This window comes from Chenopodium album, chromosome 21, assembly GCF_948465745.1.
Source record: "Chenopodium album chromosome 21, dcCheAlbu1.1, whole genome shotgun sequence".
Taxonomy (NCBI): domain Eukaryota; kingdom Viridiplantae; phylum Streptophyta; class Magnoliopsida; order Caryophyllales; family Amaranthaceae; genus Chenopodium; species Chenopodium album.
This window is the reverse complement of record NC_137854.1, coordinates 30,224,233-30,296,321: the sequence shown is the minus strand read 5'-3', so window position 1 is coordinate 30,296,321 and position 72,089 is coordinate 30,224,233. Positions and strand designations below refer to the sequence as shown.

General features: G+C 34.4%; 2 protein-coding genes across 2 annotated transcripts; both read right to left on the bottom strand.

Annotated features, from left to right (window-relative positions):
- Positions 1-14,933: 14,933 nt before the first annotated feature.
- Positions 14,934-41,232, bottom strand: LOC145602669 (uncharacterized). Its single transcript, XM_081658833.1, has 15 exons — positions 41,001-41,232; positions 40,325-40,419; positions 40,103-40,216; positions 30,764-30,868; positions 29,710-29,781; positions 24,391-24,503; positions 19,553-19,714; positions 18,222-18,290; positions 17,820-17,901; positions 17,552-17,623; positions 17,288-17,388; positions 16,647-16,764; positions 16,466-16,525; positions 16,043-16,153; positions 14,934-15,307 (listed from the first exon to the last, which is right to left on the bottom strand). The coding sequence occupies exons 1-15, from the start codon at positions 41,089-41,091 to the stop codon at positions 15,182-15,184; spliced, it is 1,491 nt and encodes a 496-aa protein (XP_081514959.1). The 5' UTR covers positions 41,092-41,232; the 3' UTR covers positions 14,934-15,181.
- A 4,237-nt stretch (positions 41,233-45,469) lies between these two features.
- Positions 45,470-48,676, bottom strand: LOC145600620 (PKS-NRPS hybrid synthetase cheA-like). Its single transcript, XM_081656504.1, has 3 exons — positions 48,611-48,676; positions 46,197-48,177; positions 45,470-46,086 (listed from the first exon to the last, which is right to left on the bottom strand). Exons 1-3 carry the CDS (start codon positions 48,674-48,676, stop codon positions 45,470-45,472), a joined length of 2,664 nt encoding a protein of 887 aa, XP_081512630.1.
- Positions 48,677-72,089: the final 23,413 nt, after the last annotated feature.

The window sequence follows — 72,089 nt, the reverse complement described above, 5'->3', positions numbered from 1 at the left end:
TGAGTTCTTGTGTTGGTGTGTTGGTGTGTTGGATTTGTTGATTTGTTGTGTTCGTATGTTGGATTTGTTGGGTTGGTCTGTTGGATTTGGTGATGGAGTTGTTGAGTCCGCTGTGTGTGATGCATTGAGTCCCCCCCTCCCAAAATGCATCAAATTGAATCCCATCCATATGATGAAGGGACTCATCAGATAGCTATTTGAGTAAGTTGGCTGCTCTAGTTTCCTCTGTTTGAGATTTGCTATTGAGGTACCATAACTCATTGATGCCTTGAAAGATAATTAAACCCTATATGATGGATGGTTACTACCCTTAACTGGTGTTGATTGCATTAATGTCCAAAAATATGGATTTTAACACATACATAACTGTGATTGCATACAAGACTACCTGTGCATCTATAAATAAAGTGTTCACCAAAATACACCTAACCAATACCAATATAAACAACAAAAAACATGTTCAGTCTACATCAACCTCCATTTGGTTTTCATTTGCACCAGTAGTTGGAATAATGATTGAATCTATATAGTGAACTACTTCTGTAATGAGTTCCTTGTCTACCTCTACCAAATCTGGAAGAATACCTTGCCTGTCTAAACTCCTTTTATATTTCATGTGTAGTGGTGTGTAGTTATTTCCTCCTTTTCTTCTTAACACCCCAATCATGCATGATTGGAGAGTAATCCAACTGCATTTGTTAAGCTCTGGGTCAAATCCATTAAATGCTATTTCAACTTCTCTTATAAGGTCATCTGAATTCTGAGGAAATGACTGATACTGCAGTGATTGAATGACATTGAAGAGTCCTAAGTCTAAAACATTTATGTCTGGTGATTGTGCTGGTTGAAAAACAAACTTGATGTTGAATCCATATGCTTCACATGCTGCTTGAAATTCTTCATCTTGTGGTATTTGGTGAGGCCTAGCATTGTCCCATTGAATTTTTATGTCCTTGGGCAGTTGGGGGGGGGCATTGTGCATGTATTGTGGACAACACATGATTAAGTAGCATGTCCCTTATTGCTTCTTTGTTTATACTCTGCACTGCCTTAGCTTCAATGGTACCCTTGTCTCTATTTTTGCTTTTTTTCTTTGCTTCCTCATACTTGACAAAGGGAAGCAGACCATACTTACCATCATGTAGTTATTGTTTGTTCTCATCATACAATGGTTTCCCTATCATGCCCATGAACATAGATTTTACTTTAAACCTCCTTGACTGCTGTGCTCTGTATGGATTTTCTTCTGCTGGTAGAAGATAGAATGTTCTTGTTTATGGGTTTATAAAAAACCACTTCTCATCAATGTGAATCCATTGTTGCATATCAACAAAGGAAGGGTCCCCTTCAGCAGGAATTGGGGTAATGTGACAGAGAACCCATTTCAATCTTGCTATTTTATGATTGTTAGTGAGTGCTGGTTTGTTTGTGCTTGTGTGTGTTCTCAGTCTACCCCTTTTCCTTAACATGTGAATTGCAGACGTAAAAATATGTAGGGTTGCAGCATAACCTCTTTCAGTTTGTCTCTTGTACAAAGGGACTTATGTTATGAATTCATCACTGTATTCCTTTTGTTTTCTACCACAAGCACCTAATTTCTTTGTCCTAACATCTACAACATTTCCTTCTAGCATGTGTTGTTTAATTACCTTAAACCATCTTGTTGTTGTAGATCTATGCGCATAATGCTTTCTGGCCAATTTTGATAAAAATCCTCTTGGCAAAGAGTTCCCCTCCATATTGAGCATGATCTCATTAACAAGTTGTCGCTTTTCTTCCACTGTCATTTCTCTGTTTTGTCTGCCATACATATGTGGTGGACCTTGTTGTTCAACATCATCATCTGCATCATAACCATCTTGTTCCTCTGAGCTTCTGTTGTCATCTTCACTGTCTTCTTCAGTGAAATGATGCCATGTTGCCATATTTTGCTCCTCATCATACAGCTGATTTGCATTAAAAAAGAGTTCTTCAAAGAATTTTGCCATGAGTCCCTTACCTTTTTTTTTTCAAGCTGACTGAAGGTGATGAAGTGATGGTGGCTGGAATTTTTTGGATGGTCTTCAATGGAGCCTAGTACAAATGGACATGGATGCTGCTTTTGATTAAATTAGCACTGTGAATGTAGGCTAATATCAAACTAATTTTTAGGAATGTGTAATTTGTAGGTTTTTGGTGTAACACCCCCGATTTACTAATTAATAATAAACAAGAATAAAAGGAAAAATAGACAACCTTTAAATAAAATTGCGGAAGCATACACCTAAATCAGAGGTATTACCGCCACACTCGACAACCTGTCAAGTGTTAAGGCTTACAAAATCCCAATAATTACAACCCAATAAATCTAAGTGAGCTATTTGTACAACTTTATAAACTCGTTATAACAAACTAATCGAAACACTTGAGCTCCTTTAGCTACGATCACTTGATCAACCTGTTTAAACAATCTTTCCTGCTCACCATTAAGGACAAATTCCAAAATAGATCGTCGCAGGGCCACCATAAGAAAAAGACATGGCCGCAAACACAAGTAGCACAACAAAATAGCACACACGTCAGCAAAAAGCTGAGTAATCACCACATATCATAATACAAAGAATAATTGAATAATCTATATTACTAGCTCAATTAAACAATGTAGTTCGAAACTACATTACACATTGTACTCTGAAAAATAACATTTGTGAACTCAACCCCGAATAATAATAATACAACCTTTCACTCAAATAACTCATATATCCCATAAGTGTGCCATGCTCTTTGTTCTATACCTAGCCTTGGACAAGGGTAATTCGAATAACAAACCAACAAGTATAAAAATTTGAATACTTTCAATAACCAGAAAAACACCATAAACCAGACCACATACGGGCCAATTCCCACTGTAGGGGACCATTAAAAAAAATAATAATAATAAAGATTGTACCTCATTCTTAACTCATGATTATCATCTCCTTACCAACATGCCAAGGACTAAGGTCTATAACGCCGAGCCTCAAACCAAGAACAAAATAATAATTTCTCAACCTTTTGATCTCATACTTGATCAAATAATCATTCGCAACTAATAGATAATATCTCAACAATGGCACATGTTCCTAAATAATATAACAATTCGATTCATAAATATCTCAACTCTTACAGGGCTAATACTAGTACCCAAAATTAATTAATTCTCAACCCATAATAATACTCTGCATTTATAAACCTAAACCTCGATAAAACAATACTTCATATAACAACAACATTAAAAACCCTAACATATTTATACGATTCATCATATACGTACAACAATAATAACAAGACATTAAATTTGATCAAATCATGAAATAATATACATTAATCATACATATAAATTAAAGCATATGAACAATTAATCATTCAATAATAATATAAACAACTCTAGAATAGATACGTGTGATTACCGATCTAATACTACGTAGATACAAGGACGAAATAATGTAATTTCACATGATATGATTACTCCAAACTTCCACTGCTCAGCTCGATCACCAATTCACCACTATGCGCATGAGTGCATTACTCAATTTTGGAATAAAGGGTAGTTAGTTTGACCAATTAGTGATCATGGAGATTAACTTATTCTAAAGCCAAGATAGATAGAAGGCTACAGTTATACACCCACGAACAGAGTGGAGTAAAGAGAAAGAAGGAAAAGCTAGAATTATTTATAAAAACGGCTGTATAATATTATTGTATCAAAAACTTAATAGGGTTAGAATAGTTTTTATACGCTTAAAGAAAAATGAAGAGTCATATTTAAATTAAAATAGGGTTTTAAAACTTTCCGAACTCTAAAATAAAAATATGAGAATAGGAAAGTTATTTAATAAATAAATATAAACTATATATAAAATCATAAAATATTAATTATTCACCCAATACCCCCCCAACTGTAACACCCTTTCCTTTAAAAATACGCTTTACCCTCTTTAAAACACGATTTAGGAATATCTAAGACATTACCGCCACCGTAAAAACGGCTAAGGCAATTATCAAAGATACACAGCGGAAGTTGTAAGTCAAACTAAGAAATAAAACAATTTAAAAACCGAACCAAACGAAAGTAATGTTGGAAATCAACAAAACCAAGTTAAAGATTAACTACTACAACTTGGAACCTTTAAGGCCCTTATTCAAAACCGCCAAATCCAATAATGATGTTAGTCCGACAAATAATAAATCATATTATTCAAAACTTAAACATGTCACATCCTAATGAAAACTAGCATAGTTCTCTCTTCACTCATGCCCCATCATGAACATGCCTCAATACCTGAAAAGAGAATCTCTACTTGCCCCCACTACTCTCCATTAGAATGGATCATCGTAGGGCCAAGATAAAGACATAGCCAGACACAAACAAAACACACAATCAGCAAAGCTGAGTACATAAGCGTAATTAAACACACTAACATGCATTCCCCTATCATCACACATACTTACCTCATTGCACCTGTTTACAAGCACACACAACAAACAACAAGACTCTTTAACTGGACACTAAATAATTTATTTAGCGTTGATTACGCATCGAACGGGTTTCCAACTAAACCTTCCTCAATAATTTGAGGACCAGTGACACGGGAGCTAACCGTGCCAGCATCACCTATGCCACACATTGGTGGCGGAATTCCAGCGCATAATAATAATAATAAAAGGGAATATACAGCGTCCTGTACTCCATTAGAAGTTATGGTTAAATATAAAACCCCATAACTCCCCCCATATGTTCCTACTCAAGGTATATACGTTCCAAGAGTTTTGGTGCGTAATCTCTTTCACTTTACGTTGTTTGCATATTATTAGACTTGGTGACGACTCTCAAAGCATAACAATTCAATCATCGATAATAATTCAACCATTCAAACATACCAATTTAATTCTTGAACATTTAGTGACCACATAATATTTAATGTTGAATCCTTTTTAATTCTACCTCAGTGTCATAGACACTGTAAACGCATAAAGCGCCAACAATCCTATCCCTCGGTGTCAAAAACACCTTAAGTGCACAAAGGCACCAACATACAATTTATTCCTTGTGTACATAGACACTTATATAGCTCCTTCTTCATGCTTAAAGCATTAATAAAAATTATATGAACCATAATAAAATTCCTTTTCAATATTCCAAACATAATTAAACAATTAGTTTAATTAAACATGCTCTCTAACATGCCATAAATAAATATGTAGTCCATATAATTATGCCAAAATATAATTTTCCAATCCATAGATCATCACAAATAATTCATGCTTCCCAATTCAATCACCAACACCAATAATTCACAATTCAATACATGAACCTTAGCTTGATACTACTTGTAATTGATTGAAATTATGCCTAGCATGATTCTACATCATCAAAATATGCTAAGTACGCGAACGTACCTTGAATATGATCTTAAATTCGCCACGACTAGTAAAAATCGCTTACTTCAAAGTCTCCTACACATTAAAATTATGATAGTGTATCAAAGTCCACTCTAAACAAATTTCCAGCAATATATACTATTTTTAAACCCTTCATAAATTAATTAGAATAAGCTGAAATTATTTTTAGAACACCATAATTAAGTCCCCTTTAATGGGTAATTTAAATTCCCTTTAAAAACATAAAATTTAGGTTTCTACTTAAAATTCCTGCACTATATTTATAATTAAAACTTGCTGGAAATCAATCTTAAAGTACTTAAATTAAAGGTCTAATACATCATATACTTTCATAATTTCATAAATCAAGAACCTAGGGTTTCAAAAATTGGGGCTTTTTAATTAAAATCAAATCTGAAAATTAATTAACATAATTACAATATTCAAATATCAAGTTTTAATCCCAAACTCAAAGTTTATAATTAGATCTAAGCATAGATTAAATAGGAACAAGAAAGATTATGTTTTTTTTTTTTTTTCGAGAGGCATCCACGGCAGCAGCAGCCACCGCGGCAAGGCTGGGCTGCTGCCGCCTGCCGCTGCAGCTGCTGGCCGTGCGCCGGCGCTGTGGTGGTGCGCGGTGGTGGTCCGGCCACGCGTGTGGTGGTGTGCGTGGTGGCCGGCCGTGAGAAGGGGAAGGGAAGAGGAAGAAAAAAGAAAGAAAAGTAAGGGAGAAAAGGGGAGAAACTTACCTTGGGTTTTCTCCACTCTGGGCAAAGTTGATTTGCCTCATAAGTGGGATATTTATACCCCCTTTTTACCCTAAACTTTCCTCTTTTAATTCTCCTAATCCCTTTCCAATTAAAACTTGTTAAAAATAAACTTTCTTAAATTAAAACCCCATCTTTTTAAAATAAAGATAATTAAATAAACTTTCCTATTATAAAAATATATTAATAAAATGCTTTAATTAAAATTATTATATCTACTTAAATACTTCATTAAATACATACTTTAAATAAAAAATACGTATAAAATACGAGGTATCACACCAACCCTGTCCCTTATCTGTCTTTTGATTGAGAAACAAATTGTGTTCTGGTTTGGACAATCCTCTTTTCATAAGGGGGTTTGATTTGAATGGTTAGATGAAGTGGTTTTGGGGTATTTGGAAAAAAATTTGAATTTCCCTTGAAAATTTAGGAGGGAAATGCGTGGGAAACCAAAAAAAAAGAGGAGTCCCTTTTAAAAATGGTTGGAAGAAAGGGAGGGAATTCCTTTCCCATGTGAAAAGCCAGAAATATTTGGGTGGGAAAAGTCCACCTCACCATACTTTCCCACACTTCCTACTTTATTAAAAAAAAAGAGACCACATACTTTCCCTCCTTATTATCTACCTTAATCGCTAAATCTTCACATGCATTAAACCCCTTAAAAGTTTGGAAAAATTGCTCCCATAAATCCCAACTTTGCCTCGTCCGCCCAAATTAATCCCTACTTTCGTTTATTATATATTGCACCCAACTTTGGGGGGTATTAATTTTCGTTGCACCCAAATGACCTGCAACCAGTAAATCAGGTAAACATTTTTTATTTATTTTTTTTGCACACGTGTCAACATGTAATTGGTTGAAAAAAAATAGGAAAAAAAAATAAAATTAAAAACATAATTAAAAAAAAAACCCAACAGCCAGCCAGCTTCTCCACCATCACCACCATCACCAGCTCCGCCATCACCTGCACCACCATCACCGGTGCCAACCCCTTCTCCCGCAACCACCCTCCCCACCCTCTCCCGCAACCACTCTCCCGCAGAACCCACCTAAAACCCATCCCCCACCCTCGAAAAACCCTGATTGAACCCCTAGGGAGGTCCGATTAGGGTTTTCGATGGTGGGGGATGGGTTTCCGGGGGTCGGTGGTGGAAATTACTTTTTGGGGTAGGTGATTTTCTGGGGTTTTCGTGGGTGGGGGAAGGGAAGGGGTGAGTTTCGAGGGTGGGGGATGGGTTTTCGGGGGATGGGCGGTGGTTTCCGGCGCCTGGGGAGGGGTTTTTCGGGGGTGGGGGAGGGGTTTTCGGGGGTGGGGGGATGGAAAGGGGTGGGTTTTAAGGGAGGGGGAGGGGTTTCCGGGGATGGGCGGTGGTTTCCGGCGCTTGGGGAGGGGTTTTTCGGGGGTGGGGGTGATTTCCCAGCGGGGTGGGGGTGGGGGTGAGGTGGCCGGCTGCTGGGTATGGGTGGTTTGTGGGGTTTTATTTTACTTTTTTTGTTTTTTTGTTTTTTTTGAAAAAAAAATTAAACCAATCATACGCTGACACGTGGTTAGGTGACCTGCTACATCAGGTTAGATGACCTGTTGGGTGCAACGAAAATTAATACCCCTAAAGTTGGGTGCAATAGATAATAATCAAAAGTAGGGATTAATTTGGGCGGACGAGGCAAAGTTGGGATTTATGGGAGCAATTTTTCCTAAAAGTTTTGCCTTGGTTTGTGTAAACTTGTACTTTGTTGCAAGTAAAATGAACCAGAGGTAGTAATTATTTTATCCGAATTTTAGAAAAATAAATAATGTATTTTGGAAATTTAAGATTTTGGATTGTATAAGCATGATTTTATTTTATTTAAATAAAATAGTTATGTTACCTTAAATTTATTAAATTCCTATATTTTCTTATTTCCATAAAATAATATCTTACTTATAATTGATCATATATAGTTTGATGTTAAATCTCCTATAGTTGTTTATCAAGCAAGCTTATATGTAACACCCTAGAAATTTCTTCCTTCAAAATGCCTATTTTGCCCTTTTAAAATATGATACAGGAAAAATCTAATGCATTACCGCCACCATATACTGGCTAAGGCGTTTATCAAAGAGACACATGCAACGGAAGACTTTTTTCAAAACAAAGCCAAAGTCAAACAGTTCAACCAAACAAAAGTAAAGTAAAGTCAAAGTCAAAGTCAAACAAAGTCAAACCTACAACTTAGAACCACTGTAGCCCTTTTCAAAACCAAAGATATATAAAATCAAAGCGTTAGTATCATCAACAAATAATAATAAACTAATAAATAATAATAATCACGTATTCGAAATAGAACAAGAACAAGATTCGCTTTTCACTCAAACCCCATCTTGAATATACCGCATCACCGAAAAGCTTCTCTTTAACAGTCCTTATTACTCACCATCAAGAATGAGTCGTCGTTGGGACAAGATAAAGACAAGGCCAACAAAAACACAAAGCACAACAATCAAAAATGCTGAGTACATATGTAAGCGTAAAATGAAACACACTAACATGGGAACATCCTAAAGATAACAACAAAGCTAAGCTTTTCTTTGAGTTCAACCTACAAACAATAGACACTATGGAATCTTTACTTTATTTACTTTAATTGTACATCGAACGGGTTTCTAACCGAATCTCCGCCCCAAAGAATGTTGGGTTTCGGAATGTCTGATATCTCGCGGAAGTAAAACCCATCCTCAAGACCTGCTCATAATTAATATAACTAGTACATGCATAATAACATAATTAATAACACAATTAACAAAGAGAGAGAGAGAGAGAGAGAGAGAGAGAGAGAGAGAGAGATGATTTTACCCTTGTAGCGTGCTTCGCTCCTTAAAGAGTAAGTACTTGAAAAGCTACTCGAGTTTCGCAAATGCGAGAACCTCCTACGGGGTCCACCCACAAGAACGACCCGTACAACCCCCAACCCGGAACTTAGCCAGGGCTAGACCAAGAAAAACTTACTCGAGTATTAGAGCGAAAGTGTTCAACCTTATGGTGATCCTTTCAAGCTCACAACTCAAGTGTCTCTCCAAATACCAAGACTTGGGTATTTATAGAGGAAAGCACTTGAGGCTTTCACTCTCCCATCAAAGTGGAAAAATTGAAAAAAAAATGCCTTTTTCCTATTTGATTTTTAGTCCAAAAATCAAATAAAAGGCAAAGCAAATAAGAATCAACAAGTGGCATAACAAGGGCGAAGATTAGCTGAGGACCACTAAGAGGAGGGGACCATTTCCTTCCTCCCCAAGCTTCCGCACAAACTGCCCCTCACAATAGCTCTCACCGTGCGCCAGCTGGCGCGCCTAGCCTTGGGCGCCAAGGCTGCCTCGCCAGCGGCCTGGCCCTTGGCTGGGCCTGCTAGCTTGGCGCGCGTGCTTGCTGCCTCGACCCAGCATGCTCCACATGCTTGCGGGCTGTTGGGCGTGAGATGTTGCCCACGTATCGCTAGCGGCAGCTAGCGAGGCTTAGCATGCTGTTTTCTTGCTAGCGCTGACGCATGGCGCGCGCCAGTGATGCTAGCATGCGCATGATAGCATGCGATGCACCACACCAGCCAGCGTTGCTTGCAACCTTGGCTTGGTGCGTCACCCGTGCTATTAGCCATGCTAGCAGCCATGCCCCTAGGTCTTGGTTTGCTCGGGGCATTCCGATGCTTGGGGTATTTATGACTTGTTGATTACTTGATTTTATTATCTTGCCATTCCATAAATCCGACTCGACTCAAAACGCTCGGTTTCGATGCTCCTAGCTCGATATACGATGTCGTTGCTCATAATACTTGAATGACTTATTAATTCCTTTCGGATTAATTTGTCCTCACAGATCGTTTACTTGATTAGGTGTGACTCGAAGGGTTCAGTCAAGAATAAGCTGCAATATTAATTGTGCATTAATATTACTGATCAGAAGCGGCCTCCACCTAGGCATTCTGATCTCTTGACCTTACTGAATGATTAGCTTTCTATTAATTCCGAACCCTTTATCGGAATAATACACTTGTTCGAATGACACTATTCCTATCAATCTCCCATCGGACAAGTGCGCTTTTAGTGTATAACCTATTTCCTATGTCACTTAATGTCTCTTCATGAACTATAAGGTAAGATTATTTGTTATCCTTATTACGTCCAGAAGTGTTTCTCGAAATTCGAGTTTGACTGTTAATTAGCAGATGATTTCTAAAATTCATCTGAGCACGACCATGCATTTTCACAATCTCGCTCTTTCGAGAGGCCTTGTAAACAACAAAGACATGTTCCCTATTGTCAGTAGGGGACATTCCTAATCTTATATTGTTAGCTTCTCTTACTAAGAGGACTTAAATTAGTTGCCCGATTGTTGCCGTTATAATCCCCATGTATGGGAGACGTTTGACAGACATCAAAACGGACTAGTACTCAAACAAGAGAACTCGCAATACTTATGGTCGAAGAAAGATGAGATTATGATATCCATAATGAGAAGTTTACTTATGACGATTTTTAAATCTCTTAAATTACTCTTATAAGTCGATCCGGCATGGTTCTAAACCAATACCCATGCATACGATTTATGACAATCATGTCCTTGTAGCGCAAGAAATGGTGCTATAAACCATATTACACACTAATCTTAAGTGGCCATTTATCGTCCAACATACAAATGACCTTGATTAGGATATTTTTCGATTACAATATTCAATGTTCACTTAATAGGTGTTTCTTTATCTAAGACATTGTCTTGATACCATTTTTTTGAATATTCTCAAAATCGAAAGGACTCAATATTCAATTCTAAACCACAATTAAATAGAAATGGAGTTATAAAATTGCATAAAATTTAAATTACTTCAAAATCATTCGAATGGTTCAACATAGTGTTTTACATTAAAGTATCCCAAAATTAATCAAAACACATAACAAGGGAAATCAAAGCCAATCACCAAGGTGCTTGATTCCCAATTCCTCAACATGATTGTTGCGTTTCACTTGAGGTAAAGGTTAATGTTTAGTGAGTGGATACTATCGTCCGTTCCAACCTTACAAATTCTCATTCACCCTCTTACTTCCATTCCCTTATCATGTGAAATCGCCTCTTGACATGTTTGACCTTATGATGTTCCCTTGGATCTCTAGTCTGAGCAATAGCTCCATTGTTGTCACAATAGAGATCTATTGGACCCTTGATATAGTGTACAACATCAAGTTTACCAACGAACTAAAGAATCCAAACTGTCTCCTTAGCTGTTTTAGAAGCTGCCAAGTATTTGACTTCAGTTGTAGAATCTGCTGTTGTGCTTTGCTTATCACTCATCCAACTAAACGCTCCTCCATTGAGATAGAATATGTACCCTGACTGCAACTTGGAGTCGTCTCTATCTGTTTGGAAGCCTGCGTCGGTGTAATTTTCAACAACCAAATCATCATTGCCACCATAGACCAGGAATTTATCCTTGTTCCTTTTCAAGTACCTTAGGATATTCTTGGCCGCAGTCTAATGCGTCTCTCCTGGGTCTGATTGTATTGACTCGTAGCACTCAAGGCATATGATACATCTGGCCTAGTAAATAAGAAGCATATGGAATCTGGTTCATCCTTTCTCGCTCATTAGGTGTCTTTGGATACTGCTTCTTGCTTAGGGTTATGCCATGTGACATTGGTAGGTGGCCTCTCTTGCCTCTTTCATATTGAATCTTGCTATTACCTTATCGATGTAAGTACTTTAGCTCAATCCAATCATCCTCTTAAATCTATCCTTGTAAATCGTGATGCCCAATATGTATTGTGCCTCTCCCAAGTCTTTCATTGAAAACCATTTTCCAAGCCAAGCCTTTACAGACTCTAACATTGGAATGTTATTTTTAATGAGCAGTATGTCATCGACATATAAGACGAGGAAGGCGATGTCACTCCCAATGACCTTCTTGTAAACACAAGACTCATCTAGTTCTTGATAAAACCAAATTTACTGATGGCTTCGTCGAATCGCAGATTCCAACTTCTGCTTCCTTGCTTTAACCCATTAATGGACTTCTTAACCTTGAATACCTTGCCTGCATTCTTTTGATTGACAAAACCTTCAGGATGTGTCATGTACGCAGTTTCTTCCAAAATTCCGTCCATCTGCCATATTTCGTAATCGTAATATGCAACAATCACTAGGATAATCCGAACGGTCAAGCATTGCAACTAGAGAAAAGGTTTCATCATAATCAACGCCGTGAATTTGCCTATAACCTTTTGCTAACTGTAGACACCTAAAAATGTTTCCCCAAAACCAAACCCGATGATGAACAACCTTTCACCACCATTATTGGTCCGGTTGAGTATGTAATCTTTAGAGTGCTTAAATCCATGTTCCATTCAATACATTTCATAAACCAATCCAATTCATTGCCCATTTTCCCAAACCATAACTTATTTTCCTGTTTTCGTGCCTTTAAACCCTAAATAATTCATTTCGTGTCCATTAAAATCATTCATTTCGTGTCCTTTTTATAAAACGTTTAGACCAATTTATTTTGGTCCATAATATGGGTCCAATTATTGAATATTTGGATGGGGTTTGAAAAGAGCTTTCCAACGATATATTATAAGCCCAAATCCGAGTTATAACGTATAAGTTATGGTCAAAATACTAAATTGAATCCAAACCGAACCTAAGCCCACCTTACCTACGACCCAATGATCATGTGGAGGGTTCAAAGGATTTAATCCCATTTCTAAACCAATTAAGATTAATTGGAAGCTTTTATAAGTTTCTAAAATATCTTAATTATCATTTTTGAAAAGATAAGATTGAATAGTTTGAAATTGAATAAAACTTTTATTTTAAAAGTACTAATTGTATTCGAATTGAAAGATATTCAAAGATAGTCAGATATTATTTTCGTTATTCATAGTTTATCTAAATCTAACTATCTTTGAACCCTAAAGTCCTCTTTCTCTCTCTAAGTTGGCCGCCAGCCCACCCTTCACAGCCACCGGCTCCTGCTCACGCCGCTCACACTTCACACCACTCAGATCTTTTTCTTTGTCAGTCGTTGTCCTAATTTTCTACTTTAATTTTCGATCTTCTTCGTTCCGCCGTTGCCAATTGCTAATTTGTTCTCCGTTGCTCACCAAATCGTCATTCATCGGTATCCTCTAATAAAGGTTTAAAGGATTCATTAGTTGTTGGGAATTTTGATTTTCAATATGTGTATGTGTCGATCTCCTCTGATGTTGGGTTTGCTTGCCAATTTGTTGGTCTTCTCGCCAAAGAAGAAGCTGCTAACATGCTACTGTAATGGAGTAGGCTTTTTGTATTTGTGAAAATTGATTAGACTTTAGTTTATTATGTATGTCGATTTAATGGTCTTTTAAAAGACTACTACTATCTTGTTATACGTAGTAATATGAAGCATATTGTTTAGCTTAATGATACAAAAAGCAATAAAAATTAATTTGATTTGTATAATAGTTGTAATCAATTTTCATATTGGATAATGGATATCCGAAACATCCGATCCGAATGATTTCAAATATCGGATATCCGAAATTTTCGGATCGGATTCAGATATCAAAATCTGATATCCGAAGGTTTGGATATCTGATCCGAAATGTGATTTCGGATCGGAAATCCGATTCGTGAACAAGCCTAGTGCTACCAGTTGAGTGTTCCATTATTCTTTGTCTCATCGGCGTGCTTTGCTTGTTCAAGGGTTTAAACTAGGGATATTTTCGGTGATCACGCGGTGTCGTGTGCTGGTATTGTGGGTATTAAACATCGACATAATGTTGTTTGAGTTACCCTTGTTGATGTTTGCTATTAATTTGGGATTTCAGCTAGAAAAGAGGTTGACATTGGCATGGTTGTCTGGAGGGAACCACGAAGCCCTCAGATCCACAGGTGTGTTAATTTGTCGCGATGTAAATGTTGACTTGGCAAGGTCTTCTCCTTTGACACAATCCGGGTTATCTGACTTTGTTCCTAAAGTGGTTGTGGCTGTTGCGGCTTGTCGGAAAAAGGTCAAGTACGATCTCGTTGTGGGACACTTGGATATGGTTTCCTTCCTTTCTCTTTTTCTTCATTTGGGAAATCAGAGAAGGAGTTTGTTGCATTGCTGAAGCGGGTTCAGATGCTCTCGACAATTCTAAAGTTTGGGGCTCGTGCTGCCGCTCATATTTTTACTAGGACAGGTTTTGCTATACTTAGAAGAGTAGGGCCCATATCGTATATCGGGTTTCCACTAATTTATTATAGGTTGTGTAACAAACATTTTTTGTTTTTGATGCGGCCAATCAGAAGCGGGTCAAGTATGAATCCAGTTGTCGAACAATTGGATATGGCTTCCTTCCTTTCCTTTTCTCTTCTCTTGGGGAGTTAGAAAAGAAGGTTGTTGTATTGTTGAAGCGGATACAGAAATTCTTGAAGACTCAAGATATTGGGGCGCGTGCTACAGCTCATATCTTAACTAGGATCAGCTTTTCTAAAGTTAGAGGAATGGGAGCCCAGATTGTATCTCGACTTTCCACTAATTTTCTATAGATTGTATAAATTTGTATGTTTTTGAGATGATATAATAATAATAATAATAATAATAATAATAATAATAATAATAATAAATACTTCGTAATAAATAATAACGATAACTGTAACAATAACAATAGATCAGAAAAATAAGTTCACATCAATCAGAATAAATAATAAGTTCAGATCATATCATATTAAAAAAAAATAAGTTCAAATCAGATTTGATTAGGTCAGATATATAAGTTCACATAAGATCAAATCCGGTCAGATTAGATAAAAAGTTAAACTAGACAAGGCTTAACTCCATACAGATATATGTTTCATTTGTATTACTACATATCATTAAGCTACAAGCCAACCAACACAATACCCCCAATGCAAGCGTCTATTGAGTCTCCTCAAAATCTCTTCAATTGGTGCCTTGTTGTGTTTATCTATCTCCAAGCTTGAAACATAGATTTAGATTCCAATGGAAAAGTAACATTGCCTTCACTCATCAGAGTCATCACACCACTCATCGACCTGACTTGCTTTTTTAACGATTTCCTCTGTGGTGGTGCCAATGAAATCATTAGCCTTCTTCACATCAACAGACGAGTACCGGTCAGATTCATCCTGCGAAGATACAGATTGAGATTAAATCACTATATTTGTTATCTAATACGATGATTTTTAAAAGCAATATCACACTGTCACATGCTTTAGAGGTAGTCTCAGTTAATCAATTTGATAAACCAAATTTGTTTATCAAATGGCAAAATATATATGTCCAGTCATCATGGCATTTTCGTAAATAAATCAACAATAGTGGAAACCAAATTTAATACTTGTACAAAATTGTTAATTTATTTACAATTTTGCCATTTGATAAACAAATTTTGTTTATCAAATTGATTAACTGGTATTTTCTGCATGCTTTAGTCATTTACTTTTTTATGTCTATAGTTTGTTTATTTTATACATAGATATGACATAAAAATTAGCTCAACATATACGTTCAAAGTATGATTAGTTGATATCTCACATACTAATCCAAAATACAAGTATTGAAATTCATAAAATATATATCGGCTAAGGCTAGTGTCATCACCACACTAGAAAAGTAGAATGTTAAATATTACTTAGTGCTTTTGTTTGCAAAATTAAGACTATTGTATTAAGATGATGAACAGAAAAACGATTACATATAAGAGTTACTCGTACTACGTATATTTTGAAATTGATCTTATTTTTATGCTCGTACAATCGTCAGTTCGTTCTTATAAGAGTTAGTGCATTTGTTCAAGTTTAATTATGAAGGCTAATTGGAATACAAAATAAAACAAAAAGGGTATCAAATGGATTTCTTACCTTATAAACAATACCTAGTTTCTCTAACTTGTCAATAGCATCATCTACATCAAAGTCACATTTTTCATTAAATTGCTCTAATATCAGCTCCTCACATTTCCGGTCAAGGTCCTGTTTCAACATTTCATAGTCTAGTCGAATTAACCAACCAAGAGTCTTGTAAATATGTACAAATGATCTAAAAAATAAAATTAAAACAACGTAAACAGTTTATAATGGGGAAATTCCTTGTTTCTCAGTGAGAAACAAAATTTGTTTCTCATGGGATTATTTTCGTGAATAACCAACAACTTTTTCAATATTGTAGGCTCCACAGTTGAATAAAATTGTTGGTTTATTTACGAAAATGCCATGTGAGAAACAAATTTTGTTTCTCACCATGAGAAACTGGAGCATCCTCTTTATAATGAGAATAAATCTTACTTCACATGTAAATTTCCCATACTTCATCAGCACAAAGAATGCAATAATAACCTCTTTAACCTGTACAAACAACAAAAACCTTTAAAATTTGGGAATATTGATATGGAGTTACTGCAGTTACATATAAATCGACCAACAAAGCTAATATATTTGTATAAATATAGTATGAATTACAACTTACTTCTTGTTTTAGAACATTATCACATAGATGAAGTAGAGTGCCTCTCCCAATATCTAGTTGTTTGTCATACATGGACTGGGTGATTAAACTATTATATTCTTTCAAATTTGCCTGAAACCTGAAAGCATTAAACTAAAAAAGAATGTTAAACAAGAGTAAAAGATAAGCATTTATGAAGTATTATACTCCTTCCGGCTTCCATCCTTTTATTTGAAGCCTATTTGCCATTTTTTTTCGGAAATTAAGGTTTCTCAAGATTCCTTTATATTCATGATTAAGAGTACAAATATGCATGTGCGATTAGAAAGAGATAAAGAGAAAGAAAAAATTATTGAGAATTATTAAAGAGAGAGATAAAGTGTTGGTAATTTGATATAAAAAGAACCAAAAAAAAAAAAAAATCACAAATCATCAAAAAGTGGGTAATATAGTACGGAGTAAAAAAAATACATTTTTTTAATAGAAAAAGTAGACTTGTAATTTTGAACACCCTAACAAGGAATACATGCTTTTAATAGGACGGAGGGTGTATATTTTTTAGATTAGGTAGGTTACTACCTCGAGAGTGAATAATTAATACAACTATTAATCTGATTAAAATTCAATAAGATTAACAAGATTCAGATAAACAAGTACTTAACGTGAAATATATCTTAGCACAATAACAAACCACCGCGGAGCAGACAGTAGCCAACACTTTTAAATTAGCTGTAGTCTGGCAAAGTTGAGTTACAACCGTCACCTGAAAATAATAACACAGTTTATTTGGATGAGCAATGTACAAATCCAACAAGTGCATGATACTCTGTAGCTCACTAATTTATAAACAGTAATCTTTTAAATTACTTAATAAGACAAATTTGGCAATGATATATGGCATATTACATAAAAATCAAAGAAGTTACCAGTCCAATGGCAGCTGAAACAAGGAGTTTAAACCAATCATATGAAGTTAATCCTGGACTCTTCTTTTCAGGCTTCCCAAAAAAAAAAATATATGGTAGTGTCAAAAGGCAGAAACAGGTCAAGTAAAAAGAAACTTCCTAAAAAGGAATACAGGTCAATTAATAAATAAACTTTCTAAAAAGGAATACAGGTCAAGTAATAAAGAACGGAGGAAGTATATATATTTATGTATGGTTCAAAACAAGGAAAAGAAGCGCATGAACATACAAGAACAATTTCCATATCAGCCATGGGGATGTGTTTGAAGTGCTTCACATAAATTGCTCTTCCATCTTCAGCTGAATTCAATCTGCAGGGTTTCGACACGTAAGAAGTTATATGATATATATGTTCTTTGCAGGTTATAAGAAAGCAAATTTTAAGTCTTCTTAAGAGGTATGTATTGCTTTTGTTTTCATATTCTGAAGAATGACAACTAAAGAGGATTCTTCTAAAGAGTTAACCTTGGCCTGTTTCAAAAGAGTAGTACTATTCCATCCTGTAAAATTACAGATTTACTAGAATTTGGCTTCAACATATTTCACTGTAGTTGATCCAAACACATACTAGCATCCTCCTTCCTCCCCCAAATGTTGGCAAAAATAAAACAGGATTCTGAAGAAAAATTACCTGTATATAATGATAATCTTCTCGAAGGTAGGCTCTTGGATTGTTGTTTTACTAAGTAGGTTGCAAGGGCTGAGTAAAAGCATAACGTCAAAAAAACAATCAACACAACAGATGTAAAATAGATACAACAATTTTATAAATCACTCTATTAGCTACCAGGTTAGCCTTAGGCCAACATGCAAAGTTAGATACTATCTTAAGGACCAAATATTGCACCAATACCAACTGGAGGCTGCAGCAACAATAATCCACAACATGCAGCTTGGTCTCTAGCCAGTCTAGACTCTAGACTAAGGAAGCAATCTATAATCTATGTTATTAAAATATATATGCTGTCTAATTTTAAGTTGTTCCACTTTATCTTGTACGTGTGCCAACGGGAATTTTGACTATTAATATTTATAATTATCATGATTCTAAATAAAATTTTTGAAAACATACGTCAAGATAAATCCGATCACATTAACTCGTACATGATTACATATATGTCTTCTTGACATGCTATTGGAGGAAGGGATTAGGGAAGGTAAATGAAAAAATTAATCTATATTATTTAAACCATCACAATTTAAAACTTTTTTTTTTTTTCTTATCTTTGTAAAATTATTCTATTAAAATTTTTCCAATTAGCTTGTTTAGTGCCTTTCTTAAACAGTGTGCCAAAATGGTACGGAATGTGTTATAACTATAAAGAAACGGAATGTATTAGTTTAGTGGATTAGTGAAGCACTTTTTGTTAGAAATTACCTAACAAAACCTATATTATGCGAGAAATTACCTAATCAAAAAATGTTGTAAGAAATTAACTGAAAGGTAAAATGTTATACGATATTACCTTTGATCGAATTTCCACCATTGACTTAATTTTATGACGTTGATCCACCTTAAAACACCACTGAAACCACCGTGAGGGTTGATTTTCAAGGTGATAAGGATATTTCGGGATGGTTAGAGGATATTCAAAGTTGGTGAGGGTAGATTATTAGTGCTTCGGATGGTGGTTTTTGGGGTCAAAGGTGGTGGTTTTGGGGTTAAAGGTGGTTTAGGTGTGGTAGAGATGATTTCAAGCATGTTGTGTTAGTTTTGGGAATGAAAGCGGTGGTTTAATTTCGAGAGTGTTTTAAGGTTGTTTAACGGCGGAAATCCAATATAGGTAGTATTTTACAACATTTTATCTTTTAGGTAGTTTTTTTACAATATTTTACCTTTAATAGGTAATTTCTCACAAAAGCTGGATTTTATTAAGTAGTTTTTGATAAAAAGTCCGAAAAAAGTAAAATAATATTCACTAGTGCCCTGTCAGCAAAAGAGGAATACGAGTATCTTCAAACCTGAGATTCATATTCTGAATACGAATCCTTTCAATTAATAAGCTATGTTCATCACCACCACCATCATCACCCTCATCCTTCCCATCATTTTCTGTGACTAAAACTTCATGCAGTTCTTCATTTTTGACATGTCTTCTCTTTCTTGAAAATAACTTTTTCATACTGCACCAAAACACATCAAAAAATAACAGGTTTTAAAGTGTGGATATTATTTCAACAAGTAATCTACCCCAAAGAATTATAATAAAACCAAGTGAATATCAGGGAGAACGTTAGTGGAATTATAAATCTATATTATATTCTAAAGTAATCACCAGAGTTATCCTAAAAGTACACGTATTACATCAACAAAAACTTTCAACTTACATTAATTTATAACAATAATTTTTTCTTGTGAGTACACATCTATCCAAGAATGCTCGGATAAGTGCGTCTAAAAAATAAGGAAAAAAAAAAAGAAGAGCATGTTCATGATTCTACTTTTAATCGAAAGGGGCTCTCAAAATCGAATCGTAGAATAGTAAAATTCTTAGAATATGCATAATCAAGTTGTCATATCCACATTTAATTATTAAATTTATTCAAAATATGAGTTTGAAAATTAATTTTTAATAAAAAAAAAATAATTGTTTACCCATTAAGCAACTAATCATTGACATTATATACTTATAAATAACTTTCTAAGCATATTTTAAACTTGTAAGGATTTCGCTAGTTAAAAGAAATATATAAAATCGGGTAGAATAGTAAATCGAATCGTATGACATATGTAAATCGTAAAATCGTAAGATTCTAATATTTAAATCGGGATTTTAATAACAATGATTGTAATAAATGTAGCTACACCTACCATTTACTTACAAAGTTATAAGTCAACCAAATTTACCATAACCATATACTCCGTCCGTTACATATTAAATGCAATACTTTTCATTTTCGGTTGTTTCATATTACAACACTACTATTTTTTACAAGGAGCCACCATTTTATAATTTCTTTCTCCTACTAACCCCACTTTCACAATATATATTTTATTATTTTTCTTTTTTACCAACCACTTAGGCCCTGTTCACTTCACCCTAAGAAAATAATATTAAATAAAGATAATTTCGATTCAGTAAAAATAATTTATATTCAGTAAAAATAAGTTTAGTTCAGTAATTTTTTTTTTTTTTTTGGAAACGAATTTAGTTTAGTAAAATTTAGTTTTCGTAAAAAAGAAATATAATACAATTAGTAAAAATAATTTCTATTCAACAAAAATAATTTCAGTTCAGTAAAATTAATTCACTTCAGCAAAAATAAATTTAATTCAGCAAGAATAATTTCAGTTCAGAAAAATCAACTTCAGTTTAGCAAAAATAAGGTGAAGTGAACGGAGCATTATACTACTTTTTATTGTTTCTCTCTCCTACCAACAATTCTTTATATTATAAAATAAATCCTCTTTTATGCCCAACCCTATAAATTTTCTTAAACTTTGTGAACACCTTTTTTTTTTGAAGAACACTTTGTGAACACCTTAGTGATGCATTTAATATGAAACAGAGGAAGTAGTAGCACGACATTCTGCTATTGCTTCTTTTTGAGAAAAAAAAAAAGAAAAGAATCAGCAATTAGTAGAATATACAAGAACAGAGGAAAATATATCCTTGTAACTGGAAAAAAAAATAAAATAAAGCAAATTATATGCCCAATACTCCCCCAAACTACCTAAACCCACAAAGAAGCCCTACCCACATCAAACCATATAGCAATAAGAGAAGTAGTCCCTTAGCCTTATAAAACGATTAACTCCGTAAATCCTTGGCTCAGTGAACTTTAACCATTTAGGGTTCCTATATCGTAGCCTTGGCTCTGATGCCATGTTAAATACAGGTTTAAGATGCACCCGCAAACCAAGATATACAGTCCACTTCACTAATTGAGGTTCCATTTCAAAATCATATGACAATAGGTGAATTAGCCCCTTAACGCTATAAAGTGATTAACTCTATCTTCTTCAACTAATGTAGAACACTTGGTGATACTTGGGAGGTCTGTTTATTTAAGAAAAAATGCATTCTAGCTAATACACTGTATGAGTGTGCATCATGTCTACCTATGCCGTAAAATGACATTTTATTATAATTTTTTAATTTTATTACTTCCATCACCAACACTAGGTCACATCAAACTATAGAGAGCAAGTAAAATTAGAATTAATTTTCCAATGAATAACCACCACATATCATGTTTGACGTATGTGTGAAAAGGAGAATTTGTCAAAAAAAAACCATTTTATAAATTTTGTGAAAACCCATCTTATAAAACGTTTTTGTTAAAGCACACCTGTTTTGATGATATTTTTTGTTCAGTCCCACCACTCCCCGGATTCCACTGGTTGAGTCAACTTACTGACGTTGACCAAGCACGTCTAAGTCACATGATCAACTAAACCCCACTTTTTCCTCCATTACTTCCCTTCATAATCTTAAACACTACCTCCACCACCACCACCACCATTGCCAACAGCGGTGGTCGCCACAAATCCATATTACTTTTTCCACGGCTTCTACCGTTCAACGAGCTCTTGAATTCACTAATTGATGCGCGCTTCTTGGCAGCCTAACCTTAGGTTTACCCTTAACGTCGAAAACAGAGGATTCCCTCTTTGATGACCTCTTGATGAGTTCTCTCTTGGGTTTACCCTTAATGCCTAAAACAGAGGATGCAAAGTGGGTTCGTCTTCTTCATTAGAGGAGGGTTAATTATTCTGAAAAAAGGCATCTTGTTGCCGGAGGTAGTGGTGAAATAGGGGGCTTTCTTGCCGCGGAGGCTTGCGGTGGTGGTGGGGTTGATGGGGTTTCTTCTTTAGAGGAAAAAGCGGTGAAATTGGAATTCTCTTTTCCCTTTGGTTCTTAGGTTGAAGTAAGGGTGGTTTGTTTAGAGGAATCGACCTCTTGTTGGGTTTCTGATAAGGGTGTCTAGGTTTTGTTGTAAGCTATTAATGGAGAGGAGAGAGAGATAGCAGGAGGAGGACAGAGAAAGTAGAAAGTGCAGGGTTTTAGGGCATCCACAATAGAACAAACCTTTAGGGGGCGTTTGGTTCGTGGATTATAGGTATGAGGTATGAGTTTAGAATGACCAAAACCCATACCATATATTTGGTTGTCAAAAATATGATTTTTAAACCCATACCTCAAACCCATGAGGTATGGGGTTTAGAAACCTTGGGGGGAAGGTGGGTTTGGCTCATTCCATTCCCTTAGGTATCAAATACATGAAATGAAGGGATGATATTTCATTCTAGAATTGAACCAAACACATGGTATTAAGTATCAAGTTCCAACCCGATACCACCTTAACCCTATTCCTGATTCCAAACCTATACCACTCTGCGAACCAAACGCCCCCTAAGAGGTTTGTTCACTTGACACGTCATCATTACACAAACCTCTTCCCTAACAAACCTTTCATCAATAATAGATAAACCTATTTACAGGTTTATGTAGGGGATCCACTATCAATACAACTCATTAAATTTATCCCTACAACTATTTTTCCTTAAAAAAAAAAGGAAAAAGATTCACATTTTTGCCAAGTAAGCCACACAAACTGGTTTGTGTTTACAAACCCCTCCTTCACAAACCTCAACCCAACAATAAGAGGTTTGTGAACAAACCTCTAAATTGTTCCCACAAACCTCTCCACAAACCTCTTATTGCTATTGCCCTTAGGATTTTGGGGGAGGGTTTAGTAAGTCATGTGACTTACACGTGTTAGGTCAACGCATGTATATTGAGTCAACATCGAAATCCAAATAGTGGTGGGACTTAAAAAAATTATAAAAAAAAAAAAAAAAAAAAAAAAAAAAGGCATGCTTTGACAAAAAGAAAAAATTATAAAATGGTTTTTTCACATAATTTGTGTTTTATAAGATGGTTTGTAACAAATTTTCCGTGTGAGAATAATTAATCTAAATGCTTATGCTTTTAATAACCAAACTTTGTGAGGCTTTTTTAAGGTTTTTGAATATGCAAACATTTTCTTTTTACAATACCAATTTAAATATTCATGTGCAACAGTATTAACTTCATATTAGATCTTCAAAGACAAGAGGTACCAGAACAATATTAAATATCAGATATGAGCATCAATGAGAATTGAATTTGGTGACTGTCCTGACTGACATTGGACAAGAAATTTTGATGTACGTATTGTTAGTATAAGGGCATTTTCTGATTGACTGAACTGAACTGAGCTGAGCTGAGCTGAACTGAACTTATTAATTAGTGATTTTAAACTACGGATTAGTGGTCTTTGATTATATATTACTATACCTATGTGTATATTATTATTATTATTATTATTATTATTATTATTATTAATTATTATTATAATTAATTATTGATTATTATTATTACTATTATTGTTATTATTATTATTATTATTATTAATTATTATTATTATAATTAATTATTGATTATTATTATTACTATTATTGTTATTATTATTATTATTATTTATTGATAATAATAATAATAATAATTATTAATTATTATTATCATTATTATTATTATTATTTGTTGTTGTTGTCGTCGTTGTAATAAGAGCTTAAAAGAATGAAATTTGGCTTTATATCATTAGCAATACTGCAATATCATTAGACAAAAGAGCTGAACTGAACTGAACTGAACTGAGCTGAGCTGAACTGAACTGAACTGAACTGAATTTCAACGGAAGAGAACATGCCCTAAGTTCATTAATGAGTCCCTTGATATAAATTAGACCCTCAAGTTAGATTGAGGAAGACAATAAAATCAATTATGTTGTTGTTTATTTATTTATTGACTTACCCAGTCAATCTCAAGAAGCCTTGCACGATTCGTGACAAAAGGGCATCAATTTTCCATTGAATAAAATAACCAGTCCTTTGATCCATTCCAAAACCGCGCCGAAAAATTATGTACTGCATGAAGTTAATTAACTAGATTAATTCCTAAAAGGAAACAAGAAATACACTTAATAAACCCCATATATAGGCACTTCAAAAGGAAAAACTATGTATTACATTTTTCTCATATGAATAACTCACATCCTGCAATTGATCAAAGCACTATCAAGTATCAACAATGCCAAAATATGGCTCTTGAGTTATATATTAATCTATTACAATATGATATAGATCTTTCCTCCCAGTTTCAAGAGATCTTGGAATCAATTCTCATTACCTGCTCTTGTGGCTCTTTAAAAAAAAAAAAACATGATATTCCACAATTTTATCCCTTTATTGTTAAAGTCATCATAGAAAAGTTGATATATTTTGAGAAAAAGAATGGCCTGAGAAAGGGAATCAAATTTAGGGGGTATTAGGTTCATTAAGCATGATCGAATGGATGGGTAATTCTCATACTTGGGTGATATAGATTATATATCTTATTCCAATTTAAAGTATTTTGTTTTAATCATGGGATGAATTCCTATACATGAGAAGTAGTATGAATCCTTGGGGGGGAGATTCCAAGGGAATGGGGGTGGACGTGGAATCCCCCAGGTATGAGATTCCATAGTTAAATAGCCCAACAACACAAAAAAAACCATGAAATAGATTTTAAATCTATTATAACCCATTGCAAGAAGTTCAACCAACAGCCCCTAAGAGAGTTGGGGATGACAAATTTCTCAGGCAAACTTCTATATCTTCTCATTAGATATAAACTAGTTTAGGACCCGTGCCACGTACGGTAAGTTGAAAAACAATTACTTGTTAATTTACTGATACATAATAAACTGAGAGTGAGGGATAGCTTAAGTGGTTAGAGCTCTCAATATTGAACTTTAATTAACATGAATTACAACGATGTGCGCGTGATTTTGTCATGAATTTCCAACTTAATTCCATTTTACGAAGTATATTTAATGCTTATATATATCACTAAGGGATATATCTTTGCCCTTTTTTTTTATATTGATTAAGAATTATATTCTATTAGCAGTATTTTTTTTTTTGTTGACAGGAAATTAGAAGTAGTTGGTGTGATCACAACCTCAATGTTGATGCTTATATATTCTTTAACGATAGTTATCTAAATGGTACCCATTTATTTGATCTGTAAATTATAAAACTTATGTAGATTTATAGAGCATATAACACTATTATGCATAACATGCGATAATTCTCCACAATTATTTTAAAAATTGAATGTTGATGAATCACATTTATATAGGATTTGTAGTCACCTTTATGCTAAGTTTATAGTTTTTTTTTTTTTTTTTTTTTTTTTGTACGTCTATTTGTCGATTTTAAGGTTGCAAATGCATAAGTTGTTTGTTTTGTACATTGTTTTGTACTCTATTACGCTCTGTTTGCATTGTGTTTTTCTTAATGTTTCAGGTGATTTCATAGTCATTTGGACACTTTCGGAGTGTTTGGAGTTGATACGGATGATATTAGAATGGAACCAGATGAATTGAGTAAATTAATCGAAGATCCCATGTTCGTGGATGTTGATTTTGATTACCGTGTGCATGGAAAATGAACATAGCATTCACTAGGGTCACAATGTGTCGTTCCGGATTGAATTTGAGTTAAAAAGGAAGGAGATTGATATGAACAAAGTGGCAAAACTGACATTTGTTCACTCTTTTTTTGTCATAACTTGAATTCTACAAATCAGATTGAAATGATTCAAGTTGCATTGGAAACTAGACTTGAAGAGATTTTCCACGGTAGGTCACATGCATATATACGACTTACGAATCTGAAGTTACAAGCCTGTGAAGTGGAAGCTACGCCCAGCAGCGAGCCAGCAAGTGAGTGAAAGCTCGCGAGCTAGCTCGCATATGTCGAGAGCAACAGCAACCCCGAGCGAGAGCTCACTCGACGAGGGAGCTATAGCTTCAATTGACCCACGCCAACAGCAAGAAAGGGGCATCGCACGTCTTTCGCTTGGCCCTCGATCCCATCGAGCATCTTTGTGCCACGTCATCTTTTATCGTCCAATCGTTTGACAACTTGTGTACTTTATGTTTTCTTATTTCTTTTCTTTATTCATTTTTAGATTAGAATTTGAGGGAATTATAAATACTCAAGGAGACTTATTTTCTCCTTAAACTTTTTATTTTTGTTTTACGTTCGTTTTAGTTTTCTCTCTAACCTTAGTTTTTCATGGACAACTTCATGGATTCTTCCATGGGTTTGTCCTTAAGTCTGTTACTTTAATTTTAAGGTAATTTTATTTCTTATCTTTAATGATGCTTTCTTTATTGGATTTAGTTTTAATTATTTATTTCATGCTTGAGTAGTTTTATTTCTAGTATTTGGGAATTCATGTTTATACAATGAATCTTGATTGATATTATTGATATTTTAATTATTGATTTCTCTTATTGATAGTGTTTGATTGTTAATCTTTCAACCTGATCAATTGTTTGATTAATTATTGTTAATAAGAGATTGAATCGAAAGATCTTTATTTTAGACGCTTACCTACATAGGCTTAGCAATTGCTCTAGATAATAGATTGATTGAATTGTTATTGATATTTGATAGATTTAGAACTATAAACATGGTGAATCATAACCCTAGACCTTTTTATTATTTTTATTCCTATTTTAATTTAGACTACTTTTCTATCCGAATTTCATGACTTGTTTAGTTTCTCCAATTTCTTAGAGGTTAGATTGAATACCATCTGCTTGTGGAATTGACCCTACTTACCCTACTACTTTGTTAATTAGTTGGATTTGTTTGAAATTTATTTTTAACAGGTGTACGACAACATATCAAATGTTTATTTTTGAAAAATATCTTAACTTAAACTTCATATAAGGTATATTGGCCAATTTTAATAGTTGTTACAATGTTTAAATCACCACTTTTTATATACACAAAAGTTTAAAAAAAGCGGGTTTACAATAAGTTAGTGAATGGCGGTGGTTACCAATTACATGCGTGAAATGCAAAATTTGTTACCACTCTCATGTTTTCTCTCTCCTGTTTTTTTTTCCCTGTTTCTCTTTCCTCTGCTCTTCTTTTTCTCTCTCCTCTTCTTTACTACTCTTTCTAATTTCTATCTCCTTGGTTCTCAACTCTCGTTTTCTTTCCTCTTGCTTTTTTTGTTGGTTCTTCAATTTCACTCTTATTTTTCTATCTAATCTTGGTTTTCAACTTAATTTTGTAATTTCTTTTATTAATTCTTCTTTTACATCCAATTTTGAGGTATGTATGTTCATCTATTTTTTTTTTTGTGTTTTTGGTTATTTTAAGGTATATTCATGTAATGATTTTAGTTTTCGAATATGATGCGAATGTTTAGTTTTCAAAGAAGGAGACAATTGCTCCTCCTACTACTAGTTCAAACGAAAAAATTGAAGGTATTTTTTCTGAATTTTGTGACCTTTTTTTTTAAAAAAAAAAAAAGTTGGCGGAGAGTAGTGTGTTTTTGTAAAATATGGGTCACTTTTGTGAAAAGAAAGGGTCACTTTTGTGGAAAAAAGGGTCACTTTTGTAGAAAAAAGGTTCATTTTTGTGAAAAAAAGGGTCACTTTTATTAAAAAAAAAAGTTCACTTTATAAAGAAAATAGGGTCACTTTTGTAAGAAAAAAGGGTCACTTTCCGCAAATTTTCGATGTACAATAAAATTATTGAAAACCGGGGGCATGCAAAAGTAAATAAATGATAAAGTTTTTATTTAATGTCAAATTGCTCAATATTGTTACCATAATTTGGTAATTTAATATTGTCAAACATGTCACGTTTTGGTAAATACTCTAAATTCAATAATGTAAATCTTGTGTAATTAATAATCTTTATATAGTAATTGACTTTGAAAAAAAAGAGTGGATTTGGAGGGAAAATCCAGCACTAGCTAGGAAGTGACATGTATGATTCCGGTGCCTATTTTAGTATTACGTTATTGATTGATGAGTTAACCCGTAGATTTTCACTAATCTCAAGATTCATGAATTGAAGGTCTCTGATCTAAAATCCTACATGGGGCGTAGCCGTAGCATTATAATCTGCCTTGAGCTTAATATATTTCCAACTTTGACCTTTTTTTTTTTTTTTTTTTTTTTTACATTCTGCTCTAATCTGTGTAGAATTTTAGACTATGAACTCTTTAGCTACTAATGTTGCTCTTGTTGTCCCTCTTCCGATCCCCCTTAAAGTGTCCTATTCGAGACATTTACCTCTAAAAACACTAATGATATAAACCCATGAGAAAGCCCTAGCCCACATCCTAAACCTTTGTTGATTAATTAAGTTTTGATGAGGTAATTATCTATCTAACGTGTTTGTTAAATTGTATATAGAAAGAACAAGTTATGATTGAAACAAGATACAAGGAACTCGGTTCAAAATAGTCAAATTTGACGATTCGGGTTAGAAATTAGCAGCTCTAGTTCCAACCCATCCATCAAATGAAACACCCTAAGCCTATGTCCCTTATTCAATCACATTGAAGGGCATATAATATATATATATATATATATAAAAAAAAAAAAAAACCAAAAGCATTATACATCACTTATTCTAAGTATGCAACCATTTTTCTAATACGTACCTTTTACATAAGTATGAGTGACTTAATTTTAGATGGAGATGCATTATATGGAAGTTGGAAATTAGGGAGTTTAGGCGAGAAAAAAAAATAAAGGATAAGCTAACACATGTAATATTTGAAAAAGAGATGATATCAATGTTTGTTATTTTAGTAGTGTTGATAGATTATTTATTTGGCAACAATAGCTAGCAAAATAAACTAATAAAGACCTCAATTCTATTAATTAGGCATTGTTCACTTACTTTATTTTTGCTGAATAGAATTATTTTTAATGAAGTGAAATTATTTTTGACCAAACTAAAAATTATTTTTACTAATTCTCTATTACATTTATTCTTTAAAGTTATTAATTTTTGTAAAACTGAAATTATTGACATGGAACTGAGATTTAATTTACTTGGTTGATTGAAATTATTTTTTATTGATTTTTTAAAGGTGAAGTAAATAGGGTCTTAATATCACGGTACATGTCAAGCTAAGGAGTAATAAAAAAAAAATGATACTATCTCTGTTTCTTATTATGTGCAACAAAGGGGTATTATTTGTGAGATATAAAATATTTCTTTGCTAAACATAATAAAAAATGGAGGTAGTATGTTTATTATGTACCTTGTTAGCAAAGTAGGGAAGGTTATCTTGGGGATGCTTGGCAAAAAACCTCTTCAAAAGATTTGAGTCTAGCTACAAAATGAACAAAAATAAAGATTTAGTCGTTAGGAAAAGTAAACACCAGGGTAAACAAACCTAACCGCATAGTGACATAGATATATGAATAGCAAAAGAAGATAACAGACAACCAAAGATCATAGTTCAATTAAATAGTTTTGCTCATTGATTCCACCTAAGAATTTTCATTATTGCATTGAACTACAACATGAAAGACCAAAGATATTAAAATCAGGATTTTACTATGATCCAAAAGGGCTCTTAGAATTGAACCCTAAAATGGAATCGTAGAAGAATCTACGGATATGCATAATCAAGACGTCATATATATCCAAATTTCATTGAATACATACTTCTTCCGTTTCTATAGTTGCAACACTTCTCTTTTTACGCTTGCCGATGCATGATTTCAATCGCTAATATCTTTACTTATCAATATGTAAAAATTATAAATTTTTGATATTAAAATAGTATAAATCGAGACGAATCTAACAAGATTACACATAACTATATTTTTGCATAGCTATAAATCATCAAACCTAGTTAAAATGTAACACATGAATAGTGTAAAAATCAAGTTGTTGGAACTATAATGAAAATTGAAGAAGTATAAATTATAAGCTAAAGACCAAATTAGCAATAGAAAATACTTGTTTACCCACTAAGCAATCAATAATTGACGACAATATATATTTATAAATAACTTTGAAGACATATTTTAAACTTGTAAGGTTTTCGATAGTTATTAAGAGAAATATGTAAGGTCGAGTAGATCGAATCGTAAATCGAATCTTTGGACATACATGAATCGTAAATTCGTAAAATTTAAGATTTAAATCGGAGTTTTAATAACTACGTGAAAGACACTTAAATTTCTTTTGAATAATGTAGTCTACAAAATTCGACATGGAAGATAGTATATATTATGCAATGTCTAGGTACCTAATCTATTACAAAGCACTTGTAATAATTGATGAGAGCATGGACTACAACAAACCTTAGCTTCATCAACTTTAATTGGGAGATTTAAACAATAATTCTGAGATGCAGCAACTTCAAACTCCTCATTTGTCACCAACTTGAAATTGCTTTTATCCAACATCTTGAAAGACAAAAGTGGAAATAATTGTCAGAAAAGGATTGTAATCTTAAATTTCACTTTAAGAAAAAACAAGTAGTGCTTCATGTGATAATCTACAATAAATCAAATTGCAAACCCAGTCCCTATTTACACATCATTTTTTTTATTGACCTTTTATCCTACAATAACTATTAGAAAAGATAAAAAAAAAAAAAATTTATTTGTATAAAATATATAATCAAACCTTTTAAGTTGCCATATATATACATATATATATATATATATATATATATATATATACATATGTATATATACATATTATACATATGTATATATACATATATGTATATATATATATATATATATACATATATGTATATATATATACATATGTATCTATAACTTTATACTAAAAGCGAAATCAGGAATGACACATGTTATCTCTTGGTTAAAAATTTTCCCTCAAAAAGTTTTTACCCCTACGCTTCTTAGAGAAGTTTTAAATACAAACTATACAATAATATTTCACTTCGTATTTGATAACCATTTGTACACATTCAAACAAAGATATTATTTTTTTTATACAATATTATGCAATGCAATAGTTTTCTATCTATAACTTTGTATTGTAATTCATAGTTACTTTTATTAGTCGTGCATATATTATTCTCCATGCTTTCTTTAGTGTGATACATTTTTTTTAATATTTTTTGTATTTACAGAAATTTCATCATATTTTGCAATTAGGAATAATTTTTTATAATTAAATTAAAGTGTTAAACTAATGATAAGTATTAAGTAATAAAAATTACCGTGCATGACACGGGACTTAACCTAGTATATATATACATATGTATATATATATATATATATATTACAAATTCTTAAATGGATTCGGTTCACACTAATTTATTGTGGACCACTAACATTAGAGAAACTATGACTATTTTATTTATAAAAAAAAAAAGTCACTATGATAAAATGAAGGTCACTATGTTGAAAATAAAAGTCATTTTTGTAATATATAGGCTATAAGAGGTTAATTTTTTTTAATGATATATTTTATAAGTTCAATATAAATAATAAAGGTCACTATGATAAAAATAGGATCATAACGTCGGACTTCAAGTTCACAATAGTATTACACGTTATACAACTTTTAATAAAGGTTACTATGTTAAACATAAGGTTACTATGTTAAAAATAAGGGTCACTATGTTCAATGTAATTAATGTCAGTTGCGTGTGTATAAAGCTCGGGTCCACAATAATAATATACACACACACATTGTGTGAACGCCTAGGATTGTAAATTTTTTTTTCCTTTTTTATTAGACTTTTGCAATTACATACATTTATTTTCGTATTTATAACGTGATTGACAATTGACTTAGATGGTTAAATAATACTCATTCTCCTAACAAAGGTGGGATTAACTTGAACTACTAGAGTTGGTCAAAACTCCGACTCGAGTTAGCTCTACTCAAATTCGTCTTCACTTGAGATGTTAACGAGCACGAATTGAGCAAACAGTAACTTAACTCGATAAGCTCATGAGCACTTGATACTATATACTATTTATATAGAATTTACAAATGTTTAAACAAATTTGAAACTAAATAAGAGTTAATTATATTATATAAAAAAAGAAAGAGTAACTCCGCAATAATTATTAAACTAGTGTGTGGCTCGGGCGATGCCCCGAGTTGCTAATTTGTAATTAACGTTTGATTATTTTTGCTTAATATATAAATCATTATTTTCAAAATGTAATATTTTAAATAAAGATTTGTATTAGGAGAACCATATTCAATATTTGTAACAAAATTTAATATAAATTGTTATATTATCCTATGATATGTAGCAAATAGTACAATCAAGGACTAATCATCTCATCCTAGTTAACAATAATTTTGTTGGATAAATTAACACAATATATGGTTAGCTAAGGTGGTAAGACTTGTATCGTAGTACTTATTGGTCTCAAGTCATGTTGTAAGCATTTTTTTAATGTCAAATGTCAAATCTAATTATGATCGTGTTGTAGAGGTGACATGGCATATTTATAGTAATTAAATACATGACACATGGCATATATTGATGACTTGGTACGTTTATAGAGCTTAAAAGGGTGACACGTGGCACATTTCTGTTTTAGGAACGCTTTTTAATATATAAGTATAACATAATTTAAGTAGGGTTTTTCCTAAGTTATGCCCCCAAAATTCTTCGATTTCTAAGTTAATTGTGACGTGTCCATGCTTTTTCAAACGTCTAAGTTGTGCCCTCAACCTTATTAATTTTTATTAACAAAAACCTTTGACGTTAACAATAATCTTTTTTAATTATTTTATTTTATGATTTTTAAAATTTTTAAAGTTTTAAACCAATTAGAACATGACACATGTAAAATTAATAATAACGATATGACACCATTGTTGATAAAATAACTTAACTTTCGTTTACGGAGATGACTGTCAAAGGGTATTGTTGATAAAATATCGTGAGGTGGAGGACACAACTTATATATAACATTAAAAAAGTATAGGTAACAACTTAGAAATTCAATAACTTGCGGGGCATAGCTTAGAAAAACCCAATTAAATAAAAGAAAACAATATTAGGTGAACAAAAAAAAAATGAAGGTAAAATTATAAATAAATTAACAATTTTGCTTCGTTAATATTATGATTAGTAAATAAATATGGGGTCCATTTTCTAGTCATTAGGGCATAACTGTAAATAAATCAATTATTGTAGAGTCCATTTTTAATAAAAAGTTGTTGATTTATTGCAATTTTGTCATTTGATAAACATATTTTGTTTATCATGGAAAAAAATTTGTATTTTCTCTTAGCTTTTAAGAGGAAGCTTAGACTAACTTTTACAACTTTTTTGGTTTGTTTGTAATAATAACCACTACCTATTTCTTATAATAAGCTTAATTCATTACTACCTTAATAATTACACGTACAATAATAAAATTTGTAAGAAATTAAACATTACTCCATTTCTTTTTGTGCATTAATTCATAAAATTGTAATTGTAAAGTAAAAGATTTGACTAATACTTCCTCCGTTCATTTGTGAATGATATGTAAGGAAAAATATATTCATGTGGTTTTTTTTTTTTTAAAAAAAATTGTCTCAATAAGTACTATCGTAATAAACAACTTTTATAATTTTTATTTGTGAAGAATTAAAGTTATTAATCGCTAAAGTTTTGCAATGACAAGCGTGTTAAAAGAAACAGGTCAAGTAAAAAAGAACAGAGGAAGTATATATTAAATTCATATAATTATAATTTTATAGTAATATTTTTGTGTGCGTTCTTGAGTAGCATATATATTGACATCAAATTATAACGATTTGATTTATCAATTTTTTTGTAAGAACATATTGATTTATCATTTACCCTACATTGGCTACATATATTAATGCAAAAAATTATTCTTATAGTCAAATCAGCTATACAAACAATAGACTATTAAAGCTATTATCTTTATTTTATTTTTTTTTAAAAAAAAATCCCACCACTTGAATTCTCAATGACAAACAAGCCAAAATGTATTAATTAATTAATTAAAGTAAGAAATTTATAATAAATTATTAATTACTACCTTAAAAAGTGATTCATTTGCATAATTACTACCTCTTCTCATTTTAATTACGGTTAAATGACTCTATTATGATGTCACTTATCACTTCAAATCTAATTTACATCAAATTTAAGAAGGGAAAAATATTGATATGTATGTGATTAAAATTAATTAAATCGACATAATAAATTAAATTACTATTTTTGGCTAAACTAGGGTGACAAATGCGCGTAATGCGTGCTGTACCTAGCCATTTGAGGAGCTTGTTACTTGTTGGCAACATATATAAATAAATATATTATTAAGGGTATAAATGTCTGCACACTATATTAAGAGTTTTTTTTTATTTGTTTTAAAAAACAATTCACGATAACAGGAGGGAAAGTAAATAAATATTTTAAAGGGTATGATTGTCCAAACACTATTCATAAGAGTTTAATTAAATCACATAAGGAGAGCTTAGAGCCAATTAACACCATACTAATAGGGGATATAGGTAAACAAACATTTTTAAGGATATAATTGTCCTTACACTATTATTAAGTGTTTTCTCATACTATTTAAAGGGAAATGATTTTGGCACACCCTTATGTGAGAACACAATTTTCAATGCTCTTCTCACATAGGGCCATAGGGGTGTGCCAAAATCAATTTTCCTTTTTAAAAGGTAGAGAAAAAGTGACATTATGAATTACATATTCCGACTCATAAAGTAACAAATAGGTCACAAAGACGGAATTATGATGTCATAAACTACATTTAGTATAATTTGTGGTTGGTGCACCCGGGTGCACCATGCTCATGGTGCACCCAAAAGAACATTTAGTATATTTAAAAGAATATGGGTAAAAAATGAACATGTTTTTATTTTCTTGCAACTGCAAATCCATCACTCTCTTCTCCTGCAATTTCTCACTCCTCTTTCTCTTCCTATCACTCTCTTTCTTGCTGCCAAAATTTTTACTCTCCTTTACACCATCATTTTCATATAAGAATTTCAATGAATTTGGGTAAGAATCATTTCCAAAGTACTCATTTTCTCTCTCCATAACTTTTCTCTTTTATCTTTTTCTATGTTTCAAAAAAATTTCAAAATAGCAAAATTGTTCATCTTCAGAAACCCAAGAAAAAAATTGAACTTATTTCAACAATTCAACCTTCAAACTTAAACAAATGGTGGATTCAAGTAAAATGTAAGTATAAATTTTATAAATGCAAATTGTTTTTCGTCAATAATTTTAAAGACAAAGTGTTTAATTTTGTGAATTTGGGGGGTTTTTTTTTTTTAAAACAAAGAAATAATTAAAGCTAAACTACAAGTTGTTCAAAAAAGAACAATTAGAGGAGAAAGAAGAATAATAATGAATTGAAGCCAACTGGAAGATAACAAAGCAATGTTAATTTTTCAAACACTAGCTTGTTCTTTTTCAAACACTAACATGTTCTTTTAATTCCATGTTCTTTAAAATATGCCTATTGTTCTTTTCGGAGGTCATGTTCTTTGTCAAACACAAACATGTTCTTTTGTTTAACACTATTATGCATGTTCTTTTTCAAATACTAGCATGTTCTTTTTCAAACACTGGCTTGTTCTTTTTCAAACACTAACATGTTCTTTTTATTCCATGTTCTTTAAAATATGTCTAATGTTCTTTTCAGAGGGCCATGTTCTTTGTCAAACACAAACATGTTCTTGTGTTGAACACAATTATGCATGTTCTTTTTCAAACACTCGTATGTTCTTTTTTTTTTTCCTCATGTTCTTTAAAATCAGCCTAATGTTCTTTCCGGGTGCACCATGTGGGTGCACTATACTATTTTCACATTTAGTAATAAGTGACGTCATAATTGCGCTAATTTGCAAAAATTGGTAGAAAATGGTGCAATTTAATCACTTTTTTAGGTAATAACTAACAACATATTATTTTTGAGGTAGTAATTAACAACTTTTATTTTTACAAGTATTAATTGACAAGACGCCTTTTTTTTGAGGTAATAATAATCAACAAAAGGATTCTTTGTTAAAAAAATTGCCTAATAAAATTTTGTTCAGTGAAAAACTTTAACGTTAACTTTTTTCTCCGGCGTTGACTACACCACGTGACCCCAACGTGACCATTAACAACCCCTTTCCCATCCAATTTTCCCCCAAATTTTCCCGCCCCAATTCTCCAATACACCCTCTGAAGGCTCTTATAGCCTTAACTCTCCAATTCACCTTTCATTTTCATCGTCATTCCCCTCGTTGCAGCAAATTCCATTCTTCTTCCTGTCCAATGTGTAAGACTTTCTTCAATTAAGGTTTACTTTGTTGTTTTTCTCAATTATTCTTCACGAAGATCTGGCTGTCCGTTTACTCCAACATGCATTCAGTTTTCATATGTTATTTCCTCTTCAAGATGTAGATCTCGAAAAATCAATCAATTTAGGCTCAAGATGGAATTTCTGACTGTTGTTCTGCCTTTTGTTACGGCTGAGGCACGTTTTTGTGATGTGTGTCATAAATGGCACACATTTGATGAGCATTTAGGTCTTTTTTATCCTCTTTTCATAGCTTTCTTGTTCAATAAATGTTCGGTTTTATGCTTTCTCTCTCTTTTTCCACCTTTCTTCTCTTATTTTACGGCTTTTGAGCATTTCTATGGTTTTCTAGTATTTTCTCCTTTATTTCTTTTATTTTCATTATTTTAGTTGTTTTCTCTTTATTTTAGATTTTATAGATTTAGTTTTATTTTAATTTAGTTTATTTTCATTTATTTTCATTTCATTTTCTTCACTTTACTTTATTTTCATTTTATTATATTTTCTTTCTTTTATTATTTTCATTTTCATTTTATTTCTTTTACTTTTATTTATCGGTTTTAGTTTTATTTTACTTTATTTTAATTATTTCTCGGTTTTATGTGTGTTTTGTTGGTGTTGTTCCAAGTCCAAGCTAGTTGAGGTGTTCGCAAGAGTTAGCTACTGCATACTTATGTCTTCATCACCATCATGGTGATGATGGTGATGGTGTTGGCAGCAACCAGAAGCTACAGCAACTTCGCCTCAGCTCGCACTTCCCCTGTTCCTGCTCTCCACTTCCCCTGCTCCACACTCCTCGCATTGCAGCCCCTGCTGCCACAAATCCAGCAACAACGCAACACCAACAACTCCACCTCGGAACCTCCAACAGCAGCAGCAAACTCCAGCCAGCCACCAATTGCAGCAGCTCCGCCGCACCTCCAGCACACCACCAAACGCAATTGCCCCTGCTCCAGCCGCACCCAACCACGTAATTCGCACCACAAATTCCACCTGCTGCACTACATTTTCGCCACCACAAGCAGCCACGCAAAGCAGCCCCTGCTGCCCTTAATTACACCACCAATTGCGCCACTAATCTTCTCAATTAACCTTAGAAGCATCTCCAATTGAACCTCCAGCAGAGCAGCCTCGAACCTCAGCAGGTGCGGGCACACATTCAACGAGTGCGGCCGCACCCAGCTGGGTATTGCTTAGGCCGTTGATTGGAGTTGATTAACGGCTGTGATGGTGTGTGATTTGATGATGATGAATGATGATGAGTTGCGTGCTGATGATGATGAAGACCGTGAGAATCATGGGATTAATTCCCACATTTGATGAAGCAGCATTTCCCGATTCTTTTTCCTCTTTGTTTCTTTGTTATTTTATTTTCTTTTCTTTTTATTCTTTTTAATTTCCTTTTCAATTTCTTTTATTAATTTATTTTCTTTTCTTTTCTTTCCTTTTCTTTTATTTTATTTTCTTTTCTCTTTTATTATTCTTTAATCCTTGTATTTTATAATTACCCATTTTTGGGTAGAGAGAGAAACAATTAGACAATTAGAGAATTACATAATAAGCTTAGATTTTTAGATCATTTTCCTAGCTTAGTTGAGAGCTTCTCTCTCTAGTTTTTAGGGTTAATTTTAGGAGTAGATTTTAGAGAGAGAAAGTGAGGAATTTCAATGGTGATTGAGAGATTGAAGATCCAATGGTGACAATTGTATTGGAGATCTACTCTATTATCAAAGAGCATTTCTAAACTCTATCTCATTTATTGCTTTGTTTAATATTTATGGTTTTGATTGTTTGATTTTGTTTGGATTTTGATGATTGATGATTGATCTTGGATATTCATGTTTGTTTGGTTTTTTATTGATATTTGATCTTTGATTAGTGGATTTGTTCTTCTTAGATTGTTGATTGTTAATTTCTCTAGTTGTTGGTTGATTTCATGATAATGTTAGAGTAGTTGTTTGGTTAGGGATTTTGTGAAGCTTTTGATGTAATGAATTGATGTAAATTGGGGCTAATTGGTGGAGTTCATGATGTGATTAAATTTGGTTGATTGATCATGAGCATGTGTGTGATTAATTAGAGAGTAGCTAACTTTGATTATTGCACTAGATTGCATTGTAAGTTCACATTGATACGGACCATTGATTTGTGGCTTGCAATTTACACGATTGAGGTGTCTTGTGATGTTTCCTAGCTAGAGTTTATCGTAGTTGACGCTAGTTAGACCTCTAGGAGAATAGCTTGATATGCTCTTTTGGTTGCATGTTTGACTTTCCCTCACATTGCTTGACTTTGTCGATTTTCCATTCCAATTTGCTATGTTCATTGCTATTATTTGCGGATCCTAATCCCTAGATCTTTATTTGTTTGGTTTCCTCGTTTTAGTGGATTGTTAGAGTCATCTTTTACCCCTTGTCTTCGACCTAGCTTAGGCATATAATTGGAAGCACTTAGACATTACCGTTCCTTTGGGTTCGACCCTTGACTTACCTCTATATTTGTATTTAGGTTTGTTGAGTGTTTATAAATTTTGTTTGGCTTAGGGAGAATTAGCCCAACGACCTAGTTTTTCCCACGTCATTTTGTTGTTGTTGTTGTTGTTGTTGTTGTTGTTGTTGTTGTTGTTGTTGTTGTTGTTGATGGTTTGAATAATGATGTTCGCAGATTACATGATCTTGCTAAATTATTTTTTGATAGAAAATTTATCTTCAAAATTGGTGGCTGAATTTCAGAATAAGAGTCTGATGGATCATGGATGGATATTGGGGAAAATTGGGTGGAAAAGGGGTTAGAAAAGGTCAGGTGAGAGTCACATAGTGTAGTCAACGCCAGAGAAGAAAAGTCAACGCTAGATTTCAATCACTAGTAGTTTTTTACAACACTTTTCATTTTAATAGGTATTCCCTCTGCTTTAAAATACTTGCTTCGCTTTCCATTTTCGCCCGTTTTAAATACTTGATCAAGCTTTTATAATATTTAATTCATTTCTCATACCTAGTGAACCTAACATAATACTCTATTCTCTAATTTTTCCACTATTTTTGTTTTTTATAATTTTTTTATTCTCTCAATTATCCCATTACCTCTATATTTTATTACTTTATCTAAATTTTCCTAAAACTCTACGCATACAGAATTAGAACAAATATTTAAAAACGGAGAGAGAGTAGTTTTTTACAATACAACATTTTTATTAATAGGTATTTTTTCATAAAATCTTGATTTAATTAGGTAGTTTTTCATAAAAAATCCTTAACAAAATTTTCATATTATTATGAGATTTTTAAGTTTCCTATTCCTATTAGAAATTATGCATGTATTTAGTTTGGTAAAGAATGGAATTAAGCAAGGTAATACCTTAAATAATAGATCAAGAAACTTCTCCTCAACTGCTTCAATTTTATCATCAGGAAAATTGCACTCTTCCAATTTGCGAGCTCCAACAACCGGTTCAAAAAGTTTGAATAATTGCTATCATTACAAAAATCAAAACATATTATTCATCCAGCTAATAATTTAGAATCATCATACAAAGCATAATCTACACCTTCATTGAGCAAATTACGCCATAAAAATTACCATCAGTTCTTGAAATTGTATAAGATACCAAGCTCGAATCGTGTAGTCAACTCTATTACAAAATGTTAAGAATTCTGCCCTCTCCGACTCACAATCTGCCAAATGTAACAAAAAATTAAAAAATATTTTCAATCCACTAAAAATAATTTTAATTTAGTAAAAATAATTTCAGTTTATTAAATAAACAGGGTCTTATACTCAAATCCGACCCAATGACCCGAATTGACACCTTTAAGATGACTTCATATTAATGCTTTCACTAAGACCATTAAGAATTTTCGAGGATAACTACAACTAAATCAGCCTCACAACTTAGTCTAATGGGAGTAATGACCAAATTGGCTCCATAAGTTTGAATTGTAGCAAAATAATACTGATAATTTAAATGTAACGACTACAAACAATTAATATAGCAAAATGTTCGAAAACAAATAGATTTATCATATACAACCGGGTGTATCGTACACCCAACTAATCTAAGGTTAGTTTTTTGCTTTTCATTTGATGATAAAATGAAAAACAATCCTCAAAATGAACAAATACTCATAGGTGTACGGTACACTCGGTTCTATATAACAACTCTTCAAACAAACACAATTCAACCTGTTAAAAAAGAAAATGAGCTAGAAAAGAAATTGCAAAAACTAAAAGAAATGAGAGAAAAAGAAGACAATACCAATGAGTTTGGTTAAACCATTGATTAACTTGGGCTTAAAAATGGGAATTACAGACTCACGGTCTAATCGAATAAATTCCTTCTTCTTCATTTCTTCAAACACACAAGTCAATGAACCAAAATTATGCAGGAAACACAACACAAAACCACAATTATTATTTTGGTAAAGATGTTAAATTAAAAAATTACGTAGTAGAAAAATATAATATACTAGAGAGACGTGGAGAGACATTCAGTGATGGGAGGACGGGAAGCAAAGATGAAATAAAAAATGGATGAAACCCATTTTTGGCCGTTACCGTCAATTGTGGTCTTACAATATTCCAAAATTTTGCACATGGAAAATGAAAGGCGCGTTAATCTTTTTGATTGTTTTAGTACTCCCTCTGTGTTTTTATGAAAATTTGATCATACATCCGGGTGTACCATGCCGGTCAATATACAAGAGTTATAAAAACGCGGAAAGAACATGGTGTACAAATGCGAAGTACACGAGCAAGAAAAAAAATTCAAAATGATTCTCTCCTTGATTTAAGGAATTAATTTGTTATTGATATTTTTTTAAATATGGAATTGATATATAATTTTACCTTCCATATTACTTTTGATAAACTAAGAGAGAGAAATTGAGTTTATAAAGAGAACCCTTTGTAAATTTTGAATTTCAAAGAGGTTTAATATAATTACGGAGTTGATTTTATTGTTTCGATTAATCATCTAATTGAATGATGTAATTGACGAAATCGTTGCTGATATTAAAGGTATTTTAATCTATTTTTCTATTTTGGTGTTATTTTCTAAGGTTGAAGATGATGTTCTTCATCATCTGATGAATGTGCTTTTATCATTTTTTAACTGCAATGAAATATGCTTTCACTACTACATAAACGAGCAAAGCAACGGTCAAATGCAACGGTTAAATCTAATGCAAAGGTTTAATGCAACGGTCATAGCTAACACAACGGTCTAATGCAACGAGTAAAACTAATGCTACGGAATTTTTGCCTATTGCAACGGTTTTAAAATAACCGTTGCAGTTGCTCTTCACATGCAACGAATTTTTTGCCTATTGCAACGGTCTTATAATGACCGTTGCAATAGTTGCTCTGTATAACTTATTACGGAGTAGCATGTACGGAGCAGTAGTAAAATAAAGAGTACCAAAATTTCGTGAAAAGCTCACTCTCTCTCCTCTTTACTCTTATAATAATCACCACCGCCATCATTTTAAGCAAAAAGTCGATATTACCCTTACTTAACCCTAATTAATTTTTTTATTCTTTTTATTTTGTTCTTTGACTGCTCTCCCATCAAACACCACAACCTCCAATTTCTCACCACACCACCACCGGATTCGCGCAGCAAGGGGCGGAAGTCGACGGCGGCTGGCGGCTGGAGGAAGCTTGCGGCGGCGTTATCATGGCCGGGAAATCGACAAAAGAGGTAAGTTCAAATCAATGCTCTGTTTTTCGTATTTTTTTTTTGAATTTCGATTGCCGGTTACCGGCGTGGAAATCCGGTTCTCCAGCACCGGTAACCGGCGTACGAAATTGATTAACGGTGGTGGTCAACCGGTTTTCCACGCCGGTTATGTACCAGCCACCGTGTAAGTCGGTTTTTTTCTTTTTTTTTTTTTTTTTTTTTTTGAAATTCGATTTATTGTAACCGGCGTACAAAACCGACTGGCCGCCGTCGTTAACCGGAGTGGTTTACCGGTTGCCCGTTACCGCTAACCGGCGACCAAAACCGGTCAGCGGTGGCGGCCACCCGGTTCTGTACGCCGGTTACAATAACGCCACCTTAGTTTTTTTTTTTTTTTTTTTTTTTTTTTTTTTTTTTTTTTGTAAAAATTACTATTATGTTTTTAATTTTAATATTATAATTATTTAAAAAATTTGTATTGATTTATTAATATCATGATTGTTTGTTATTGATAATGTTTTTTTGTTTTTGAAACATATTATTATTATTGTTATTGTTATTGTTATTGTTATTGTTATTGTTATTGTTATTGTTATTGTTATTATTATTATTATTATTATTATTATTATTATTATTGATTTTAAATATTTTGTTAATATGATGACAGTTGGGTAGGCTCAAAATGACGTTTGATCGTATTGATGGCTCGGGTGAGAGACATACTCGAACTCGTGCAGTGACTGCTTCGACTAGGAGACTAAGGACATCAGTTCCTATATCCGATGGAGCATGTGTTGATAATGAGGTTCAGGGACGTGAGGGGGAGGACAAGGAGGAGGAGGAGGAGGAAGAGTGGGATGAGGATCAAATTAACAATTTGATGGATGATGACGGGAGTTTGAGATCTGTTCGACGTCGGGGAGGCAGGGGAGAGCAAGGCCGGGCGTCGTCTGGAGCCACTTTGAGGAGAGGTGCTGATGGTAGATTTCAGAGTACTGGAGTTGGTACTTCTCGAACTCGTAAAATTCGTGTTGTTCAAGCGTCAAATGATACTACATGGCTTGTTCAAGCTGAAATGCCAGGTGGTCCCAAGGATGGAAGTGTCATTCCCAGTTATGCAGGTCACATCGCTACACAAATTTGGATGGGGCCGACAAAAGATCGTGACGTGTTGAAGTGTCAATCTAGGACGCAATGGTGCCTAAATTTACATGAGATGCACAGTAATATGGCCAATGATGTGCGTAGACGAGTTGATAGTACTGGTTTGAGTGGGCTGGTTAACATCATGCATCATCACATTGACTGGGCCCTGATTTCGGCGTTTGTAGAGCGCTGGCAGCCTGACACAAACACTTTTCACTTCCCGTTCGGCGAGATGACTATTATGCTCCATGATGTCCAGTACATACTTGGGTTACCTGTGGAGGGTAATGCTGTTGTAGAGAAAAGTGATGTTGCGTCTTTGAAGGTTGACTTTCAGAAGTTTTTAGGGATAGGAGCAGATAAACTTGTTGCCAAGCCGACACCAATTTGGGATAATGGGGGGGTGTCAAGTCAGGCCATATATGAGAGATGCCTGGCAGAGAGAGGAGACGCTGATATCCAGGTGCAGGGGTTCTTGTTGTTAGTTCTAGGCAGCACTATTTTTGTCGATAAGAGTGGTAGTCGTATTCCTCCTTCTTGCATCTTAGAGTTGAAGAAGAAGGATGTTCAGCTTTCTCATTATTCATGGGGTTCAGCTACCCTTGCTTATTTGTATCGGCAGTTAGGAGTTGCCTCACGGATAGGTTGCAGACAGATTGCTGGGTGTTTGACGTTGTTACAGTCTTGGATTTATGAGTATTTTCCTGCATTTCGACCTGTTCAGGGTTGTTTAGCCATAACATCGACTGATGCTCGAGCCGCCAGGTGGGACACACAGATTCAGGAAAGGGACTACCATCGTGTAGTTTCTTTTCGTAGACGCCTTGACCAGATGACAGATCGTGAGGTATATTTTTTTGCTACATATTTGTTTTTTAATTGTTAGACTTACTAGTTAATAATTATATTTTTAAATTTTTTTTTTAATTGCTTGTAGGTTATTTGGAGGCCCTATACTTTAAGTCCAGCTCATTCGGTCCCGAGAACTACTTATCTTGGTTGGATACAGTATCGAGATATTGTTGAGCCATACCACCCTGACCGAGTTGTACGACAGCTTGGGTTCATTCAGGGGATTCCTCCTCCCTGTTTTACACCCGATTATGCGAGCCGACCGGCATATGAGACGCGGAGTTACGCGGTTAGTTCCGCCAGTGCACCACAGTTCTGGGACAGATTTAATGTCGGTACTTACTGTATACCCTTCTCTGACTATTTGCCGTTGTTGGACGAGGAGCCTACTTGTTCTGATGATTATGAGGACTGGTTCTATACGCACTCACATCCACTTCTTATGAGTCCTGATGCAGTGCTTGGCCCACCACCTCGACCCGATAGGACGAACGTAGATTTTGTAAGTTTATTACAGTATTTAATTTCATTTATTTAATTTGATTTAAATAATTATTTTCATATTTAATTTCATTACCTTTAGTCATTTAATAATGTTATTTAATTTGTGCAGTGGGTGCAATTATTCATGTCTCCGTTACGCAAGTTCATAGCTGAGCAAGGAGGCAACATCACCCCCACAGTGATTGAGGCGCAGGAAGCAATCAAGTTGTGGAATGACATGTTAGAAGGTTGACATGTTTTTTATTTTTTTTTTTTAATTATTAGATTTGGTTGATTTGGGAGGTTTTTTTTTTTTTTTTTTTATTATCATAAGATTTGGAGTTAATAATTTTTGGATATCATTTGATTTGGCTTTTTTTTTCTAATTATTATATTTGGAGTTAATAATTATTGGGATATAATTTGATTTGGATTTTTTTTAAATTATTAGATTTTGGATTTAATAATAATTGAGACATCATTTGATTTGTAAATTATTAGACTTAGTTGATAAATGAAAAAATAATAAGATAGTAGTAACAATGCAATTAAATCTCCTAACAAAATTATTGACTGTTAGCTAGAGTGTTCCACGTAGCCCGTCTATGTTGATATCGATCCTCCCAACCTGTAACGGTATCGTCACGTATATCGAACCAAGCAGTAGCAATAGGAGGAACTGGGAAATTATCTTCAAACTCCAATCGCACAAAATGCCACCCTAAAGACAATATGCAAAACTCCCTATACGGACCAGTTGCTGTTGACGGAGCAGTCCAAGGTAGCACGGTGATGCATGGGAATACGCCACGACCATCTATACCAACACCAAAACACATAACAACGGCATTATAAAAGTTAGCAATCGGAAACAAGTCATCCCAAGCAACCATCCAATGATCTGTGCCACATCTCCCTCCTGTCCATGTGATACGGTTGATTGCAACATCTAACTGTTCAACTCTGTATACTCGAGAATAAATGTCTCGATGAGCACCAATCTCATTTGCAATCGATCGTCGAGCTAATATCCATTCCTGCTGATCGCCTATGAAGAAATCTGCAACACATCGAAATCCACAGTTACCATCACCAAGCGGATCACTCCACCCTCGTAAAAATGGAAGCATGAAGGCTGGAACTTTATCCAAATATGCAAATTCCTCCAAGTTCAAATCATTCCCTGTGCACAAATTAACCATAAATAATAATAATAATAATAATAATAATAATAATAATAATAATAATAATAATAAAAATAATTTGTTTAAAATAAATAAATTAATTAAGAACCTGAAGCTGTATAAGTCGGTGTCGTACGACCACCATGACGACCACCCCTACGACCACCTCGACGGCCACGAGAACCCAAAATATGCTCAAATCTGCTACGATTACGCCTAGTAGACGCAGACCATTGACCTGTCGGTGGTCGACCCCTTGTTGTCTCGTTGACCTCTGGATCAGTAAAATCAGTCTGATCTCGGTGTAGCTCCTCAAATAGGACCCGGTTGATACCACGCACAAAGCTTGGATCACGATCCAAGACCTCATCCACCAAAGACCTAAACAAGGCTGCATCCTGCTCTGACTCCTCAGCAAAAACAGGAATGTCAACGCCGTCACCGATCACTAATGTCTTCCAAAATGGATGGACCTGATCCAAATACAACCCTGTCCCTGCAAGAATCGCTGTCCACATGGTGCATGCACATGGGAGACCGTGCGTCGTCAGCAACGCACACCCACACTTATCTAACACATCATCAGATAACTCTCTCATCCTCTTTAACTCCTCCTGTAAAATATCAAGACCTCGAAATGACATAAAGCCGTTAAGATGAAGCAAAGGCATGATGTTGTGCTGCGACCCCATACGCCGTCTCGAGTCCTCTAAATGGTGACGAATCTCAATTAGCATACCCTCAATGTTGCTGTGCACACGACGGAAGATAGTGTCCAATGCTCCTGTAGAACTGTCGAACCATTGTTTAAGTACGGAATGTTCGCTCTCTACTCTACATGTGTTGACATTGCCGAAGTGCATCACCAAATTCGTCCAAACTCGTACAAATTTCTCCTTGTGGACCAACCATTGCTCCTCGACGTACTTCACCAGTGGTGGGTTCGATGCTCCCCATGTCGCTCTCATAGTTTGCAACTCTAACTCATACTCGGCAACAGTGGTCGAACACATTACTCTTCTCCATCTACCATTTCGAAATCTCTCGGCCATCAACATATCCTTCCCACACAAATAGTACGCCCTTGCCAACACATCCTTGTTAATGTGCCACCCGCATAATAAATGCGCACAATTTGGAAAGACCTCTTTCAAAGCCTTCATCAATCCCAACTCACGATCAGTAACAAACACATTCGGAGCCACCTCAAATCCAATGTACAACTGCAATTTCTCCAAAACCCACTTGTAGCTTTCATAAGTTTCGCTCTTCAATATAGCGTATCCAATCAAAAAGTTTTGATTTGTAGGCGTGACACCAACGAGCTCGAAGAATGGCATGTTATATCTGTTGGTCTTGTACGTAGAATCCATCCCAATGACATGTGGATACGTGCGTAACATATTAGCCATCTCTGGGTGGGCCAAAAAAGCATGGGTGATGGCACGGGTATCTGGATCAACATTTATCCAAGTGACATACTTGTACTCATTTGCCAAGTGAACAAACTGGTGCGCAACATCTCGACCTTCACAAGCATCTAGCCGAGCACGACTTCTCACATTGTAGATATGTCTCTTGTTAGGGTTCTCATTCGGAAACTTCTCTTTCACAGCTGCCATAATGTGGCGTGGCTTGGCTGCAGCAGAAGTCATGTCAATAACAAGCGCCTTAGCAGCTGGACTAAGACCACTAACCTGTCGGTGACCTTCTCGATATACCATGAGCGGATGGTTATGCATGCCTTTCAAACCCTTTTTAGATATAATTTTCCATCCTTCCATGTCCCGCAAGCATCGAGCTGAGATCTGAAACGTACATTTACAACCCTTGCTCTTCGTGTTCTTGCGTATGGCATTCTCACGGTCCCGATTTTCTCCTCTGTTTCTCTCCCCCCGATCACATTTCATATAATTAATTGGAAGCCCGTTTCTCTGTTTTTTGTACGATGAATTTGTTAAAAAGAACCCTAATGGAGTGGCAATCTCTCTAGCCCAATTAACAGCTGCTTCATAGGTCGGGAATACTTCTCTAGTCTGAAAATGCAGGCTATAATCAACACCATCACCGCCGTAATCTGATAATGACGCCTGATACACATAAAATATTCTTTATATTAATAATAACGAACAATATAACATTATCAATTAAAATTATAATAATAATCGTAAATAGAATAATATTTATTATTGATATAATAATATTAATTTTTTTTAAAAAAAAAAAATAACTCCACCGGAGCAGTCAACCGGAGCTGGAAACCGGTTGACCGTCAAGGTTGACCGGATATGACCACCGGTTGACCGTAACGGACAACCGGTTTCCAGCACCGGTTGACCACGGTAACCGGCACCGAAAAACGGTCACCATCACCGCCAACCGGTGGCCAAATTCGGTCAACCATTACGGTCAACCGGCGCTGAAAACCGGTTACCGGAAAGGATGACCGGTTTCGGGCACCGGTTGACCTTCGACACACATCGATTTTCGAGTCAAAAAAAAGTCTAAATTGCGAAATCGTACTTGTTCAAAAATTGACGGTTGAGATTGCGGTTGGTTTTCCGACGAACTACCGTTATTATCATCCATTTCCGATGTCTTTTCCGATCGTAATGGTGGTCCAATCTAGGTGGTTGACGCGGTGATTGCAGTGGATTAATTAGAGTTAGGAATATTAACAAAAGTAATTGGGTAAATAATTATTAAGGGCAAAAAAGTCCTTTAACTTGAAATGAGGGCGGTTTTGATCATTATGGATGGCGGTATTTAACACCCCCCTTACTCTTTTGCATTCTCTCTCTACTTTTGTCTCATCTCTCTCCTTCACTCTCATCTCCCAATCTTCCTCTCATCCTCAACCTCTCATATCTTAATTCTCAAACATTCCCATTGGATGCATTTTCCTTCATCATCCTTTCTTTTTTACGGTTTCGAATTTCTTAAAATTGGAATAGATTTTATCGGGTTTTGCTCCTCGCTCCTCCTTCACCAGGCCACACTCCTCTTTCAAGGGTAATTTCTATATCCAAACTTTAATATTTCGCACAATCTCGCTTTTAATCGCTAATACTTGTGCTGATTTTGGTAGTATTTCGTTTGATTGTCGATTTTGTTAGATTTAGGGTTTCAAATCTAGTTGTTATTGCTTGTGAATTGCCATTTTATGTGAATTGCCATTTTGTTGTGATTAGTTTCTGCTAAAGTATAATCTGGATCTATGTGGGATAAATGGTGTTTGTTTATATTATTGAATTAATAATGCAAATATGTGAGTAGTATAATTGTTAACTTTTTTTTTTGTAATTAATTAAATAGTTAGTTGCGTGTGCCCTGCTGATGAATAAATTTTTCAATTAACCCCAAAATTGTCAGGCAAAGGAGCCAAGGGTTTGATTACTAGCAAATCTTCCGGATTAAACAAAGACAAGGATAAGAAAGCTCCCCATTTCTCTTTTTTCTCATGCTGGTCTTCAGGTCTTTTCTTTTCCCTTTTTCTGATTTTTTTTTCAGGGTTTTTTTATGCAATTTTTGTAGATCTACGCTTGTTTATTCAAAATTTGGGAAATTGTGATTGTGTTATTTGATTTTATGTTCATGAGATTAGTTGATGGGACTTCTAGGTTGTTGAATTTGGTTTTGAAATTCTGTGTTTGGGATATTTTTGAAGAAGGGGGGGGGGGTAGTGTAAATTGTCATTAGTTCCATTTGAATTAATGTTGTAATTTTGGGTATGAACTATATATATAGTAATGCTTGTTGGATTTGTTGGTTTTTGTGGGCAAGTATTAGGGTAGAATTAACCTTTGATCATGTAGCTTTCAAATCATATTTTTGGTTCTTATTTCTTTAGGTAAGTCCTAAGAATATATAACCCGATTGCATATGCGGAAGATAGCAAAGGAGATGAGATCTATACCATTCACATCATTGATCCTAAGACTCTTGAACCCATTGAAAAGCCTCTGGTGGGTGTAACATGTGATTTTGAGTGGGCAGGTGATGGAGCTTTGTTGTACATTATAATGGATGAGACCCTTCGACCAAACAAGGTATATATATATATATATATATATACCTTGTTTAAGTATTTCTCAGAGCGACTTCTGCTTTTATTTCTAGCAAGTTATGAACGCCATTAGCAACTTTATCCATATATGTGGACTACGGGTGCTTTTTTTTATTCATTTTCGACGACTAATTCTTGCAAATAGTCATTTCTATCATGAAAATGAATTGTGTTAGATATCATTTGAGAGCATTTAATATATATGTATTACAATCTGGTAAGTGTGCTTTGCCCAATTTAGTATAAAGCAAATCAAATTACAAAAAAAGATGCACGTTAGATATCATTGGAGTTGTGTGAGTGAAAAATATTGATCCACCCATCACCTTCTTTCCTGCTTCGCAACTATTTGTGATGTTCTATAAGCTTCCTATGTTTCTTGTATTGTGTGAGGTTGCATGCATGTTATGTGAGCTATGAATTGCTTACTTGAAGGTTTGCCATTGCTGCTAAATAAAGGTTTCTATGCATAACTGCATGAGTATATTAGCATCCTATTAATCTGAAGAAACTAAGATAAGTTATTTTCTAATGGATGATCCCCTTGTAAGATAATGTGTGCTTAATTTGTTATTTTTTCGATTTAATTTTATTTTTCTGTAACCATGATATATCAGATTTGGTCAGTTAGTGTTCTTCGTAAAACAATTGTGGGAAAAAAAATCCAAGTTTAAATAATCAATTAAGAAATTTGGAGTTATTAGTTTATGTCAGTTTAGTAATACTAAGAAGTTTGTCCTAAGCGATTATGCTGCTATTCCCCCCTTCTGCTATTCATCCCCTTCTTTTGCCCCACCTATCACTCCCCTACTGCTACTGCCACCCTTCTGCTGCTCCCCCTCTATTATTTTACTTCCGCTTAACTTGCTGCTGATGCCACCCTTTGCTGCTCCGCTCTTTTGTTATTTCCACACTTACTCTTTATACTTAAAAGTTATATTTTCTATACGTTCAGCAGGTTGTAACGCTTACTTTTTACACATTTGAGGCCATTCATTCAGATCTGTCCCCCTAATACTTGATATATGTGCTTGTATAGGATGAGAAAGAGTTGATAAAGATTGCACATAGTTTATTCTGTATGGGAACACAACTGAATATTTCATACATGATTACAAGCTTGTTGTAAAGTTTCTAAATCCTTCAAGTTTTTCTCCTATAGTTTGATGAAATTTCTAAACTTATGAATTTTTTATTTTTGTTTATATGTACAAAATTGTGATATAAAAACGACTCTTACTACTAAATATGTTATTGAGGTAACTTCTAACTTTGTTAAAGTTTACTCCGTACTTTCTAAATTTTCAACAATGATAAATGAGTCCGATAGCATTGATACTTGTTGAGATTTGAGCCCAGTCCTCGATTCATGAAGAACTACTCCTACCACATAGACCAAACTAGGCTTAGTTTTAAAGATATATAGTTGAAAAAATTTGCAAGTTTTGCGAGGGGGCAAAATTTGTAATTGATATGATCTATTACTGATGTTGATGAAATTTCACATAATTTTTTAGTTGCCGACAAGATCAGCTCAAGATTTGTTGCAATTAGTTCTATTGATGGCTTATAAATGGTGGATGCCATTGTTTCATGTATCAAAAATAAGCCATTGTTGCTAGTGTCAGAGTTGTTGCTGCTGCTGCTTTTTATGCTATGTCGGAGCTATTGTTGCTGCTTCTACTTCTGCCCTGCCAGAGCTGTTGCTACCTGCCTGCTACGACTTCTACTACCGGCTGTTGCTACTTGTGTTGTTCTGCTGGAGCTACTACTACTTGAACTGATTTTTTTTTGTTCTTTTTAAATTGTAATATTACAAGTTATTATTAGAGAAAATTAAAACGTTTTACGTGTTTTAACTTAGGAATAATTTCCATAAAGCATTAATTGCATAATCATATAATGTAAATTAAATACATTATTCTTTTAAATCGAAATGAAATGATTGTTATTCAATTTTGTTTACCTCATTTGTATATTATAGAAGTTGTAACGTGCATAAAATAATAATAATAATATAATAATAATAATAATAATAATAATAATAATAATAATAATAATAAGGGAATTTTGACTTTTACCACCTTCAAATAACCACTAAATTGAATTTACCACCTCCAAAAAAAAAAGATTTACTTTACCACCACCAAAATTTCCAAAAATTCGATTTTACCACCAACTAACGGATTCCGTCCATGAATCCGTTAGTAGGGCCCACATTTTTGACGTTTCTTCTTCATCTTCCCCGATCTTCCTTTTCAACCAACCAGCAACGAAATCAACTACCTCGGTTGGTCGGAATTTCGAGTGGGTTTCACGTCTGGGTGGTGGCGGTTTCGGGTCGCGATGGTTTCGCGTCTGGGCGGCGTTGTTTCTGGTCAGGGGTTAGGTTGGCTGGGGCGGATTGCGGTGGTTACGCGTCTGGGTGGTGTTGGTTTTGGGTCGCGGTGGTTTTGCGTCTGGGTGACGGCGGTTTTTGGTCTGGGTTTGGATGGTGGTGGGGTTCGTCGTAGTTGTTAGGTGGTGGCTAGGGTTTTGAGGTCGGAATTTTGTGGTAAGGGGGTAGAAATCGGTGCGGCTGTGGTGTGCGGTACGGTGCGGCTGTGGTCGGAATCGGGGAGGGAGAGGGAAGGGGTGGTCGGAATCGGGGAGGGAGAGGGAAGGGGTGGTCGGAATCGGGGAGGGAGAGGGAAGGGGTGGTCGGAATCGGGGAGGGAGAGGGAAGGGGTGGTCGGAATCGGGGAGGGAGAGGGAGGGGGTGGTCGGAATCGGAGATGGTGGCCGGAATTGGGTAGGGGAGGTGGGGCTGCCGGATTTATTTATTTTTTTTTAAATTTTTTTTTTTTAAAAAAAAGAAACTTAGCCAATAATATAGCGACACGTGTGCAAAGTAGGCCCCAATAACGGATTTATGGACGGGATCCGTTAGTTGGAGGTGATTGGTGGTAAAACTGATGTTTTATTTTTTTATGAGGTGGTAAAGTAAATCATTTTTTTATGGAGGTGGTAAATTGGACAAAGTCGTTATTGGAAGGTGGTAAAAATCAAAATTTCCTAATAATAATAATAATAATAATAATAATAATAATAATAATAATAATAATAATAATAAGCTGATGCAACGGTCCAAATAAGGCAATGGGCATTGCATTTGATCTATATATGCATTGCATTAGCTCTACTGCAACGGTTTATGAGATTTTTAATGACTGTCGTCTTAGCTATGTAAGATCGTTGCATTAGGCCCTACTGCAACGGTTCATGTTCGATACTATATGACCATTGCAATAGGTCAAAAGGTCGTTGCATTAAACCTGGTGCAACGGCCACAAAAGCAACGGTTCACTAACCGTTGCAGTAGGTCTATAGCCACGGTTTTTTGCCCTAATACAACGGTTTTTTAGGGTTGCATTTGGTCGTTTATGTAGTAGTGAATTTAGTTTTTAGTCAGATCAGTATGTTGTTTGAGTTTAAACTATATGTTTTTTACATTACAAACAATGTTCTTTTAAGTATACTATGTATATATTAACCATTTTCTTTGGGTATAATTATACAAATTATGTTCTTTTTACTTGAGTAATATGTTCATACATTTTGAATTTTAAAATTTTGAAATTTAAAAAATAAATTTTGAATTATATTTGTGTGAATAATAATTTTAGATGGAGAAATTGTTGATGTCAAAATATTTAGAAATGATTTGATATTAAATTATTGGTAAATATCAATTAATAATTATATTTTACCTCTTTTAAAAATTATTTCTCATAAGTTACTATGTTCTTTATATTTCAGTTATATGTTCTTCTATTAACCCATGATGTTCTTTATAATTATATATTATGTTCTTTCCGCTTTGATCTGGGTGTACTATGCGCATGGTACACCCGGGTGTACAAACCACCAATTGTTGTTTTTATAAGTGTTATATGCACTAAGGGTCTGTTCATATTTACTTGATATCAGTACAGTTCATTTTAGTTCAATTCAGTTCCAATCAGTTCAGTTCAGTTCAATTCAGCTCCTGATTTCCCTCTCTCATAAAATATTCATTTCAGCTCAGTTCAGTTTAGCTCCAATCAGTTCAGTTCTATTCAGCTCCAATCAGTTAAGTTCAGTTCCGCTTAATTCAGTAAATGTGAATAGGCCCTAAATCTGGTCGTGTTTTAATAAGTGTAACACTTTTTTTTGGCAAAAAACTACATTTAAATATTATATCTCTGCTCTCTCCCCAACCAAACCCACTACTACTTTTTTTTTTTATTATATATTTCCTCTCACATTCATTACTTTTTAATAAAATATTAACCTCACTATCTTTCTTTTACATTTTTTTTAATACTTCAACTATCCCACGTACCTCTTATTTTGTTTAAGTCAACTAGATTGCCTAAAACTATGTGCCGGTCAAACAGTAACACTTATTAAAACACGGAGAGAATATGTTAATCTTTTACGGCAACTCGGCATTTGTAATAGGGCCTTCAAACGGGCCGTGTCGTGTCGGGTTCGAGGTCATGTCGATGTTAAACGGTTTGAAAAACCTTGATCCAAACCTAACCGCTTATTAAACAAGTTACTTGGGTAACCTTTTACCTGCATAGTATGTACTCCCTTAGTCTCGAAATTACATTCCTACTTCTCTCTATTATGTTATCAGGAATAAATACTAAAAGTAGGAATGTAGTTTAGGGACAGAGGGAGTAATAAATTAATTAATATTTAATTCAAAAATAAAAAAAGACAAACATTATTAATTCATTAAAGAAACTACAACAGTTTAAAGTTAGTTGTTTTAGCAAAAGATACCACAGGGCTTTAGAGCTAAGCTAGTAGTTTTAACTATACAATCATAGAACTAAGTACAATTTTAGTCCCTAACGTTACAAAAGGGTGAATTTAGTCTCTCATTCACCGTTTTGGGTAGTCAAATTATTGATTATAACAAACATTAGGGCATGATGTGATGACTTGACCAATGCAAATATTAAGGACCTTGTTGCTGACTAGACCAAACATTAGGGACCTGAGCTCATTTTTTTTTATTGCTTAGTAGACCAAACAATAGGGACTTATGATGATTTCATAACCATATAAAACAAAATGAGAAGTTGTTAAACTTTAGGGAGTGCAATAAATTGGAATTGGGAATTTTAATAGCAAAATTAACTGAAATTCAATGTGTACAAAAAAAGTAGTCATTACAAGTTCAAAATGGCTATTTACAGGACTTGATCTTCAACACATAAAACATAACTCAAACCAAATCCAAAATATGCAGTAGCTTGAAATAGTTCCTCAATAGAATTCCTAAAAGTTTTTGCCGAAAAAAAAAGTTCCTGTTAGTTTTTGAGAATGTCTAGCAACAGCAGGGGTTCATTTGGCAATGCTACAACTTGCCACTGTGGTCTGCCGTTGTCAAGGACTAGATCATGGACTAAAGAATATCCAGGAAGGAGGTTCATGACATGTTCAGATTATGATGCAGACACAAACAGAAGGGAGTGCAGAGTTTTCAATTGGCCTAATGAAGGACATATGGACTAGCAGAGTGATGTGATATTAGGGTTAATCGAAGATAAGAAGATGTTAATTGCTACTCCCTCCGTCCCTAAATTACATTCCTCTTTGGAAATTTACACGGGAATTAAGGAGAAAAGAATAAGACAAATAACAATAATTAGATAATACAATGGGAAGTACAATGATAGATTAGTTATTACTCTTGACATGTCATCAATTCTTTGCAAAAAAAAAAGGACCAATCACATGCTTCTAATTGAAAAATTTTAACCAATCATATTCATTGTAATTTGGCACAAGAATTATGATTGATATTAGGTGAGGATGAGTGAGAAAGCGTTAAATATAAAACAGAAAAAGAGAGTTGATTTACTAAAAAAACTTACCAAAAATAGAAAGGAGGAATGTAATTTTGGAATACCAAAAATAGAAAGGAGGAATGTAATTTAGGGACGGAGGGAGTAATGTTGAGCACCTCAGAGTGAAGATGAATGAGCTAAGGAGTATGCAAGGAAAGTGCATACAGAGTATTTAATGCGGAAGCTGAAAAGGGAAAAGGGGAAGGGTTTCTATAGGGTTTAAGTGTGAAGTGTGGGTTTTAATTGCATAAGTAGTAGTGTGTGTTGGTGTTTTTGTGATCAACAAAGTTGTCAATCAAGGAGTAGTTGTAATAATGAAGCTCTAAAAATGATGGTTTTCTTTTGGAACAAGGGAGAAGAAACGAAAGGGCGCCAAGCTTTTATGGTAAAAATGATTATTTTTTACTGACTTAACTTACATCAATCAATTTTGCGCGCTTCCCCAAGTATTTTAACCACATTTTAACCTTACCAAGGTTCATTCTCACTCAATTAACCAATCTCTTATTTCATGGCTTTAAATGTGTCCACGTGGCCCACTAAGTCCCTAATGTTTGCTTTGTTAGTGAAGCGTACACAACAAGCTTCCCAAATAATTATGCCAATCGCCACATCATACTTGCAAGTCCCTAATGTTTGAAGTTTTTCCGCCATGTCAGCTCCATCCTAAGTCTCTAATGTTTGTTACATTCAGCAATTTGACCACCTAAAATGATGGATGAGGGAATAAATTCACCCTTTTGAAACGTTAGGACTAAATCCAAAATTTTGCCAAACATTAAGGGCTAAACTTGTACTTAACTCATACAACCATACATAAGAATTGTCTCAAATTAGCAGAAAAATTAAATTTTAATTTACAACAGATGAAAATTATAATTTTTTCGCTAAATAAACCGCCAAAAAATTACCAAAATGTATATGTGGTGTCAAGGTAATTTACAAAATTACAAGTATTGAATACATAAATCCAATTTTTTTTCTTACAACTTAATCAATAGATTAAAAGTGTCGGATTCAAGTTGACGGGTTGTCGTTCAACCCATTTATATAATCGGTTACGCGTGTCGGTTTCGGGTTGAAAATTTCAACCCAAACCTAACCCGTTTAATTTCGTGTCTGAGATTAACTAGGGCTCCCTCAAAAGCAAATATTTTAAAAACATATATCGTGATGAATCTAACAAGATCATACATAACTATATTTTTCATTATGTAAAAATCACAAAACACGGTCAAAGGTGAATATGTGAATAATACTGAAGTTAAAACGTGTTGATTAAAAAACGAAGGTGGTATGATTTTATTAGATTTGTATGAGTATTAATTTGGGATTTGTATTAATGTTGACATATTATGTATAATATATATACTGCAAATATCTAAAAATGTCTCCCCAAATTCAAACCCGATGATGAACAACCTTCCATCACTATTATTGGTCCGGCTGCGTATTTATAATGCAGAGTGCTTAAAATCATAGCCTCAGCCCAACACAATTTCCTAAACCAACCCAAATCTTGCCCAACCATTTATTCATACCATTAACATTGCTCAAATCCGCAAACAATAACCCATTTTTCTCTTTTGATGACCACAACCCAAAATCGAGCTGTTTTGGGGTTTTTTTTTTTTTTTTTTTTTACAATGTCCTTTGGTAGAGTTACAACACCAAGACTGGCTCACCAAATGCATTGTACTCGAAACCAACAGAATGAGGAATAAGAGAAAAGTAATTTTCTCGAATTTTTGAGATTTGTGCAATGAATGCTGTAATAATTTAATTGCTGCAAAAGTTAATGTGTTCCCACTGTCATAATGTACAATATTTATAAAGTTGTGAAAGTACGTGCCCTCCTTAGGTCATTTTTACCTAGGTAAGTGAGAAGAGTTGTTTTAATGGTGCCTCGGTATTTGAGCCTAAAAGCCTTCATTTCCATGATGATGACTAATGCCCACGTGTTATGCCATGATAAGCTCATTTTAAGCGTTGGCCTAGGGACGTGTGTCACTGTTTTATACTTATTTATATTATTATGGTTCTTTTTATTATTTTTATTTTTATAATATTTCTTTTAATTGTTATTATTTTTATTAGTTTTTTTTTAATAGTTTTTTATTATTATGCGTTGTGTTGGCGGGCCGTGCTAGCGGGCCAAAAATTCGTGCCCCCCTCCACCCGGCCCCGCGGGCTCATGTCGAAATTTTAATTTTTGGTCACGGCACAGCCCATGGCCCACCCCTTGTTCTTCGTGCCGTATCGCTAGCAGGCTCGTGCCGTGTCGCTAGCGGGCTTGTGTCGTGTCGTACCCGGGCCGGCGCGGCCCATGCTAAGCTCTAGTGGCATGCCACTTAGCACTAGTCTTGGTTCAAAAGAAATATGCAACGTTTTGGACCATTATTTTTAGTCCAAGGAGGTCAAATGCAACTCGTCCCGTCAAGGTACTGTCGGCGTTATTTCGCTGCCTTTAATTTCCTTTGTTGAATCAAGTCTTATCAGCACTCTCCTAGCTCCCCGCCTCAACTGGAAGCGCACCATCTGTAGAATAAGCTTATTGGTCCTACTCACGATCGATCAATCTTGGTTGTGCTATAGATATCACGCCAACAAGGTTGAACGTGCAACAATTTGCCACAAAAACATGTTGAATTCGTCTCCAAAATGGAAGGAATTCATCCATCTTTTGAATTGGGCCTCTTGTAATTGGTAGCTTATTAACAGTTCCACACACCGATCTCTTTGAATTATCGTAGGTCCCGCTAATGTTTTGTGTTGTTGCATGAAATTTTTTTTCAGGGTCTAGACCTAGGTATTTTGCGGTTCGTAATGGTCACCCACGGAACACCCCCAAATCTCCCTCTACGGAAATATTAGTATATTACGTATAGATTTAGGAGTGTTACCGCCGCGTGATTATGCAAGGTTACTCAAACTACTTAACTCAATACAAAACATGTTGCGGAAACTCAACTTTCTTATATTAATGCTTACAAAAATAGTAACATTGTTATGAGTACTCAAAATAAAAACAAAACCAACATTCCTAAACTAGGTGAAGCAAATCTCGAGACTCCCATATGCTCTTTCATGACTCAACCTGAAAATAGTCAACACTGTTTACCAATACGGATTAGCAAAACAAATAGAAAATACGGATTAGCAAAAAATGCTAAGTATACGTTAAACAGGGCTGTAGACACCCAATTGTGTCTCCCTAAAACCAAACCCAGTGATGAATGCCTTTATGTCGAACCATAATCGAATGAGGTGAAAGTGTGTGAAAGGTCAAGTGTTGCGGTTTATTTATATTAAAAAATCTCTTCTCCCTGTTTTTAAAAACAACTCTATTTATTAAAAATAGCCAATCCAGTTTAGTTTGGTCCATAATAAGGGTGAAATAATAGTGTAATTGGATGGGGCTCGAAAAGACATTTCCAATGATATATTAAAAGCCCAATTCCGATGAATAATAAGGAAGTTATGGCCAAAATACTAAACTGGGCCCGGTTCATTATTTACATACGGCCCAATGATCTAGAGGAGGGCCCAATGTTAATTATTATTCCTAAAATTATTAGGACTGATTATAAGTTTCTAGAAGTTTCTAGAAGGTTCTTTTAAATTCTAATATTATTAGATTTTAATAATTATTTTAAGATGGATTTTTATTCGGAATAAAATATTATTATTTTTATTATTACTATTTTAAGGAAACATTTTATCTTCTGTACGGATTCCGTAGATCAATTTGGTTAAAGATCGGATTCCGCGTAGAATGCACGTGCAAGCCAGGACCTTGTCGCTTCGCGACTGACCCTATCGCCTCGTGACAGAGTGTATTTCTGGCGACAACGTGTAGTTTTATTCCTTATCAAATTCTATGCTTTTCCGGACTATTTTTGTTATAAATAGGGTCCCCGACCTCCGTTTTTATTCATCAACTCTCATCAAGGCTTACTTGATTTCTCTCTCTCTTTCTAAACTAACCTTTTGCAAACACAATTCCGCATACACAAGATTTAGAAACACCTAGCCAAGTTCGAAGTTGCCTTCGCCCTAGACGTGCAAGGTTTAATATTTTCTGAGGGTTTGGTCCAAATCTAGTTTAAACTTTATTTATTTTGATTCTAATTTAATTCTTTAATTATTCTTTATTATTTCCTTGAAGTTTACTTGTGTATTTTGTTATTAGAAAGAGGTACGAGGCTTCAAAGTAAGTAGAATAGCTTACTCCCTATTTTATTCACAATGTAGAAAGCATGTTTATTATTGTTTAATATTCCTAGTATCACATTAGGATGTTTTTAATGGGTTTTAGTATCATGTTTAGGGTGCCTTTATTTATTTCTAATAGCATGTTAGTACCATGTTAGGTTTAAAGCTTTAATCTTTATTGCTTAGTAACATACTAGGATTTGTTATTATTATTAAGATTTATTATGCCTTAACATGATTATTATATGATTATGTTGCTTGATTATATTATTTTATTATTATTGCTTGATCACGCCTTTTATGCTTGTTAAAGGGAATTTGTACTTTAAATCACGCTTAATAAGATAATTAATAATTTGGTTTAGGCTAATATGATTTTTATACAAGTGATCGTCAATAATAGATTTATTTGTGCATTAATATTCAACCAACATAGATAAACAGGTTTAGAGTTAACTTAATGTTTGCATGTTAGTCAAAAAGCGCACATGAATACGAGTAGAATAAAGTAGAGGCCTATTTAATATTGCGAGCCCTTTCTTTTGTAGATCGGATTCGTACCTTCATCCCCGAATCCTGTTTGGTTCCTGAACTTATGGAGTTGACGATCTCCTATATCGTTTTAGGTTTACAAGTTCCTAAAACTTGTTGGCGACTCTTTTGCTCTGGCTTTCTTCCCTTTGGAACACCACCATACTTAATTGTATGATCACAGTGGGGTTCAAGCTTGGGGTTATAGTGCTTGAAATATTCCCTACAAGGGCGAACCAAAACAAATAGGAAATAGTACACTCAATTTATTTGCAAACATGATTTTAAAACCAATTTCAATAATTAATCCAATAATTCCAAAAGTCATAATTCAAAACCAATTCTCAATATTCTCAAAACAATTCCAATAATTCAACAATAGTAATTATTAAAATCAATTCTTTTCAAAAACCCAATTTCCTCTCTAAGAACGTGGTGCACACCCCCAAGCTAGTCTCCCTCTATTGCTAGGTTATTCTTAAGGAAAGACTAGGTCATACAAAGTCCATAGTCTTCAATGAATCCACATAATGAGATTAGTATAACAATCATGCTTGTAAACTTTTTAATAAATAACTCAATAAATCCTCTTTAAATTCCTCTTTTGAATAAATCAAACTTTATGATAATATAACTCAAACACTCCTTTTGTATTTAATTCAATTAAGCTTTCAAAACCTTTTTTAAAAACTCTTTCAATCAATCCACCATACTTTTAAAAAATAAATTCCTTTAAACATAATAAATAATTTCAAACCATTCAAAACATGATATAAAAATCAATACTTTAAAAATACATTTGTTATAACAAATATAAAAATCAATGCCTCCAACCATACTTTATTTCAAACAATTTAATTCAATCACCAATAAAATCATATAAAACATGTTATTCAAACCAATCGCTTTCAAAGGTATCTAGTCACCTAAACGTACCTTGATTTCGAATATCAATCAACACTTCATACTTTCAAACTTCAATCACGAAGTACACCTTGCAAATAACATAACCATAAGGTTAGCCCAACATCTTTAGACATAAACCCAAATCTAATGTTCATAGACTATAAAACTCTTTTTAAAAATAATACTTTAATACAAAATAATCACTTTGAATAAGTAATTATATTTTGTAAACTAACCATTAAGAAAATAAAGGAATAGGATTAAACAGAATTAGATTTGCGTGGGAAAGAATAGGAAGAACTTGCAGAGGCTATAACTCCTTCAATATAACTCCGAATTGGATGATTCTTGAGCCTAGCTTCAAATATTTTTTGAAAGGACCAATTTTCCTCGAAATGGAAAAAACCCCAAAACTTACCAGAATTGCCCGAAAATTGGTTCCAAAGATATACGGGGTGATTTTCATTTAGAAAAGAGGAGAAGAAAACTAGGAAAAGGTTGAGGGAAAAGAAGAATATGAGAGAAAAAAAGAATTGGTTTTGATGTGAAGAATATGAGAGGTATGAGGGGGTATTTATAGGTTAGCTTATGCAAGAATTGTAGTAGGAGAATGTAGGAAGAATTATGGGAAATTGGTTTAAGGAAATTATTTGGAGATAAGAAGAGAGTTAAAAAATTAAGGTTTAATATTATGGTGACTAAGAAATAATTAATTATGAAAAGTATGTTGTCATGAAAAATAATATGGCAAATGGCTTTGCTTGGGGAATAATCAAGAATGATCTAAGGTAGGGAAATAAGATGATCAAATATTTAAGAGATAGAAAATAAGAATTAAGGAAAGTAATAGAATTTAGGAAGATAATTAAAATACTAAAATTCCGTAAATAAATTTTGCTCAAAACACAATATGGTGGCTGAAAATTTGAGCTTTCCTAAGCACATATTTTTGGACCTCCCTCTAAATATTTAGGCAATTATTTTGCTAGTTTTTAAGGAATAAAAATGATAGTGTAAATAATATATTTTGTATAAAATAATTAATTAAGAAAATACCAATTTTTCATAAAATCAGATTTTTTACACTTAGAAAATCCGAAAAGCATAGCTTATCATTTAGGAAATTCAGACCTCTTAATTTAATAGTTAGAATATAATTTTGTATCATTAAAATATCATACATATTTAATCCAATTTTTATTAAATAATAAATGTAAAATAAATCTTATCCAAAAGGAAATTTTGCGAAAAACTACCATTTAAATGATGAGTTTTGTAAACAATTACCATTTAGAACTTTTTTTGAAATAACTACCACAAAACATAAAAAAGTTTTTGTAGTGGGCACTACCTTATCAGGTTTTCCGAATAGAATCTCCGGCTGTGGGGCCCTCCAATTAATATTTTCTCCTAAAGTTATTTCTCTCTTCTCTATTTATAACTGTTAATTTTCGTTTCCCCCTTGTTGCTCGTGTTAAAAAAAATTAAAACCATAATCTCTTCATGTTTGAAGTCAATTAATTGCTAAAAATACATATCAAAAATGAGTAATGAACCCTAGTGCGATCTCTTCATGTTTGATGTATTTCCCACCCTCATTTTTTGACATGATGGTCCACCTCATTCTACATTTGGTGCGTGAGATTAAGCTGTGCGGTCCAGTTTTCCTAAGGTGGTGCTATCCTTTTGAAAGACACATGGGCACATTGCAAGATAAAGTAAGGAATCCGGCTCATCCGGAAGGAAGCATGATTCAAGGGACCGTGAGTGAGGAAATTGGTAATTTTGTGGCCGACTATTTAGCCGTTGCTGAACCTATTGGTATTCCTACTTCTCGACATGAAGGGAGACTGGATGGTCATGGCACAATTGGGTCGAAACGAATGTCACCTGATCGAGATCAGTTCTTACAAGCACACCTTTATATGTTGCACCATGTTGCAGATGTTCACCCATATTTAGATGAGCACATGGCTAGTTTGCGTGATGAGTTTCCATCGAAAGGTGAAAGGGCACTGATGCAGTTGCATAATAAGAGGTTTGTGAGTTGGTTTAGTGAACGAGTGATGAGTCGTTTGGATGATAGTGTCACCGATATAGTAAGGTGGCTTGCTTATGGTCCTAGGGATGATGTTCGCTCATTTGAGGGATATGACATCAATGGGTACACTTTTTGGAAAGAGGGTCGGGATTTGAAATCTTCGTCGACCCAAAACAGTGGAGTAACGCTTGTGGTATCGTCAAGGGAGTTTGCAAGTGCAAAGGATAAATCACCTGTCGATGCAAAATTGTCATACTACGGTCGAATTCAAGAAATATGGGAGCTTGATTATTGTAACTTCATGGTTGCACTTTTCAAGTGTAAGTGGGTTGATAATATCAGGCGTAATGTCAAGTATGATGACTTTACTCTTGTAGATCTTGGCCACTTGAATGATAGTGCAGAACCGTTCATCCTAGCATCTAAAGCTAAGCAAGTGTTCTTTGTCACTGACCCAGTCGATGCAAAATGGTCCATAGTGCTAGCTGGGAAAAGAAGAATCCTAGGCATTGGAGATGTTGAGGATGAGGAAGAATACGATGCGTCTGATGATTCAGCACCTTTCACTGTTCCTAGACCTATTGCATCAAATGATATAGACGACCTAACAAGTTATATGCGATCAGACCACAACGAAGGAATGTTAGAATGAGGTATTACAATAGTTAATTTGAGATTGTAAGCATTTAAAAGTATTATTTAATCATAAGTTAAGTTATATTATTAATAGGATTTGGGAAAAATGAATGAAAGTGTTAACTTAGTTGCTAAACTTTTACAAGTTCTTGCCTATTTTATATGCTAACATGTACTGAACTTAGTTGCCTATTTTTACAAGTCAATTTGATGAAAATAGAATAAAAATGATCTATATGTGAACTTACTTGCCTATTTTATATGCTAACATGTAGTATGACCTATATGTCAACATTTTTATCTTTTATGGAACTAATATCGTTTTGTGTTTGTAATGACAGGTTTTTATAACTCATGGAGGACGATCATGATGACCCAGTACTAGAGGATTTAGAGGATGATGACGATGGCTATGATGGTGAGTATGAGGACAACGACGAGCCATATGATGTCAACAAGGAGACTGATTTGGGTGAGCCAGAAGATCAGGAACAAGATGCTTTTGAGCGGAGGCTTGTAGAATTTGAATTGTCAGCTGAACGTGCGCCTCCTATTGATTCTACAATTGTTGAGGTCGTTGGTGAGAACGCTACTCCTCAAACTGATAGCCAAAGACATGAGCAATTGAACACAGGTGGTGGAGGGGGGTTAAAGGCTCCTGCTAAGAGAAAGGGTAGGGGTCCGACAACAAGTTTTAGGAAGCCAAACGGTCCCATGGTCCTGGAGTATGACAAAAGAGGACGACCTACTGGCAAATGGTTTCGGAATTATGCAAACCAAGTTGGCATGTGTGCGCGCAAAATCCCGATTACACTTGGTTGGCGGCAAGTACCTCCAGGCTTGATTCAAACATTTTGGGATGATACCAGGGCAAGTGTTTTGTTTCAATGCACATTTACACAATTACAAAAACTTTCACTTAATATTTGTTAGTGAATTTAACATAATGATTGCTTGTATTTGTGATTGCAGAAGCTGTTTAATATTGCAAATGATCCTGAGAAGAGAAGGGTGTTTGATTCTTTAATAGCGGAGAGATTCAGAGGCTTCAAGACCCATTTGACCAATGGATGGATCTATAAGAAGAATAAACACAAGAAGAAAGCTTCCAAGGGGAAGGGTGGTGAAGGTGGAAATTAGGATGTTGTTGAGGAACAAGAACCACCGTGGAAAATATGGCCAAGCGTGACGGAGGAAGAGTGGAAAGAATTTGTTATTCAAAAAACAAGACCCAAAGCAATTATAAGAACTAGTAAATCTAATGAGAATTGTATAATATATTGACTCTTTTTGCAGTAATGATTCTAACATTTGTATTTATGTAGGAACTTCGAGAGAAAAACAAGGCAAATGCATTGCAGAAGGAGTACCTTCATAAGACGGGGGCCAAGACATTTGGTGAATGGAGGCCTACTTGGTTGAAGGAGGGTATATACCCTACTTTGCTGCCTGGGTCATCTAAAAACATTATGTGTATTCATGTTGACATTTTTTCTTATGCTACAGCTTGAGTACACTACAGAAGTTGTTGAAGGCAAGTTGGTCCCGACTATAGAGAAAGACCCGTTCACCTTGGCTTTGGGAAAGCCCTACCATCCAGGCCGGGTAGTAGGTATGGGAGGGACGTTGCTAGGATGGGAAAAAGTCATGGGTTCGGAATACACCAAATCGGGAAGATCTCGGGCAAGTGTTAACTCACCGGAGAACTTGGATGCCAAGGTGGCATCCATCAAGGAACAAGTACGTAATGAGTTAGTAGGTGAGTTCAATGCTTGGGCGAAGCAACTGAACTTACCCTTGCCGTTCCCCTCGACTACACCGGTCGACTCAAGTAGCCACCCAAAAGGAGAAGGAGAAGATGATAGAGATGGAGAAGATGAGATGCATGAGGTAGTTTTCAATCTATTAGTTTTGGCATAGTGAGTTATGTGAGATCAAATGTGACATTTTTGAATAATTATTGCAGGTTGTTACTTCCACACATGCGGACTCGAGGGAGCTTGATAATCCAACACCCCATGAATTTCCAGATTTAGAGGTGAATTTAGGATAATCTATTACTTTTAACAAAGTGAATTTCGTTAGATGATCAATTGTCTAGGAATAGACCATTTTTTTTTATAATTTCTGCTTTTACAAGTGAATTTCGTTAAATGATGTAGGTAGACACCGAGTGTACACTTCTAGCCCCGGGGCTATCAAATAGTGAAGAGTTGCAGTTGGTGGCGCATGGTAGTGCACAAGCGACGAGAGGAACGGTGCATTTCCAAGGGCTTTGGCCACAACATTACGTGGTCGGGATCAATTCTGTCGTAGCTGGGTTCGAAAACATCCCACTCCCGGTGCCTATAGTGGATGATGGGATTACTCTTCTTTGGCAAGCAAAAGGTAGCTATGTGCAATGGCCTCGTGCTTGGGTAAGGTTGATCAACGAGGTAATAATTTTTGAACATGTGCTAAATAACAAATCTGAATGCCATTAGTTATTATTCGGTTTTTTTTTAAAAAAGAAAAAAAAAATTGTGCTGCCTGGGCTGCAGCAGCCTCGCCAGGTGCTGCCTGGGCCGCAGCAGCAGCGCCTGGGTGGCCTCCTGCAGCTTGGGCAGCTGCTGCCTGGCCTGCTGCTGCCTGGGCAGCTGCTGCCTTGGCCGCTGCAGCCTCGGCAGCTGCTGCCTAGCCTGCTGCAGCCTGGGCAGCTGCTGCCTAGCCTGCTGCAGCCTGGGCAGCTGCTGCCTCGGCCGCTGCAGCCTCGACAGCTGCTGCCTCGGCCGCCGGTGCATCCTTGGCAGGTAAATCCTTGTTTATTGCATTCGTATAGCTTAACCCCCGGCCTATCATTTTTTATCCTATTTTTACTTTGTTTGATTAGATTTCGAAAAAAGGCCAAACCTCAAAGCGAAGGAAGGTGGAGAAGCCCAAAAGCGTTGATCAACCTACAAAGAAGATGAGTGAACAAGGGTCGAAGAGTGAACAAGTGTCAAAAAAGAATTCTTCGAAAGGTTCAGCCATGCAACCTACCCCACTTGTTGGAGACAATGTCCTTCAATCGCTCACTAAGGATTTAACTTTTCTACACAATCGTGTTAGTCATTTTCCTAGTGACGATCCCATTGAAAATGCACTACCTAAGGCAATGTTCCACTATGATGAGGATGCAAGTGCATGGTTAAACAAACAAGATGTGAAGGAATTTTTAGGAGGTTCTAGCCTTAACATTTCTCTCATTCAAAAATCATGAGGTATGGGCACATGGCACTAAAATTGAATATGTTAATTCATATTAGTGTTGTTTATCCTTGATATGTTAATCAATTTTTCATTGTCCATGCACGCAGAGCACTATGGGAGCACTTAAGGGACACTAATTCCCCTGGTATAGTTGGGTGGTTATGCCCCGAACAGACATCCGAGACTAGAATCTTAAACAACTCCCCTAAGGTGATGGACTATGTTAATCGTAGTATTAGGGAATCAATGCGTGCGGGAGATGAGTTCATATTCGCCCCATGTTATCAGGAGTACGTTTAACCATGTGTAATTCAATTCTTTCTACATTTGAAATATATTTTGTACCCTAAGTATTGATTTGTTTGTGAATTGTGAATTTATGTAGGTATCATTGGTTTCTCATGGTGATTTGTCCTGCAAAAAACACAATCTTTCACCTTGATTCAGCTCGATCAACAAAGAAGTACCTCGTGGCCTCTGTACTACAAAAGTAAATATAGCTACCTAGTGGTGATTATCCTAAGCTAACTCATTTATTAGTCAAACTAATCAAATTTGAATTTAAATTCCTACAGTATTATGAAGAAAATACATGGTCGTGCTCCAGATGGTCCTACATGGCGGAAATCACCTGCGGTAATACCACATCATATTGTGATTATCTTAATATACATTGCTCGAACAATTGTGGATTTTATGTGATGTTTGATTCATTTGATTTGTTCCTATGCTAGTGCCCACAACAAGATAATGGAGTTAATTGTGGATTGTACGTGATGAGATTCATGCTTGACATAGCGACTCATTGTACCAACACCATACATCTTGATGAGGTACGACCTTAAAACTAGTAAAATGCGTCCTAAATCTTTGTAAGTTTCTTTTTTATGTGATTTCAAAGCTTTTCCACCTAAAAATAAGTATAACTGACATGTTATGAGAAAGAACTAGCTCATTATTTAAAAAATGTAGAAAATGGGCAAGGTAGAAGTCATTTAGGTCTTATTTAGGCCATTTAGTACCAAAATGCGTCCTAAAATTTAGTAAGTTGCTTTTTTATGTGATTTCAAAGCTTAGCCACCTAAAACTAAGTATAATTGACATGTTATGAGAAATAACTAGCTCATTAGTTAGAAAATGTAGAAAATGGGCAAGATAGAAGTCATTTAGGCCTTATTTAAGCCATGTAGTACCAAAATGCGTCCTAAATCTATTTAAGTTGCTTTTTTATGTGATTTCAAAGCTTAGCCACATGAAACTAAGTGTAATTGACATGTTATGAGAAATAACTAGCTCATTAGTTAAAAAATGTAGAAAATGGGCAAGATAGAAGTCATTTAGGCCATGTAGTACCAAAATGCGTCCTAAAACTTAATAAGTTACTCTTTTTATGTGATTTCAAATCTTAGCCACCTAAAACTAAGTATAATTGACATGTCATGAGAAAGAATGACCTCATCAGTTAAAAAATGTCGACAATGGGCAAAGTTGAAGTCATTTAGGCCTTTTTTGGGCCATTTAGGATGAAAATGCGTCCTAAAATTTAGTAAGTTGCTTTTTTTTTTTGTGATTTCAAAGCTTAGCCACCTAAAAATAATTATAATTGACATGTTATGAGAAATAACTAGCTCATTAGTTAGAAAATGTAGAAAATGGGCAAGATAGAAGTCATTTAGGCCTTATTTAAGCCATGTAGTACCAAAATGCGTCCTAAATCTTTGCAAGTTGCTTTTTTATGTGATTTCAAAGCTTAGCCACCTAAAACTAAGTATAATTGACATGTTATGAGAAATAACTAGCTCAATAGTTAAAAAATGTAGAAAATGGGCAAGGTAGAAGTCATTTAGGTCTTATTTAGGCCATTTAGTACCAAAATGCGTCCTAAAATTTAGTAAGTTGCTTTTTTATGTGATTTCAAAGATTAGCCACCTAAAACTAAGTGTAATTGACATGTTATGAGAAATAACTAGCTCATTAGTTACAAAATGTTCAAAATGGGCAAGGTAGAAGTCATTTAGGCCTTATTTAGGCCATTTAGTACCAAAATGCGTCCTAAATCTTTGTAAGTTGCTTTTTTCTGTGATTTCAGAACTTAGCCACCTAAAACTAAGTGTAATTGACATGTTATGAGAAATAACTAGCTCATTAGTTACAAAATGTACAAAATGGGCAAGGTAGAAGTCATTTAGGCCTTATTTAGGCCATTTAGGATGAAAATGCGTCCTCTAACTTTGTAAGTTGCTTTTTTTTTTGTGATTTCAAAGCTTAGCCACCTAAAACTAAGTATAATTGACATGTTATGAGAAACAACTTTCTCATTAGTTAAAAAATGTAGAAAATGGGCAAGGTAGAAGTCATTTAGGCCTTATATAGGCCATGTAGTACCAAAATGCATCCTTTAACTTAGTAAGTTGCTTTTTTGTGTTGATTAAAAGGCTTAGCCACCTAAAACTAAGTATGATTGACATGTAATGAGAAAGAACTAGCTCATTAGTTAAAAAATGTCGACAGTGGGCAAAGTTGAAGTCATTTAGGCCTTTTTTGGGCCATTTAGGATGAAAATGCGTCCTCTAACTTTGTAAGTTGCTTTTTTTTTTTTTTTGTGATTTCAAAGCTTAGCCACCTAAAACTAAGCATAATTGACATGTTATGAGAAACAACTTGCTCATTAGTTAAAAAATGTAGAAAATGGGCAAGGTAGAAGTCATTTAGGCCTTATATAGGCCATTTAGGAATAAAATGCGTCCTTTAACTTAGTAAGTTGGTTTTTTGTGTTGATTAAAAGGCTTAGCCACCTAAAACTAATTATGATTGACATGTAATGAGAAAGAACTAGCTCATTAGTTAAAAAATGTTGAAAATGGGCAAGGTAGAAAACATGTTTTTAAAAATGCGTCCTAAAACTTAGTAAGTTGCTCTTTTTATGTGAGTTAATTTTTTGCATATTTATTTACACATGTTTATTCTAACATAATGTTTATATATTCCAAGTTTTGCAAGGTGCTAAAGGGTGATCCGTTAACAAGCAAGGACCTTAATGAAGTACGAGACATGTTGGCATCTTTCATCACTTTCAATTTGTAAATGTTACATCATTTTTTTACCATTGACCCTAATTTGAAGATTCAATTGAGAAATTGTGTCAATTACAATGCAAATTAGATATAAATTATCTTCAATTGAGTTCTCCAAACAATTTTGCTTCTTCTCTCGTCCTAAACCAATTGAAATGAAGAGATTAGGGCCCCACAGCTGGAGATTCTAGCTGAAAAATTTGTTAAGGTAGTGCTACTCAAGCTTTTATGTTTTTATGGTAGTTTTTTCAAAAAAAAGTTTTAAATGGTAGTTGTTCTCAAAACTCGTCATTCATATGGTAGTTCTTTGCAAAATTTCTATCCAAAATAACAATTGAGTTTTGAAAAAGTTGTTGGCTCCAAAATTCAAATAGTAAAATAAGTTACTAAAATACACTTTTAAGAAAATATTAACTAGTTAATTAATTAGAAAATACGTTTCAAAAGTACGGGTATTACAACACATTATCGGCGGTCCAATTATTGAATAGAGTAAGTGGGATGTTGTATCCCTTACGCTGCACTATTAGATATAATGCATTATTATGGGTGGTGTCTTTTGATGGTAAATCATCACTAATAAAGATGATTGATTTCTCGAAATTTCGCTAGTAAGCAAGCTAATAAGATCCTAGGAGTTGTGTCTATACTTATGGACAAAGCATTTAAAGCATTCATTATAGAATTCCTATGTTCCTTAAAGGTACTTAGGAGTTCCCAAATGCTAAAATTCGCCTTAGATTGGCAGAGTTGTTTTACCAATGGACCCTCTACCTTAGGTGAAGATGGTGTTGGGTTTTGAACTTGAACTTGGTTGGTCGAAGATCCATTTAGTTGTGTTAGATAGATTCACCCAGAACGAGTCCAGTGATCGATCTTGTCTGGGTTAGCACTTGTGAACCAATTTTCTTCTAAAAGTTGTGAATGTGTCTCCATTTCTAAATGTTCAATGAGTTGTGCTTGATGCCATTGTTGTTCTAAGGAAAGATTTGATAACAATTCTTGTGATTTTCCCATAAATTGATCCCAATCAAGCGTTCCACTACTTGTTTAAACTTGAAGATAAGGTGGATGTGGGACGGCGGCATATTTTGAGATATACAAGTCTTTAATTTATAGTCGTCGTCCCATAATCCACATACTTGATTAGTTGCCCCTATCAGTGTTGTGGTTAGAGGTTTCCCTATGGGAGTGATGTAATACAAGGGATTGCACACACCACTTCTCATACTGTTCTCATCAATGTGAAATATTCCCAATGGGAATACATTATTATTAGGCTTAGATGTGGGAATTTTCATTACCATCGTCTACTTGATCTTTAACGTTTGAACCTTGTCTTTCAAAACAAAGCAACGTTCAGTATCATGCCCAACACCCTTATGATAAGTACAATAAGCTTGTCATCCCATTGAGGATG

Bases quoted from the DNA above. Each gene is read 5' to 3' on its own strand.
- LOC145600620 (XM_081656504.1), bottom strand. From the start codon at position 48,676: ATGGATGATAATAACGGTAGTTCGTCGGAAAACCAACCGCAATCTCAA. The intron at 48,178-48,610 runs GTACGATTTCGC...TATGTGTATCAG, and splicing joins AACCGTCAATTTTTGAACAA to GCGTCATTATCAGATTACGG. The intron at 46,087-46,196 runs GTTCTTAATTAA...ATTTGTGCACAG, and splicing joins ACCGACTTATACAGCTTCAG to GGAATGATTTGAACTTGGAG.
- LOC145602669 (XM_081658833.1), bottom strand. From the start codon at position 41,091: ATGAAGAAGAAGGAATTTATTCGATTAGACCGTGAGTCTGTAATTCCC. The intron at 24,504-29,709 runs GTACATAATAAA...AACTTCATGCAG, and splicing joins TTCCCTACTTTGCTAACAAG to TACATAATTTTTCGGCGCGG. The intron at 16,526-16,646 runs GTAAGTTGTAAT...TTGTTTGTACAG, and splicing joins ATAATGTTCTAAAACAAGAA to GTTAAAGAGGTTATTATTGC.